The sequence below is a fragment of the Psammomys obesus genome, unplaced genomic scaffold, assembly GCF_907164565.1.
Source record: "Psammomys obesus unplaced genomic scaffold, mPsaObe1.curated_primary_1811, whole genome shotgun sequence".
Lineage (NCBI taxonomy): Eukaryota > Metazoa > Chordata > Mammalia > Rodentia > Muridae > Psammomys > Psammomys obesus.
Genome location: NW_026593895.1, coordinates 2166322 through 2237427, shown reverse-complemented (window position 1 = coordinate 2237427; position 71106 = coordinate 2166322). Strand labels below are relative to the sequence as shown.

Sequence of the window (71106 nt, the reverse complement as noted above, 5' to 3'; positions counted from 1 at the left end):
GTGCCGCTGCAAAGTGAGGTCATGAGATCCACTGCTGCCTCGTGGGGCAATCCTTACCTACAAAATCGTGTTCAAGGCTCTTCTTGTTGTCAGGTCCCCTGGATAGGTTGTCGTTTCCCACTTGTATTTGGTGGTGGGTGTGATTGTAGGAAAAAACACATTTAAGGTGTGTGGGGGGATATTCCTGAAATACCTAGAGCTGCTGGGAGCCTTGAGTTGGGTAAATGAATGGATGAAGAAGAGATACACTACCCCACAGGGCAGTGTCAGGGAAATCACAGGAGGTGAGGAAGAGTGACTACAGGCCTCCCTGATGGAGACAGGAGCAGAGACTAGAGGCTGTAAAACGTCCGGAAGATTCACGTCTCTTCTGGAAACTGCATTTGGCACTTCCCTTTCAGGAGGTCAAGTTTCTCCCTGTGCTCTTCCGTGTATGCTGTTCTCTGGTGCCACCGTGTGGTAGGAGGAGGAATCGGCAGGAGGAGCGGACAGGCTCCCTTGGAAAAGTTAAGACCTTCTTTTTTTTTTTTTTTTTTTTAATTACACTTTATTCATTTTGTATCCCCCCATAAGCCCCTCCCTCCTCCCCTCCCTATCCCACCCTTCCTCCCCTTTCTGCATGCATGCCACTCCCCAAGTCCACTGATAGGGGAGGTTCTCCTCTCCTTTATGGTCTTAGTCTATCAGTTCTCATCAAAAGTGGCTGCATTGTCCTCTTCTGTGGCCTGATAAGGCTGCTCCCCCCTCAGGGGGAAGTGATCAACGAGCAGGCCAATCAGATTATGTCAGAGGCAGTTCCTCTTCCCATTACTATGTAACCCACTTGGACACTGAACTGCCATGGGCTACACCTGTGCAGGGGTTCTGGGTTATCTCCACGAATAGTCCTTGGTTGGAGTATGAGTCTCTGGGAAGTTCCCTGTGTTCAAATTATCTTGTTCTGTTGCTCTCCTTGTGGAGTTCCCGTCCCCTCCAGCTCTTACTATTTCCCACTTCTTACATAGAATTCCATTCACTCTGCCCTTCAGTTGGCCATCAGGCTCAGCATCTGCTTTGACAGTCTATACTGCAGAAGCTTTCAGAGGCCCTCTGTGGCAGGTTTCAAGGTTGTTTCCTGTTTTCTTCTGGCTTTCAGAGGCCCTCTGTAGCAGGTTCCGAGGTTGTTTCCTATTTTCTTTTTCTTCTGATGTCCATCCTCTTTGCCTTTCAGGATGGGGATTGAACATTTTAGTTAGGGTCCTCTCTTTTGCTTAGTTTGTTTAGATGTACAGATTTTAGTGGGTTTATTCTATATTGTATGTTTATATGAGTGAGTATATACCATGCGTGTCTTTTTGCTTCTGGGACAACTCACTCAGGATGATCCTTTCCAGGTCCCACCATTTACCTGCAAATTTCATGATTTCCTTATTTTTTTCATTGCTGAGTAATACTCCATTGTATAGATGTACCACAGTTTCTGCATCGGGACCTCATGAAATTAAAAAGCTTCTGTAAAGCAAAGGACACCGTCATCAAAACAAAGCGACTGCCTACAGATTGGGAAAGAATCATCACCAACCCTTTATCTGACAGAGGACTCATATCCAATATATATAAAGAACTAAACAAGCTGAAAAGCAATAAACCAAGTAATCCACTTAAAAAATGGGGAACAGAGCTAAAGAGAGAATTCTCTGTAGAGGAATATCGAATGTCAGAGAAGCACTTAAAGAAATGTTCAACCTCATTAGCCATTAGGGAAATGCAAATCAAAATAACCCTGAGATTTCACCTTACACCCATCAGAATGGCCAAGATGAAAAACTCAAGGGACAACACATGTTGGAGAGGTTGTGGAGAAAGGGGAACCCTTCTTCACTGCTGGTGGGAATGTAAACTGGTACAACCACTCTGGAAGTCAATCTGGCGCTTTCTCAGACAACTAGGAATAGCGCTTCCTCAAGATCCAGCCATACCACTCCTAGGCATATACCCAAAAGAGGCTCAAGTACACAAAAAGGACATTTGCTCAACCATGTTTGTAGCAGCTTTATTTGTAATAGCCAGAAGCTGGAAACAACCCAGATGCCCCTCAACTGAAGAATGGATGCAGAAGACCTTCTTTTGTGAAGCTGGCAACCTCTTGAGATGATGCCCATCAGAGGATGGGGCAGCCCAGAAGTCCCAGGATCTGAACTTCCCCAGGTTATTCTGTGCTGGAGGAGTGGTCTGGGATTGCCCTCACTTCTCCTCTGGACAAGGGGTGGGGACCTTCTGATCACTGACAGCCAGTGTGGGTGTACCCTTCGTGAGCAAGCAGAAGATAGCTCTCTTCATTCCACCCAGACTTTAACTTTATGTTCTTCTGACGTAGCTGTGAATTGGGGTTCTGCCAAGATAATCTAGGATAATTATTATTACTTCCCTCCCACCAAACCCAAGGCTTCACCAGAGGTGGTGGAGGCAGAAGCCAGGTCTCTGGCAATGAGGCTCTGGAGATCATCTCCTTGGACACAGAGTTCGATTCCCAGACTCCACATGATGGGAAGATATAACTGAATCACACAATAAATAAATACAATTAAAATTTAAATATAGACTACTGTGGCTTACTTTTTTCTTTATATTAAATATATATACTTATATATTTGTGTGTGTGTATATACAAATCCCATACCCCTTTTCTAGGCGAGATAGCTAGCTTGGGTCCTGAAATGGCCACCAGAGGTGTCCTCTTTTTGCTCCTTAGAAAGGGACATGGACCTCCGAGAAGTGAAGTACCACTAGCAGGCAGCGAGCAAGCTACAGATCCAGGCTTTGCCATCCAGCACAGTAGACGTAGTCTGTGTGAAGCAGTGTGTGTGTTGTAGAATGTTTGTTAGGTGGAGGAAGTTGGGAGAGGTCAGCGTTCGAGAGATGGGAACACTCTGCTTAAGCTTCAGACTTAGGGGACCCACACAGAGACCAAGCTGCACATGGGCTGCATATGTGTAGAGAGCCTAGGTCCAGCCCTCAATCTCTGCTCCAGCTTTATTCCTGCACATCTTGTAGGCAGCAAACATTTTGGGTGGAAGGCATTTTGGATGGGTTGGTGTTCCCCTCCCTGCACTGAAAGTTCCACCTGGCTATAGGAAGTGGCCACTTAAGCCTCTGCATCCCCCAAGCTAGGAGTCTCAGCTAGAGTCACACCCATACACTCCCTGGAGCCTCCTACATCCCAGGTCTCCAGCTCAGCCCCCCTCCACCACCACACACAGATTTCCCTCCTCTAACTCTCAGACCTCTCACCCCCTTCTCCCCTACACTCTCCCAACCCCTGCTCCTCACCCTTGTTCCCCTCCTCACCCCTCTCCCATACATTCCTCTCCCTCTGACCACCTCCAATGTCTATTTTATTTCCCCATGAGGGAAATTCAAGCACTCTATTGGACCCCCTTGTGACTTAGTCTCTTTGGCTCTGTGGGTTGTAGCGTGGTTACCCTGTACTGCATGGCTGATAGCCACTTAGAAGTAAGGCCATGCCATGCATGTCTTTCTGGGTCTGGGTTACCTCACTCAGGATGATATTCACTAGTTCCATCTATTTGCCTGCAAATTGCTTGAGGTCTTTGTTTTAAATAGCTGAGGAGTATTCCATTGTATAAATGTAGTACATTTTCTGTATCCATTCTTTGGTTGGCATCTAGGTTGCTTCCATTTTCTGACTATTATGAATAAAGCTGTAATGAACATAGTTGAGCAAGTGTCCTTGTAGTATTGTGGAGCATCTTTTGAGTACATGCCCAGGAGTGGTATAGCTAGGTGTTGAGGTAGATTTATTCCCAATTTTCTGAGAAACATCCGGATTTCCAAAGTGGCTATACAGTATGTACCCCCACCAGCAATGGAGGAGGGTTCCCCTTGCTCTATATCCTTGCCAGCATGTGCTGTCACTTGATTTTTTTTTTTATCTTAGCCATTCTGACTGGTGTAAGATGATGTCTCAGAGTCAATTTGATTTGCATTTCCCTGATAACGAAGGGTGTTCAACAATTCTTTCATTTTCCAGTTGCTATGTTTTTATTGAAATTCATGTTACTTTCACATCAGGTGCAGTTTCCCAATACAGAGTGGAAAAGTTTCCCAAATATTTCAAATTGTAGATTAAATGAAAAAAAAATTTAAATCCTGCACATTACTTCACTAGTTACTTCATTTTTTTCTTTTTTTATTAATTAATTTATTTATATATTTATTACAATTTATTCACTGCCCCCTCCATCATCTCCTCCCAGTCCCACCCACCCTCCTTCTTCTCTCCCTATGCCCTTTCCCTAGTCCCCTGATAGAGGAGGACCTCTTCCCCTTCTCTCTGACCCTAGCTTATCAGGTCTCATCAAGACTGGCTGCATCATCTTCCTCTGTGGCCTGGCAAGGCTGCACCCCACAGAGGGAGGTGAGAGGAGCCAGCCACTGAGTTCATGTCAGAGACAGCGCCTGTACCCCTTACTAGGGAACCCACTTGGAAATTTTTTTTCTAAGAACCATTTTATTTTTTACTTTAAATATATATATTATTTATTACAGTTTATACACTTTATAGCCAGCTGTAGCACTCTCCCTCATTCCCTCCCAATCTTGCCCTCTCTCCCTCTCCTCCTCCCATACCCCTTCCCCAGTCCACTGATAGGGGAGGTCCTCCTCCCCTTCCACCTGATCCTAGCTCATCAGGTCTCATCAGGACTGGTTGTATTGTCTTCCTCTGTGGCCTGGTAAGGCTGCACGCCCCTCAGAAGGAGGTAATCAAAGAGCCAACCACTGAGTTCATGTCAGAGACAGCCTCTGTTCCTCTTACTATGAAACCCACTTGGACACTGAGCTCCCATGGGCTACATTTGTGCAGGAGTTCTATGTTGTCTCCATACATGGTCCTTGGTTGTAGTATAACTCTCAGAAAAGACCCCTGTGCCCAGATTTTTTTTTATTCTGTTGCTCTCCTGATAGAGCTCCAGTCCCTTCCAGGTCTTCTTTAAGTGCTTCTCAGCCATTCAAGATTCCTCTGTTGATAATTCTTTGTTTAGCACTGTACCCCATTTTTAATTGAATTATTTGGTTTGTTGGTAATTTTATGAGTTCTTTATATATTTTGAATATTAGCCCTCTATCAGATGTAGGGTTGGTGAAGATCTTTTCCCAGTCTGCTGCTTCCCAGTTGGCTGCTTCTTTGTCCCATTGACAATGTCCTTTGCCTTAGAGAAGCTTTTCACTTTCATGAGGTCCCATTTATTGATTGTTGATCTTAATGCCTGAGGTGTTGGTGCTCTTTCTGTTTAAGAAGTTGTCTCCTGTGCCAAGGAGTTCAAGGCTATTTCCTAGTTTTTCTGCTATTAGATTTATTGTATCTGGTTTTATGTTGAGGTCTTTGATCCACTTGGGCTTGAGTTTTATACAGGGAGATAAATATGGATCTATTCGAATTTTTCTGCATGTAGACATCCAGTTAGACCAGCACCATTTGTTGAGAATGTTCTCTTTTTTCCATTGTATGGTTTTGGCTTTTTTGTCAAAAACCAAGTATCCTTAGGAGTGTGGGTTTATTTCTGGGTCTTCGATTCTATCCCATTGATTAACCTGTCTGTTTTTATACCAATACCATGAGGGTTTTTTATTATTATTATTACTATTGCTCTGTAGTACAGCTTGAAATCAGGGAACTTCTTTTATATACAGGATTGTTTTAGCCATCCTGGGATTTTGTTTTTCCACATGAAATTGAGAATTGTTCTTTCCAGGTCTGTAAGGATTGTGTTGGAATTTTTATGGGAATTGCATTGAATCTGTAGATCGTTTTTGCTAAGATGGCCATTTTTACTATGTCAGGGTTCAGCTGACATTCCAGAGGCCACCGGCGTCTCCCCAGATCCTAAGCCCTATCATACCCTCAAAATACGGAAGACAGGAGTGGTGGCTCTAACCGGAGCTTCAGTCGACACAGCTTTGGCTGACTACATCTGACTGCACTGAGCCAACCAGAGCAAAGCAGACAGAACATGAATGATGTCTTCTGAACACAGCCAGCCTGGACCCTCATATTGTCACACCTGCATACAGACTTAGGAAATGTGCAGAGACACAAGAAAATGTAACCCACTGAGAGTCAAAGTCAATAAAAACCAGACAGGGATAGCCTAGCTCTGGGAAACAGAGAACTTGAAATTATAAACACACCAGATGGCCTAAAGGGTGGATGCTATATGGGAATAGATGGGGAATTTGAACAGAAAGATAAAAATATAAGAACCATTGCAGTTCTACCAATGAAAACCCAAACCCACAGATATAACACAACACCACAGAAATCTGTGCAAGGGGCTTAGCAGCAGATAGGATGCAGCAGGGGAAAGAGACAGGGTTCCCTGGGCCAAGTCAAAATGGAGATAAAAATATGTTTGAGGTATATAAAACAATGCATTCATCCACAAATGGAAAACATATAAAGAAATATTTGGGGAAGATTCAACCCATGAATCTAAAAAGCCCAGTAAAGTCCAGAAATGATGAGAATGAAGAAACACCCATCATAATTCCCCATGTGAATTTCTGCTTACCCAGGTTTCAGTCACCCATTAACTGTGGTCTGAAAACATTAAGTAGAAGAAGGGGACGCACAGCCCATCTGAACAGACTCTCACGCCACCCCACTCCCTCCCACCTGGGATGTGGTCCTTCTTTCGTTCAGTGTATCCACAGCAGATTCTTTCTTCCCACTAGTCAGACAGACTGTTGAGGAATCACCATGTTCTTATCAGCTGCACCTGCCATACTATTATCCCAGAAGCAGTGACCCTAGAGAGTCACACTTGCCTCAGAGCAGTTTCCGGAGATGGTTATCAATAAGGACAGAAGAGTGGTGTGTGCCAGCATCGCTGTGGTTGTCCTGTAAGAACAAATCCTTTACCCATAGAGCTGTGAAGAAGGAGTAGGAGTCCAGAAAAGCTTTCTACCACACCAACTACAGAGCAGCTGTGGTAAGAGAGAAGCTTGGATAGAGTAGACAAGGCACTGTGGTGTGCACAGGACAAGATCTAGTCCCCTTGGTGGGTTCAGAGAGCTATTGAGGACCTTGGAACAAGGCCCTTCCCTTCCAGGCAAGAGGGAGTCTAGCTCCTGAATATCAATCTGTCTTAAGAGCAGCTAGGAAGTGATGCAGAAAGGTATACAGGAAGAGGCCATTGGATCCCATGCAACTACAGTTATAGTTTTTTAGGTACCATGTGGGTATTGGGAGACAGTTTTGAGATACAATGTAGGTGCTGGGAATTGAACTCAAGACCCCTGACGGAATAGCCACTACCCTTAACAGCTGAGTCATCACTCCAGCCCTTTAGTGATATTTTTAATGAGAAGATAAAAGCAAGTTACAAGCCTTCTGTCTTAGTCAAGGACACCATGACCATGGCGACTCTTATAAAAGAAAGCATTTGGTTGGGGTTTGCTTATAGTTTCAGAGGTTTAGCCCATTGTCATCAAGGTAGAGAGCATGGTGGCATGCAGGCCGTCATGGCGCTGAAGGAGTAACTGAGAGGTCTACATTTGGATCCACGGGCATCAGGAAGAGATAGCCAGTGGGCCTGGCTTGGGCTTTTGAAACTTCAAAAGTTACCCCCCAGTGCCATACTTCTTCCATCAAGGCCACACCTCCTAATCCTTCTCAAGTAGTGCCACTCCCTGATGACTAAGCATTCAAATATATAAGCCTTTGAGAACCATTCCACAAGGTTTATCTTTCCCATCACCCAAGCATGAACCAGACCCCATTTGTTACAACATGCTGCCCGGCTGCCTTGAAACACTGGAGAAGCTGGGAGTCCACTATGGAACCTGGCTCTCCACATGTCTCTCTCCTGGGAGAGTTCCCCCATCTTTCTCTTCTTTTTGGTTTATCACTGGGCAGTACTGTGGACACCAGTGACCACCCCTTCTCAGCACAAGAAAAAAACTAAGTGTGTAATTGTGTGTTCACCTTGCCTGACATTCTCACTCAGATGCAGGAGGGCACGAAGTGCAATGCCCTACGCAGGGCTGGTTCCTGCCACCATGTGCCCAGGCCAAGGTTGAATCCACAAGAGACTGAGTGGCTGTGCAGCATTTAACAAAGGCCACTGTTGTCAAGGGTGCTGTGAGCATCCCACAGCTTCTAGTTTAATTAGTCCCGTGAACACCCTCTTCTCAAGTCACCATAGGCTTCAGCTGCTTTCGCTTCGGAAGAGACGAGCCAAGTTCAACTGCAAAGAATTTTTCTCCATGGTGGATTAGATCAGCCGTGATCACCAACCTGTCAAAGCAGACACACTGAGGAAACATTCATGCTGTAAGGGGATATTTGGGAAATGGAGAGATGACTCAGTGGTCAAGAGCATTGGCAGCTCTTCCGGAGGACCAGAGTTCTGTTCCCAGTGGTGGCTCACAATCACCTGTACCTCCAGCCACAAGATACCCAATGCCCTCTTCTGGCTTCTTCGGGTTCCAGGCAAGCATATAGTGCACAGATATATGTGAAACAGAACACCCACCCACATAAAGGACATCACAAAGATGGCAGGCGGGGCACTGGGAGTGGGAGCCTGGAGGGGACGTACCCAGTGTTTCCTCCCCACTCCTCTGGCTGCATGGCATCTCTGACACTCAGCAGTGGCTGGACACAAGTGTGCGTCACCTAGCTAGCCTCTGCAGAAGCATCACTGCATCTTCCCAGATTAAATCTCTCCTGAGAAACAGTAATAAAGCTAGCACTTCCCACCTTTGGTAAGCATTCTGAACTCACTGCCCTTAAGGGGCAGCAACCATGTACCACCTTTGAACTGGGGGAGGTGATCACAGGTAGGGGATCCTGGTAGCCTTGGGTACAAGTGACCAAGTACAACCCATAGGAGCCCACAGCAGGTGCTTCCAGTAAGTTGAGAGAACAGCCACAGTCCCAGAAGCTAATTCCCACATGGACCATTCTAGGTGAAAGGTAAAAGACGCCCGGATGCATTCTGTCTGTGACACTGGGATGGGATGCAGGAGTCATGAATCAGGGCCGTCAGATCCCTCCATACTACCCAGAATGCCACACCCAGCCCCCTCCCCCCCACACCTGCCCCTCTTTTCTCCCTTCATCTGGCCTGTTCCCAGCCACCCCAGCTGGAAACAGACCTCCATCCTTCAAGCTACACACATCTTTGTAGTAGGTCAGGCCTGTCATTTAATCAATGGTTCAACCAGTATTTGGAACATTGGTTAAAAATCAGTTTTGAAATATGATTTACCTACAACAAAATGTGCTGTCAGTCAGCTCAAAATACCTGAGCTTATGAACCTGTAAAGAGAATGGGCAGCCTGAGGTGGCGGTGCATGCCTGCAGCCCCCGTATTTGGGAGTCTGCAGTAGGAGGATTCTGAGTTCCAGAACAGCCTTGTAACACAAAGTAGGACCCTGTCTCAAAAACAAAACAATATAGACATTTTTTTTAATTTTTAGTAAAATATCTTTCAATGGATGATGATTTCTGTAGAAAAGGGAAGCTCTGTCCATTCCAAAATGAAGTCATACTGCCTCTTAGCTTAGAAATCCCGTCTTCTAGCCACCACACCCCTGTTTTCCTTAACCTTGGTTCAGTTCCCTGCCCCAGCCATATCCAGTGGGAGCACAGCCTCCTCACTCACAGAGGCCGACTCCCAGCAGCTCTCCATCACTTTGGTTGTTTTCTCTCTCCAATAAAAGGCTGCTCAACAATGAATCCTGTGTTGGTTTCTCCCTCCACCCCTGTTCCACAATTGTAACCTCAGCATTCAGGCTCAGGAAGAGGGATCAGAAGTTCAAGGACAGCCTGGGCTACGCAGCAAAACCCTTATACCTAGAAATCCATTCTCCCCACTCCACAGATCAGACCATAAAAAGCAGATAAAGCCAGGTTTATTAGTTACTGCTCCTGGGTGGGTGCATTAGTCCCAAAGAACAGGGCTGAGGAAGTCTCTCACCTGGGCTAGGATGTGTAAGTTTTATAGACTATAAGTGAAGGGTGATAATGTGTCAGCCCAAGTACAGTCAAAAGCTGAGCACTTAGGTGGGTATTTGAGTGGCTGGCAACATCAGGAGAGAAGATTGAGACATCCGCCAAGAATGCAGAACTGGGCTCTTGGTTCCTTTCCTTTGTTGGGAGGCTTCCCAGTTGTGAGTGGGGTTAGGGAAAGGAGGACAAATGGAGTTTCCCAGCTTGTGCAGGGGCGAGAAGGGGTTGCAGAAAATTGTCACCACAGAACCATATAATCCTATGGCACTCTGATCAAATGGCATGTGACACTCGAGAGTGGGTGGATTCGAAATAGCCCAGTACTAGGCCTTGTGTTCCTCAGAAGAGAAATTTTCCAGAAAGGCCTGCTAGATGCTGCCATGTCTAAGTTCAAATGAAATTCTCAGAGTTACCTGTTCATTTGCTATCCTGTAGTTAGACACACCATGACAAAATCATGTTTAACAAATTAGATAACACAAACTGTAGTAAAATCTTTTTAATAGTGACCTTAAGATTAACATGGAAAAGTGATACAAGGATTTCTCTCTTGCTTGTGATGCTCCGGTAGTCTGGAAACTGTGAGGAGAACGGCTTTAAGTTTCTCACCCTCAGGAGATGTGCAAGAGGTGAGGTGAGTCAGGTTTCTGATGGCATGTTAAATGTACCTTTTAAAGGCTACACAGTGCGCTCAGCCTCCTGCTAACTCGGGAGTTCTGTGTAGCCAACTGCTCTTACATGGCTCCCCACATGCTGCAAATCCATTAAGTGCCGCACTCTAGGCCCACAAGCCTCTTTATAGACAAGTCCACAACTGAAAAATATATCTTCATAGAAACAAGGTGAGGGGTCTGCTTTGGCAACCAGGAAAGGGAGGGTGGGCTCGCTGTGCCATCCAGGACCTCAGTGGGGGAGAAGTCTGACTGACGCGCAGAAGTCGGCCTTGGCTCACCTCTGTGGGTTCCAAGCCAAGGCGTCAAGACTGCAGCGTGGCTGCTGCGTGCCGTCAGCTGAGACTACAGAAGCTGCTGCTGCTGTTCTCCCCTGCCTTCTCATCTCTGTGCCAGGAGAACGCCTGGGACTGGTCCCCCGGTGCCCGACCAGATGTCACGGGCATGGAGTGAAAGTGTGACAGGGGAAACCCAACAACAGCGGGGCTAGCCTCAGCAGCCTTTCTGAGTAATCTCCAGCCCGGAGGACTTTGTGATTTCCAGCGTTGTGAACACCTGTTGGCAAGGGAGAAGACAACATGTGGCAATGTGACTGTTGCTTTACAAGGACGTGCTCCAGCTGCACGGACAGAACACCTTACATTAGGTTGCTAGTATACAATACATGAGCGTCAAAACTCTCTGACAATCCATTTCAGAATTGTTTTAAAGCTAAACTACTTGAAGCCATTCCATCTCACCGTGGGCTAGGGAGTCTCAGGAGACTCTCAGGGCTGGGAAGACAATCAGAGGGTAGAGAGCTGGCAATGCAAGTGCAAGGACCCAAACCCAAGCCTGAAAACCCATGTGGAGTGCACTGGCACATGCTTGTAAAATCTCTGTACCATGGCACAGAGACAGGGGTACTCCTGGACTTGGTGGCCAGCCAGACTAACCTACTGGCAAGCTTCAGACCAGTGTGACACTCTGTCTCCAAAAGAGGTCTAGAAATGAGACACAAGGCTGTCCCCTGGCCTACAACACACACACATACATACACACACACACACTCACATGTTCCTTACCTCACCACATGTGGGGTGGATTCCAATGGTGTCATCAAGTTGCTGCTTTGTGAGCCCACATTTTATTGCAGCTGCAAATCCCTGTGTGATTTCACCAGCATTGGGCCCCAGAAGGTGAAATCCCACCACACGTTCCTTTAACACAGGCACAGAACAGAGAATTCCCATAAGCTCGGGGTCAGAACGGGAGTCTACTCCCTGCAGTCCACAGCTAAAAATACACAGGATCTCCCACGGGAAAGGGGCTGAGCCGAGGAGATCTGCCAGAGGCATCGGTAAACGTGCGGCAAGAACTAAAGCACACTTGAATGTACTAGTGTGCTCAATTTGCCGACCTGTGATGGAGCTCCTGGGTGGGATGTGACTTTTCGGTTACACTGAGACCGGCCACACAAACACACCACATGCGAACTAAGGCCCTGCACTGGAGTAACCCCAAGGCCTGGGGTCTTACTAGGAGGGTTTGTGAGCCCAGTGAGCAGGTGCCTGCTCCTGACACTAAGCAGAGCTCAGGAACGGCTGCTAGATGCTGTCAGAAGGGCAGCGTACAACAGGTGTCCGGGGTAGTGGTCAGCCATAGGCTGTCCTCTGCCAAGCTTTTGTTGTTGTTGTTGTTCATGAAGACAGATGAAAGGAGTGTGTGTAAGAGGGGGACAGAGCCAGGCACAGGAGACATCTCCGCCTGTCGGAGCTCCGTCAACAGCACCTGCCTGTTGACCTGGAGCTTCCCTCTGTGAGGGCCTCTCCTCATCATTCCACAAATGCCATACCATCAGTGAAGCACACAGAAACATGCACCATGCTGGATGGTAGACAAAGTATTAGTGTTCACAGTTCTAGACCATCAGGGTTAAACTGTCCACTCTGGGCAGTGCTGAGCTGGCTGCCTATTCCTAGGCTCACCTCTGCAAACAGCTATGAGCTGGGAGCCTGTTCCTGGGCTCGCCTCTGCAAGCAGCTATGAGCTCGCTCCTGGTCTGATTGCCGTCTTTAATGAAGCCCTAAAAACCCAACTGGCAAGAATCCAAGCTGCATTTTAAAATCACAGTAGGTCAGCAGCCCAGGGTAGAGGGCATGCTTTTGCACAAGTGAGGCCCTATGCCCTATCCCCAGAAAAAATGGAGTAGAATAGAGTAGAGCAAGAACCATAGCATCCAGGCATCTACTTACACAGTCGAATTTGTTGCAGATTATCTTTGCATAACAGGTGTTGTTGTCTCTGCCAGCGACTGTCCACTCAAGAGGCCAGAACAAGGTGTGATACACCTAGCCCAGAAGGAAAAAGTCTGAAATTAGCATCGTATGAAACCTACCCCTCATACGCTCTTTAGTCCCCCTGAGATGACAGGTTGCAGCAGCTCTTGAAACAACAGCATGTCACCTCTGCTTAGCTAAACTCCATTGTCAAGAATTTAGGTTTGTCATCCCAAGGTGCCACACTAGTTCCTGTGTGGGCTGAGGTGACTACTGAGAACCCACCTAGTGTCAACATTCACCCAAACCTAGAGGACCAGAAGGCACAGGGCCGTCCTGTCTTCCGAGATGAAGCACAGCACCTGTGCTACTGAGCCTGCAGAGTCCAGCAGGCCCCGACCCTGCTCAGATAGCCATGTCTCTGGGGCAGCACCTCTGAGTCCCTGCACACAGGAGAACCTTTCATACCTGCATCTCCAAAGCCCTAACTCACACACCTTACTTCCCGCTCGCCACAGCTGCATCCTCTTCATCACTTTGCTAGTGAGACAGTTTAGATTCACTTAACATTCTCCCAAGTAGGAGGATGATTTCTCTAATGTTGGCACAACAGAGACTTGCAGAGTTACAACATACAAAAAAAGGTGGCTTCAAAGACAGATGGGTGATTATAAAGGAAATACGGTCTTACTTCCAGATTCTCTTTTTTATACACTTCGATGGCTCTCTCTTCAGACAGTCCGCAGCAGCCATATTCCAGAGGTGTGAACACTGTGGTTGGGATGTTAACGTAATCGCACTAGAAGAGAAACACACCACACTCCTATGACCAGCTTCCCAGCAAGTTTCTACAATGCAGATTCATAAAAGGCAGTGGGGCTGTGTCAGATCAAAAGGGACTAGGCGGGTATGAGAGCTGATAGAAGACTCGGTGAGTCCATATGCAATGCTGAGCATTTAAGAAAATATGCCCAACACGTATTTATTATTTCATTTTATATATGTGGCTGTTTGCCTGGATGTATGTTTGTACCTGTGTTCCTAGTGCCTACAGAGGACAGAAGAGGGTGTCAGATCCCCTGGAACTAGTTACAGACAGTTGTGAGCCATCATGTGGGTGCTGGGATTTAAACCTGGGTCCTCTGCAAGAGCAGTGTATGCTCTTAACCACTGAGCCAACTCCCCAGCCCTCGTGAATGCATGATTTTGCATGTGTATAGGTGTGTGTATAGATGTGTGTACATACAGGCATATGGGAATATACATGCATGTGGAGGCCTGAGATTCATGTCAGGAGTCATCCTCCATCACCTTTCTACCTTATCAACTGAGGCAGGATCTCTCAGTCAAACTCAGACGTGGTTGATACAACTAGTCTTGTTGGGCCAGTTTGCTCTGGGGATCCCATTTCAGCTCTCCGAGGCTGAAATTACAGGCGGGCTGCCAAACACTGGTTTTGAGGATTCCCAACTCTGATCCTTACGTTTGGTGGCAAGTGTTTAACCACTGTCACATTCCCCACTCTGCTGAATTTCTGCTGAGTTCTCAGGCTCTGAACTGGCCAGAGGGTAACTATCTTTGTATTTAAGCAACACACACTAGAGGCAAATTAGACTGCTGTCTACCACTTTAAAAAAAAAAACTCAGAAAAAAAGAAAAGCGTATTTACTACAGTTATTTCAAAGAGAAGAGCAGGCTGAGCATCACAACTCAAGAGACCTGAGGTAGAGGTTCATGCAGGAGATACCATGTGTCCTTCTAAAAGAAGCTGGGGGACAGATGGCCTTATGTCTCCCCATCGTCACACAGAAGGCCTTATCATGGATTTCTGGGTACCTAGCATCCAACTGTTCCAGCCTCCTTCTACTTGTCCACCCACTGCAACCGCTGCACCTGAAGACACCCCAAGTGCCATATGCACTGTGGGGGGTACAACATACAAGCAGAGCCACCACCCTCCTGCTAGCCCTACCACAGGTCCCCACTTCTACTGACAGAACAGTGTGCTCCTCCCAAGGGTGAGACCCCGTGAGGATGCCATTATTCCCACAAACCTCTCGCTCTTATCTGATGGCACACCTACTAGAAAAGTTTCCTCAGTAGAGTTACCCAGAGTCCACTGCTCTCTTGGCGGAATCCCCCAGATCCCAAGTGTCTCCCTAAGGAACAGCAAGACAGTGGACTTGCAAAAGATGAAAGTGAACTTGCTAGTGAATGTGGCTGACCAAGCAGGCAGTGCAAAAGGCTAGTATACTGATCAGGAGAGCACAGTCTCTATTGTAAGCTGCGGCTGGCCATGCAGGAACCTGTCTCCAGCCTCTCGGATAATTCAGGCATCTTTTCCTACCCTGCAGCAACTGGGCTGCAGCTCTCTGGCACATGATCACATCTCTAAACTGTCACCGGTGCACTGTCTGAGCCTGTGGGACTCAGCCCCAACCTGTTTGGTGAGTCCTGGGGCTAGACCCACAGTAATCACAGGGCAGGCCAAGAATGAAAAAAAAAAAAAAAAAAACCCACAAGATTTATCAACTTTTTAGCCAGTAGTAACTCAACTGCAAATCATCCCTAAGAATCTTTATTTAGAAAATGAGTCAATGAGTGTTATTTGTAGTACTTTTGAAATCCTAATTTTGATCAAGATACTATCTCAGGAATAGGGATATGGTAGAGCTCTTACTTAGTGCTCATGAGACTCAGACTTCACCTCCAAGCACGCACACACACACACACAAAAACACAAACACACAGAAACACAGACATATACACATGTATATACATACACACAAAGACATACATATATACAAAGACAGAGACATACATACCACATATACTCATATATATACAGATACACACAAACACACAGATACACAAAGAACAGACATGCAGATTCACAGAGAGGCTCACAGACATACATGTATACAAGCAAACAGGTCTGCAGTAATAAACAACTTACCTTTTCTGAAGAGGCTCCAAAGAGTCTTCGAGCTAGCAGCTTGCCTGCCTGGATGGCAACAGGAGTGAGCTCTGGTTTGCCATCCAGTATATCCCCGATAGCATAAATATGGGGCACGTTGGTCTGCTCCACATCGTTTACTGGGATTTTGCCATTCCTGGTAGAGGAGGAAGGCGCAGACACTGAGTCCCTGTGTTGCTGAGGACCCCCACAGCCCTGGCACTACGGCATCCAGTGACCTGGAAGTCAGAGACTTAGGCCATGCTTCCTGCAGGTCCGAAGCCTCCACATTCCCCATGATCCCTCTTGGGGCTTCGGAATTTTTCTCTTTTGATCAAAGACATCAAAATTCACTCTAAGTCATCAACAGCGGGAGAACATATTTCTGTGAATATGTTTTTGGATTGCTATTGAATCCATGAGCTTTTTAAGGCCTGTGCTAAGAGTATCTAATCGGCTGATTAAGAGATTGATACAGAGTTGGCATCATACTTGTGGTGAGAAATCTGAGGCATCAGAATGTAATATCTTGGCAATTACCAGTTTTTCAATGGGGTTATGTGCAGTAACAGTGCCACGACCCTACACTTACTTCTCATTGATTTTGACCCCGATCTTCTCCAGCCCTATTTTCCTGGTACAGGAGTCACGACCAATTGCTAACAAAACCTGCATTTAGAGAGGAGACCAGAAGCATGAATTATCCCCATAAGAAAGACAAGGGAGACACCACTGCAGATGCTTGAGGCATGAAAAGGCTAACAGTAAATATTATAAGTAGCCTATACCAGGAACGCTGATGGACTCCTTGAGAGGCATGGCTTAGCTATTGTCTTAGTTTCTTTTCTGTGGCCGTGATAAAAAAAAAAATAGCCCAACAAAAGCCATTTAAAGGAGAAAGGGTTTCTTCTAGCCACAGTTCATGATGGGGGAAGTCAAGGCTTCAAGCTTGTGGCAAGGACAGACCACATCCACAGTCAGGAAACAGACAGTGATGAACACAGGCTACCCAGCTCTCTTTCTTCACATATACAGGCCAAGGTCCCAGCCAGGGAATGGCACAGCCCACAGTGGACGAGTCTTACAATCTCAGTTCACACAAGATAATCCCCAAACAAGCCCAGAGGTCCATCTCCCAGGTGACTCTGGATTCTGTCCGGCACTAACCAGCATACCAAGTTCACACACGGAACCTCGTAAGTACATGAGTTGGATCTCCCCAAACCCACATGTGTCTACACTAGCCCAGAATATCTCAGCCCATGGCAGGATTTGGAGACAGAGAAGGATATGGTGATAATTAAAATGAAACAAGGACACATGGCTATGTCCTTCTTATGGTTTGGATAAAGGCTCTTGTGTTAGGGAGTTGGTCAAAACCTGAGGTGCTCCTGGGAGCTGAAGAGCCTCTGAGATGTGGGGTCTACAGAGTGGAAGTGAGGTCACTAGGAACATACTCTCAAAGGGGATTGTGGGACCTCAGTCCTTTCTCATGCTCTTTTCGCTCACTGCTTCTACTGAGTACTCCAGCCATGTTGTACTGCCTTGCCATAAGCCCAAACCACACACAGGGAAATGTACCAGCAGCCATGCAATGTCTATCCCATCCTTCTGCCCCCTAGTAACAGATACACACAATACCAGTGGCCCTAGAAATGCCATCTAGATATACCATGCCAGGCACTAAGGAGCAAATGCCACAATATGACAGTATGGTATTCAGGACATCTGAAGTCTGTCGTGGCAGAACCACGCAGGCCTGGATGGGGACTGAGAAGGACACGGAGCTTTCTGGAATCGCATCTTCCACTGCTTTAAAGGAGTGCCCTGTGCCAGCACATGTATTGCCCAAAACAATCAACTGTACAATGGGTCTGGTCATCTAGCGGTAAGTTATATATAAGCGACTGTATGCCATTGTGTTGGAGAGCTTAGTTGAAAGGACTAATTCCTAAAAGAAGACATAATAAATCAAAAGTAATTTTTGTCTTAGAGGAGAAAAAAAAAAAAAGACTGTGTCCACACATTCCCCTGTAGAATTTAAACCTAGAAAGTTTTATCAGTAAATTTCACCAAACATAAAAGTCCAATCCTAGTATGACATAAAGAAGATACGTAAGGGAGTAAACACACTATCAATGACTTTCATGAACTAGAATAGCCTTGACTGTTGCCTAAAATGTTTAAGATGCAAAAGGCAAATACAAGTCAGAACCAGGAAGGGCAACACACACAGTTATTGCAACACTCAGGAGACTGAGGCAGGAGGATCACTATGAGTTTGAGACCAGCCTGAACTACATAATAAGTTTAAAGCCAGCATTGACCATTTAATGAGAAACTGACTCTAATAAGCTGACACAAATGTGTACACACACATACATACACACACACACCCGTGTGCACACACACTCATGTACCACCCATGTGTGTCTGCACACACAAACATACACCAACATGACTCATAACGATAGACATTTAAATTCTAAGCAATCAAATTAAAATCACTGAACTGGGCTGATGCCAAGAATCCAGAGCTGGCTGATTAGAAAATCACTCAACACCTTGACAGGTGCTAAAGGAAACCGTTGCTTCCCAATAGCTGCAGAAACCATTACAACTAAACATCTGTGCTTAATTTTAAAATAAAGAACTAAAACAAAAGGAGCAAAAGAAAAAAAAAAAAACACTTGGTGAACAAAAACTAGAGTGTCACCGTCACACACGGTGGAGGGCATCCCACTTTCATGGGAAGCCACTGACGCTTGCCTACTGTAGTAGAGAACAAGATGAGTCACCTGTTGTCACTGCTGCTTATGAACCCCCGCTGGTGTGCTGTCCTAGGTAGCTTGCTGTGGCCGCGATAAAACACTGACCAACCAACTTAGGGAGGAAAGCGTTTGTTTCAACTTAAACTTTCGGGTCATAATCTATCACTCAAGGAAAGCAGGGCAGGAACCATGGAGGAAGGAAGCTGTTCGCTGCTGTTCGCTGGCCTGCTCCCCAGTTCATGTTCAGTCTACTTTCTAATATAACTGAGGACCACCTGCCTAGGGTGAGCTGCCTGGGTGGCACTGCCCACAGTGGGCTGGGCCTCCCCATGTCAATCAGGAAAGCAGCCCCGGACATGCCCGCACACCAGCGTGAGAGGCACTTCCTCAGTTGAGGTTTCTCCTTCCTGGGAGTCTCTAGTCTGAGTCAAGTTAACAAAAACTAACCAGCACTTACAGCAGAGAGGAGACAAAACTGCCCTTATCAGCAAAGAGCATGAATGTGCGCACAGAAAATCCAAAGCAATGCAAGGAAAGGGTTTCAGGTAAGAGTCACACAAGTAAATGAGTAATTTTAAAGCCCCACGAAACTGGCATTTTTATACAGCAACAGCACAGTAAAGGACACAAAGAAACCGTATGTAACCACGTAACACACAAACACCCAGGAACAAACCAGGAGAGGTTCTCATCCCCTAGAGGCCCGCGTGACCTCTGCTGGAGCCACAAAGACCTCAATGCCTGGAATGATTCGTCATGTTCCTGAACCACTGAACACAGCAGACAGCCGCCATCCGAACACCACGTGACCCCAATCAAAGCCACAACAGGCGGAGGTTGGTCTTCCAGCTCGGTTATGCACGTTCTAATTTGCCTGTTTCTCCAACATTTATATTTATTTTTTTAGATTCTTACATAACGCACATGAATAAAGAGTACATAATAATTGCACAGTTTCTATTAAAACGGTAACTAAGAGACCCTCCGGCACCTCAGTGTCTCAGGCTATTCACACTGGTACAAGAGTCAGGAATTGTCTTTGAAAAGAAAAACTTGATGTCTTGGATTTTTTTTTGTTGTTGTTTATAAAATATACTTGACATTTACCAGAAGGATTTCCAAGTACATGTCTGTAAGAAATACCTGATTCTCCAGAACAAGAGACCAGTGGGGTTTGGATGTCAGCTTCCGGATCTTTCTGTACACAGTCACACGGGTGCACACGTCACATCGCTGCACACGAGTGTGGTGGCAGCCCCGCTGCTCACAGTCGTTTCCTCTTACAACCACTAGAAGCGTTAAGCTAGTGTCATTTCCCGCGCCTTGCCCCGGCTCACTCACAGCAGCGCTCACCACTCACGCTCACCGTGTTGTATACGCCTTCAACGATTTCTGATCCGTCAGTGGACTTCGCCACGACTTTCAGCTTGCCGGGTGAGCCTTTCTCCAATTGTTGAACCTAGTGAGGACACATGAGGTGCTGACTCTAACATGGCAGAGAGCAAACTGAGAGAGGACACGCATGTATGAATGTGCTCGCAGTCGGCAAGCACACTTGAGCACTCTTGACCAAGCAGAGGAGGAGAACATGCAGGTTCTACATTTTACAGATGGAATTAAATGGGGGATTCACTAAGTCTGGAGGCAGAAAAAAACAATAAAGCAGGCCTTCCTGGTGTTGGCTTCTAAGTGGTTCCACTTAGTGGGTAGGTCAGAAAGATTAGCGGGGGTCCAAGTGGGACACACATTGCTTAAATGTTATCTAGTTAAATCTGAAGTACTCAAAAGGACTCAAGCAGTGGTGTCTAAGGGGCTTCTCTGAATGAGTGTGGGGTTGAGGGGAGGTACCTCAACAGGAGCTGTTAATCTGAGTGCCATTAGCACCCAATGAAAACTTGAAGCTACAGATCACTCATAGAAAGTACAGGCTAGTGAGGAGCACTGCAAACAAAAACATACGGGCACCAGCGTCTGCCCACTGAGCAGGCTGGATGGGAAGGCACAGGCTGGGGGCCGCATCAGCCAGAACAGAAGCGCTTGGCAGAGGAGACACATCTCTACAGGCAGCAGAAAGGCCCATAATGTGTGGACACAAGTGTGACCACTGGGCTTCCTGAAAAGCATCGCCAAAGGGGGAAGAAGGCGGGGGGGGGGGGGGGACGACAGCTGACTGTGAAACAGGCAAAAATGAGAGGTTGTAAGCAGAGAATGTTTTTAAAGGAAAAAGTGGTGGAGAGCCAGGCAAAAGGCATGGAAGGCTGGTTCGTCTGAGGACGAAAGCTGATGAGAACACAGGACAGGAGACTGAGAATGTGTCAGCCTGGGAAAGGTCAGAGGGAGGGAGCCCCGGGGATAGATACGTTACTTTCAGCACTATGTGAGCTTGTGGGGACTAATTTATCTGATGAAATGAAAGTAAGATGTTTAAATGGCAAAATTTTAAAATGAGTAAGAAAGACAGCAAAAAGGTCCAAGCTGCCCAGACTTGCCGAAACAGGGATGAGTTTCCTTTGGAACTTGACGCCTTGTTGTTCCAAGTAGGATCCCACTTTCTCTGCCATCTCCTGATCAAAGCCTCGAAGAAGGACGGTGCGCACCATAACCGTCACATCTAACCCCAAGCCAGCCAGAAAGCCCGCACACTCCAGACCAACGTAGGAGGCACCTACGACCAAGGTGCGGCCCGGGCAGTACCGCAGAGAGAAAAGGTCATCACTGAAAGACACAAGAGAACAGAGTGCAGGTAGGAATCACAAAACGGGGTTGGTGTGTGCTGGTCTGGTGTTGGAATGGCAATTCGGTGCCTAAGTGGACAGACACCAAGAGAACACAACAGCCTCAGGTCTGCCCGAGAGAACTCAGAGAAGACATGAGCCTTCAAAGTCAAATGACATCACAAGCAAACTACTAAGTGCCCTGGCTGCTCTTACAGAGGATCTAGGCTCAGTTCCCGGCACCCCTGTGGTGGCTCACAGCCAACTGTAACTCCAGTTCCAGGGGATCTGATGCTCTCTTCTGACTTCTGTGGGCACTGCACGCACGGGGTGCACAGAAATACTTGCAAACATCCACAAACACAAAAACAGATGAAATCTTAAAAACGCAGAATGGAAAATCTTCTGTGCTGCAGGGGCACCTCTGTGTGATGTGAACGCGTGCAGTGTATGAGAGAGTGTAGTGCGCATGCGTGGATGTGTGTGGTATACGAGAAATGTATAGTGGGGGTTGTACGTGGGACGTATGTGGGACACGTACAGTGTATGGCGTGTGTTTGAGGTATGTGCAGTGTGTATGACACATGTGGTGTGTGCAGGAAATATGTGTGGTATGTGGTACTGTGGTGTCTAGTGTGCATGGATCTGCACGGTGCACGAGAAATGTGCGGTATGTATGGGATGTGAGGTGCGTGCGGCTATGTGTTTAACCGGACAACAGTGTGATGAAAATGTATTTCCTCTGCTCCACAGTCTGAAGTCCCCGAACAGTCTCTAACTTGACAGCTGGGGAATGCTGGAGTGGACTCACGGCACAGGAAGAGCTGGCTGCCCTGACCACCTGGCTCATCTCTAACATGGAGTCTCGCAGCTGGTCAAGGGTCTGTCTTTGCTTTGGCCTCTTCCGGCAGTTACGTAGAAACAGCCTGATTCTCGTGTGGGTTCTATCAGTGACCTCGCTGCCTGCCTGCTCTGACATCTGTTCACTGTAGTACATTAACTGCGGTTTCTGGTGCTATGTATCGTTTGGTCACAAAAATCAAGTCCTTCGTGAAATGAGACAGGGGACATACAAAATGGGAACGTGAAAGCGCACGATGCAGTAAAGCTGAAATGGTCTATCTCCTCTTACCTGGTAATACAGTATTCCTTATCTCCCTGGATTCCCAAATACCGTGGCCTTTCACCTGTTGCTATGACAAACTTGGAAGCGGTGTAAAAAGTTTCCTGTCCTTTCTTATTGGTTGCCTTGAAAAGAAGGAAAAGAAACTTTGGCACACGCTCTCCTCACCACCCTCGACGCCTCTCATTCAGCAGCTGCGATGTCTGTGCAGAGCCATGTGACTGGCACCAAGCAGACAGCTCAAGTCTGTACAGCACGGTGGCCGCAGCTCCACTGTGGGGCTGGGGTGCTGACTACAGAGCCAGTACAGGGCGGCTTTGCAGAAGGCCTGGAAACAAGAAAAGTACCAAGGAATGACCTCTATCAGGTTGGTGCAGATAAAGGACTGTGATGCATCTTCTTGACTGATGACTGATGTGGGAAGGCTGTGTCACACTTGGCAAGCTTCCTTAAAAAGCTACCTGAGCATGAGCCAGGGAGCAAGGCAGCAAGCAACTCTCCTCCGTGATTCCTGCCTCTGCTCCTGCTTGCACTCCTGTCCTGAACAGCCTGGAGGTGTAAGCCTGGAAGGCAGGCGAGAGCTAAAATTGAAGGCCCTCACACACCACGCCACACATCTTCAGCTAAGGAGGGTTAAACGTTATTTGTGATCGCATAAATGATTCTAAGTACATTTCCAGGTAAGAAATTCCAATGCCAATGATGGCATTTAAACAAATGGAGGCACAAATGGCCGGAAGGCAACAGCTTGAGTCAGGGACTCCTTAGGATGGTCCTGAAGAAGACAAGCATGGGTGGTACAGGGGTGGGAAGAAACTCTGAGCTTGAACTGTAGGGGAGATGAGGTCTCAGCAGATGCTGGGTGGGGCAGGGCAGCTCAACCACCTACCTGTCAGGCCTCTGACAAGCTGAGAAACAGACTACCTTCAGTTGTTAGAGTCTGGAGAGTCTGAAGGGACAACTTCAAGTTCATCAGCCCTCACTGGTCTCAGCCAGTCTAACTGACTACAAAAGAACCTAAGACCACCTCATGCTGTGTTTGCAAAGAAAAAAAAAGTACAAGACACTCCAGATGTTGAGGGTGATGGCTGATGGCACAGGGATCCACTGGGGACAATGGCTGACATCTTCCCTAACTTCAGTGTGAAACCTTCTGTGGTCATCCAAATGAGCTCGTTTGCTTACAGAGATTTGATGGTATATAAACATCATATAAGTAGCCACATAAAGCAGCCCCTGTGAACACTGCAGACTGTAGCTTATGTTTGCATTTTTCAAAAGTTCCCCGCTGCTGAAATACTTACTTTCAGTTTTTTTGCACTTCAAGCTGTTTCAATATTTTGAGTAACAGTGAGATGAAAGGCAAACAATACCTTTAAATTAAAAATTCTTCAAAATGCACATGCTACAATTTAACTTGACATGTAATCAACGCACAATGGTGCGAAAAGCACATATGTGAGGCCACATGTTGTGTGGCCCTCCAGCTGCAGTCCCTAGAGTGCAACACAGCATTTTAATTTCAGGGCAAGGCCACAGTCAATGACAGCGAAGGAAAATGATGAAGCGGGGAGGCCACACGCTACCTTTATCTTATGCGGCCCCACAAACTCGCCGTAGGCATTGATGTAGGCCACGCCTTTCTCCCGAAGGGCCAGCCTGTAGCCCCAGTTCAAGGAGCTAATATGATTCTGGATCGCTTCAGTCATGGTCTCCCAGTCATGTTTCACTGGAAAATAACCAGAGTAAAAGTACACAGTGAGGCTTTATTGCTAGTGTTTCATTTTTGAAACAGTATTTCTCTGCAGCCCAGGCTGCTCTTGAACTCGTGATCCTCCTGCCTCCTGGGATTATGTGCAGACCACCACACCCAGATTATACATGACCACACATGAGCCATGCCACTGTTTTAAAGACCAAGAACATGGGGCAGTTTAATCTTTCCTACACCTGCTATGCTTTCCTCTTCTTTGCATTTTTGCATTACAAAGTATAGGAAAACAGAGTTCTGAGAGAAAAAAAAAAAAAAAGGAAAAAAGCCACAAAGAGGTACACACCCTCCGTGGCGATGCCCACCAAGCAAGGGAAGGCCACTCAGTCACAGGGAACACCTCCCAGAAACCACTCTTACACCGTGAGGCATGGGTAGGGAGGCCTCAGGTTGAGACAGATGAGGAAAGCCATCGCTCCCAGGGAATGGGCAGATGGTGTGCACTGTACAGCCCTGTTTAAGTCACAGTGTGGGAAAGAAGTTCGCAATATACGCTCTGCCATTCTCCTATAGATGAACAAAGAGGTTGGGAGATGGGTAGTCTGGCTTCCTCCTTGGCAGCTGCTCAGAAGCTCTCTTGTGCCCTGGCTGCCTTAAGCAAGGACAAACAGCCACAGGACAACCTTATGCCATCACCAGCCATTCTGAATACTCTACAGACACCTTAAAGAAAGTGCTCCATAATCACGGCTGCTTGCTCGCTCCTGAAGGGGCAGCCCCATCCAAGGCTCACTCTAACAGTCTACACTGGGTTTTCTGCTGTCACGAGCCTTGGTGAACACTTGATAACTCTGCAGCCACTCTCGCAGGCCAGAGTGGGCATTCTTCCTCTGATGACCCAGCAGAGACTGCTGTGCTTGGTGCTAAAAATGACAGTAATGTGATTATGACTGATGCAAACAGAAACCTGCTTTTGCAGGTTTGCCTTGGGGGTAGCAATGCCCCTCCTCTGGCCACAGAGAGTGCTGCTCTAGCTCAGTGAATCAGCAGGGAAAGCTCTCCTGCACTGCCTCCCCTAGGGCTGCAATATTAGGTCAAGTAAAACACTTATCTGGAGGTGTCTTCCTTGCTTATTTTTAGTAAAGCAGGCTGAGCTGAAAACAGCAGCAGGGATGGCAGACTGTGGATGGCACAGCCACTGCCATAACAGCTGCAGCAGAGGTGTGGAGAGCAGCCAGCAGGCAGGCCAGGGGAGGGAGCCATGTTCCTACAGAGGCCTTGGCAGCAATGGAGGAAGGGCTGCTCAGGATGGAGCAGACAACTAGAGGCCCAGCCCGGAAGCCAAGGTTGGGGCTGTGGAAACCACCAGAGCTCTTGACAAGGGACAGAGGTGGCGATGACTCCTGAAGAGTCAGAACTGTGTGAGCTGCAGATGAAAGCTGCCTGCAGAGCTGTGAGCTGCAGCAACCATCCCAGCTGCAACACTCAGCCCGCCTAGAGCTGGGGAATCCCCACTTCCTAAGCTTAGCAAGAGATCCATCCCTCCCTGTTCCTGATGCTGTACAGAAACTTAACACTAGAGGGCGCCATGTGCTGTCACTCGATCCTGTCTGAAGCCACAGCCTGCTGCTCTACCACAATGCAACACTCCGATCCTTTCCTTTCTTTTTTTTTTTTTTATTTAACATCTACATTTATTTTTATTTTATTTTATTTTTCTTTTTAGTTACATTTTGTTAACTCTGTGTCCCAGCTGTATCCCGCTCCCTCATTTCCTCCCCAACCCCACACTCCCTCCCTGGTCTCCTCCCTGCCCCTTTCCAAGTCCCCTGATAGGGGAGGACACTGACACTCAACCAAGGACCATCTATGGATACAACCTAGAACTTCTGCTCGGATGTGGCCTGTGGTAGCTCAGTAACCAAGTAGTTTTCCAAAGTAAGGGGAACATGGACTATTTCTAACAGGATCTCAAGGGCAGGCTGTTTGACACACACCCCCCCCAGGGGAGGAGCAGTCTGTTAGGCCACAGAGGAGGACTTTGCAGCCAGCCCTGAAGATACCTTTCCTTTCTTTATAATAAATGGGGCTTGAATTCAGAGTTGCCTTTCATCTTACAATACTGACCAGTTCTTTCTGACACAAGCTGGGATTCAACTGCTGGGCCTTTCCTCCACCTCTGCCTCTTCTCAGTAGAACTACATCTTGTCTATAGATGCTGAGTCCAGAAGCTCACACCTGCCTCTGTGTAGCTCCACATTTATAAGACACAGGGCCTGTCTGGGGAATCTAGTCATAACTTCATAAGAGTCCAGAAAACAAAACAGCAACAGAGGAATGGGGTCCCCCTCTCTGCCTGTCTCTGTCTCTGCCCTCCCTCTCTCAGAAAGCCCCTCCTCAGGACCCAGCACAGTGTGGCCATCAGGCCTTCCTGTGGCACCAGGTGAGAGGAACACTAGGATTTTGCAGCCTGGAAACATTGCTTTGTACACCCTCATGATGCATGTTCTCCATTTCTGCAAACCCCACCCCTAAAGACCTTCTATTCCAGCCCTCTGAGAACTCTGCTTGCAGGGGCCCTGTCCATTTTCTTAACAAGCCAAACGACCTTCACTGTAAAAAGAAGGGTCCTGAGCATGCTGTACATGAGCCTGCATGTCCTGTGCATAGCCAGGATCCCAGATCCCCTGGGCTTTCCTGGGAGACTGGGGCCTGGCTGCCGTTCATCCTGTGTCTGTTCCATCATGCAAATCGGATGAGGAGAGTCGCCCTCTGTTCTGGGAAAGCTCAGCTAGTCTCACAAGTTTATTTTCAATATAAACTTTAAAATGATCACTTCTGGGCTTTCAAGAGGGGAAGTGAAGCCTCAAATTGTGCTGGGTCTGCATAGTCATGAGCTAATCTTGAGACACATCCTCTTCATAATATTGAGACAACCCCTCTAATTCAGAACATTTTTTGGTGCGCACTAACAGTCTTCCATGTACACCGTTAACACTGCTCCAAGGCATCTCATCATTTTTGTCATTTTTCACTATATTTTTAGCTTGTTATGGCTGGCAAGTAAGAAATGTAATTTTCACACTAACTGAACTAATTAATTCTAATATTGCTAAGCTCAATCTTTTATATGTTCTAGATACATCACATCATAAAATTAGACCCTCCCACTAACCCTTTCCAAGCACGTGTCCTTTCTTTCCTGTCCAATTTCCTTACACACTGGCCAAGGGCACTACAGCCATGCACAGGTGGCTCTGGGTATTACAGCCTTGTACTGGGCAACTGGACACTGTGGCCATGCACTGGGTGACTGGACACTGTGGCCATGCACTGGGCAGCTTGAACTCATATTTAACACAGACTCAAGCTGTTCATTAAGTCCCTGCTTTGCACTCTTTACCCTGAAAAAGAAATGTCTTTTGTTAGCCTTGTTGATAGTTTGAAAAGCCCTGCAGCTGTGAGATGTTTATCAAATACCTTCAGGTCACCATGCAGTTCCTAGGGGTTGCCACGTGCTTCCCTCACTCAGGTACCTCTGCTTACCTACTGTGAGCCTTCACGAATTCCTGTTACCCAAGTCACCGCTATGGGCTGCAATTTCCTGTTTTTAGATTCACTTGGTATCATAGTTACTTCAGCCTCAACTTTTCTTGAGTCTTAAAATATACCAGCCTCCCGTTTCCTAGTCTTGTCAATCTTTGTCTATCCCCAGTCCCTACGTTATCACCACATGCTCTGGCTCTGCTTCACAGCTCTTGCTTAGCTTTCTCTCCAGACGACCCTTCCCCTGAGTGCTAACCTTCTAGCTGCTTTCAGTGGAATGTGAAGCAACATAAAGATTCACGAAGAAGGAGCACTCTTAAGTACAGAAATCCTACCCTAAAACCAGCCCACCAAGTAGAGAGGCTTGATTCCATCTACAGCTGGAGCTCCTACATTAGTGCTCTCCAGTGAGTCAACTGGTGAAATGGGTCTAATCTCAACTGACTGTCCCACACCCAGCTACTAACAGAGTCACACTCAGCTACTGGGTGAGCTACACTCATCCATTAACTGAGCTACACTCACCCATTAACTGAGCTACACTCAGCTATTAACTGAGCCTGCCTCATGCTGTCAATCTAGTGAGCCACAGCCCACGCCCCGTGAGCTACCCGACACCTGCCTCTCTCCTCCAGCTTAGGTGAATCTGCTAGTTCTACAGCTGTCAGTCACCTGAAATACTCTAGACAGGCACTGCCCACATCTGCATCAAAGTCTCTGGAGAAAAACAACTCATTCGTGATTTTTAAAACCTCCACACAGTCTTCTGACAGAGAGAGGCACCAAGAAGACCCTCCACCTCTGTGTGTAGCTGGCCACCATATCCAGTCACATCTGCATATCAGCCTCCCTGAACCTACCTCCCATTCTCAACCTTGACACATTTGTTCAGGGCAGTGGCATTGCTTGCTCCAGCTCTCCCTCCTCTTCCCCTTTCTAGGTTCCTTGGTGCTTCAGGAGGGATCTGGACTCTCAGCTTCAGTGTGGACCTCTCTCCTGCCTGAGCTCAACCCCCATCACCTCTAGGGTAAAACAACTAACTCTCTATGCTCACTTCTTCCATCATCTTCACCGGAATCCCATACACTGCATTTTTTTCACATCAGCAGTTTTCGTCAGCCTGCTCCTGGTCCTAATGTCTCCTCCTCTGTGGCTTTCACAATGCAGCTTGAACTGGGTATGGTGGTTCATGCCTGTTGCCCCAGCTACTCAGGAAGTCAAGGTACTCTTACCACTTGAGCTTAGGAATTCAAATCCCACCTGGGGAACATGGTGAGCAAGACATTGCCTCAAAATAAAAAGGGGAAGCCAGGCATGGTGATGGCACACACCTGTAATCCCAGTACTTGGGGAGGCAGAGGCAGGTGGATCTCTGTGAGTTTGAACCCAGCCTGTTCTACAAAGTGAGTCCAGGATAGCCAAGGCTATAGAGAAACCCTGTCTCGGATTAAAAAAAGGGGGGGGGGGGGCAGAGTGGCTAACATAACAGATGTCAAAGGGCTACTTTGTCTTCACAGTTTTCTTGGTGCTCTTCTGATGCTGCAGGGGCATCAGGTACCCAGCAAGAACTCTGCAGACCTGGTGCTGCCTCAGAGCACGGCAGAGCTCAGACAGCAAACAGGAATGGGACTCAGCCAAGACGAGTATCCCAGATTCGACACCATCACCACCACCACAAACTTTCCTTCTATTTTCTTCACACTGGAAGAAAGTCCGAATATGGCCATCACTGCCTCCCACCTTCTGCTGAGGAGCTGGACTTGGTCAAGCTTTGTCTCTGGGCCTAAGTGTCAGGACAGCAGCCAAATTGCAGCCTTGGCAGCTGGCAGGCAGAGTGGACATGCCTAAGGAATGCTGACTGAGAGGAGTCAGAAGCAACTGCAGAGTCATGGACTGAGCGTGTAGGGGGTTCTCCAGCCCCCACTCACCCTGCTGGTTACAGTCCCAGCCGTATTTCCTCGAGTCCTTCAAGGCCTGCCCCAGGAGGGCGGCCTGGTGCATCAGCTTCTTAGGAATGCAGCCCACATTCACACACGTGCCGCCAAGGCCTAAAAGAAAGCAACAAGTCAGCGTTCCCCATGTGGCAAGTGTGCTTGCATGAGACTTCTCACAGCACTGTGGTGTTATTAAAACGTGTAGGACAGATAAGCTCAAGCAGTGGCAGGGACAAACTTCATCCTCTAAGTGAGGCACAAATGGTTAAGTTGACTATCTAACCTGTAATCTGTGGTGAAGACCCAGTACTGAGCAAAAATTAGGGTCTATATGAAGAGCTCTGAAGATGCCACAGCTTTCACTTGTGTCTGATGCTCAAAGGATGAGAGCCACCCTAGCTAATGAGTAAGCACTGCACCACACTAGACATTAGCTTCCAGCCTGTCTCTAACTCTCCCTCCTCTAAGCCAACCGTCAGGCCTCGCAAGCTGCCTGGTGGCTTCTACTCTGAATGTGAACCACACAGAACAGGCCAGGCCCATGTGCCCCTTGGCAGGACCCACGTAAGGAACTCTTAGCTGCAGTCTCTTCCAGTGCACAGATTAGCAGGATCACTCCTGCATGGGAGAGAAGGAAAAACAAGAAAGAGGCAGGAGGAGGGAAAAGGCCAAGAGTATATACCCAGACAAGTCAAAGAACGAGCAAGCCACACTGCTGCCTCCTGGGAATTCTAGGCTAAAGCCTTTGCATTAGCTTGAATTCCAAACGATGTCTTTTTTCATACTTTACTTATCATGTTTCTGGGTGGAACAAGAAAGCAAAGTCAGGCTGGACACAGAGTCCATAGAGCAACGATGACACAGTTTAGACAGAAGAGTAAGAAAAAACAGAGTAGTAGCCAAAGCCAGCAATAGCAGTGACCATGAGAAGAGGCAAGGAGCCAGAGTGAGTACCAGGACCCAGGGACAATGGCATCAACCATATGTGGCTTTCCAGATGATGACGCCTACTATGCCAGGACCCTAGCTTCCCTTCCCTATCCCCTTACTGCTCCAATCTGACAAAGCCTCATCTGAAATCAGAGAAACAGAGCTGACCATCTGTCAGGCTTGTGGGCCAGTGCAGACCAGAGACAAAAGGATGCATTGGAAGCATAAATGAACATTCCACACAAAATCTGTATGTTCTGTTTTATTTCAAAGAATAAGAAAAAAAAAAAAAAAAATCACATGGCAAGGTGAGCAATCTCCCCCGCAAGTACACAGCAGAGGTCCAGGGCTTCTCACACAACCAAAGGGTGATGATGGTGGAGATTGACAATTTCAACCACTATATGGCCATCAAGCCCAGCTGTGATTCTGAAAGTGACCAGGACACAGCATGTGCAATGTGAGAGTACTGGAACATACATGTAAAACCTATGGCAGAGGTGTGGGGGCTGGGCCATGGAACTGCCTTTAATTTTGTCAAGTTGAACTGTTTGCATGTTTGCAGAGCCTGCACCCATGGACAGCTCGCCCTACTGAGTCTGGGGTGGGCTGCCAGAAACAACGGGAAAGAAGCTGCCTGTAAGAGCAGAGGCCAAGCAGGAACTACAGCTTACCCCAGGTTGTGCCCTGAGGCGATGGGACCACGAAGTCTAACACCATGACCTTCCTTCCCAAGTTGGCAGCTTCCTACAAAAACAACCACATGAAAAGGCATCTTTCCCCCATTGTCATTCCCATATCCCCCAATGTCATCCCCATATTTCTCTCCCTTAAGTGAACACTCTGAATCTGCCAGATAACTCTTTCTTTAACCCCCCAACCAGTTATTATAAAAGCCTAGATGGCAAAGATTACGGTTAACTTTTGGAAAAGTCATCAATGGCCCACTTGTGTTCCCACCTTTGCACAAGAGAGGCCACCAGAGCCCCCGCCGATGATGATGAGATCATAATCATTAGCCTTGTCATCCTGGAGGAGCTTCTGCAGTAAACCGTTCTGGTGCGCCTATGGATTACCAAAAGGGACAGAATACCGCATGACTCCATTTTCAACCTTTGGATTCTTTGACTAAACAAATCTGAAACTGTCTTTTTTTTTTTTTTAAGATTTAAATTATTTATTTATTTATTATTTATACAGTGTTCTGTCTGCATGTGTACCTGCATGCCAGAAGAGAGCACCAGATCTCACTATAGATGGTTATTAGCCACCATGTGGTTGCTGGGAATTGCACTCAGGTCTGCTCTGAAACTGCACTAGCAGAAGGACTGAGTTCAGTTCCTAGGACCCATGATGAGTGGCACACAAGTGCTGGTAACTGATGCACCAGGGGACCGACAGCTCGGCCCTCTGCTTACACAGAAGCAGTCTCTCTCTCTCTCTCTCTCTCTCTCTCTCTCCCCCTCCCTCCCTCTCTCTCACATACACACACACTTAAAAATTAAAAAAAACAATTTTTTTTTTTGAATACTCAGTGCTGGGGATTTAACTTAGTGGTGGAGCACAAGGCCCCAAGTTTGGTTCCTGGCGCAAAAAAGAAAGAAGAAAAGCAAATAAAAGCCTCAGGAGCAGTGGGCCAAACATTTGTGTTGGGACTGTGAACCTATCCTGCTATAAGTAGAGTACAACTTATGCCAACAGATACACACTTATGTTCACTGTGACCCAGACAATCTGATAGCCATGTGACCAAAAGGCTAGGGCTTGCTATCAGTGTCACACAAGGCCACTTTTCATGGTGGAATGATCAAGTGCTACTTTTCAAGTATGTTCCTCTGGGCTAGCCTTCCTTTGAAACATTGCTTTTCCACACCAGTGGCTATCTTCATGATCTCTCACCAAGCTACCTACATTCCATAGCTGCGCTCATGGTGGGGGAGAGAGGAGCTCCCTTTGTCACACACACCTCACTGTTTCTTTCCCAGTGATCAAAAGGCTAGCTCTGGAGTCTCTCGCTCATTTGCATTTGAGACCCTTAATGAGAAGCTGCTCATAGGCTGAGGTCAGGTAAGTGACCCAGCAACACTGTCTCCGTGCAGAGCTGGTTGCTTTGGAAGCAGCCAAGGTGCTTTGCACATAACCAGGAGGATTCTAAGTGGTCATGTGACCACTGAGGAATGGTACCTGGGATGGTTTTTAAAACTTGGGGAAAAAATGTCCTGGTCTTCCTTATTGTATGTGACTCAGGAAAGTCCACCTCCTCAAATTCCAGAGTCACACTCTGACAGGTGCTAGAAAGAGTGCTGAGGGCTGTTACATATCGCCTGCACAAAGGAGGGATGCTTCCAGGACAATGGAGCATAACATCTGCACAATAACATGTTATTATAGTAGCATGTAATAAAACCAGCATGACCATGCGGATCAGAGATTAACATTCAGTGTGACAATCCTTCCAGCCAAAAATTGTTCTTAATTGAAATTTGAGATATGTGCTTAGATAATCATTGGTCACCAGTGCTTACACACATAAGGCATTTAAACAGAACTGGACTGTAATAAAAATAACTAATTAGAAAATAAGTATGCTATTTAAGAAATGTCAAGGGGAGACCAAGCCCAGGGCCTCACACATGCTAGACAGCCACTCTACTCCTGAGCCACGTTCCATACACACCCACTTGTAATTTGTCACTATCTACCAAAATGGCTGCTGTGCGTTTCCTACATTCTAAGAATCGAGAAGTTAAAAGTCACATGCTTTGCACCCAGTATTGGCAGTCTTGAAAGGAGTTCTAATTCCCTGGACAACAATGTCTGTGTTGAGCATTTCTTGCTGGGGAAGAGCCTGTTTCATTCCCTGTCAGAAGGAAGAGACTTGTCCTGGCCCCAGTCACCCACCTGTCACTTTTCCTGAGGATATGCAAACAAATCTCTGCTCACCTCAGACAGGGCACAACAAAGATAGGATGCCAGGTGGAGCTTGGTGAACTCATGAGTTTAACTGGGCTGCTTATGAGGGAGTAGACAACTTGGGGGCGGCTACACTGCTGAAGAAGAGCCTATCTTCCTGGTAATTAGCAGTTGATCTGTCTCTAGGAAGGGGTGGGCACCATGAGCCACCTAATGAGGCTGGCTGTGCCATGTGAACCCTTCACAGGCCTCATCTGCTCCCTCTCCACACACACATACAAAGGAGTGGTTGTGGTCCCAGTCCTCTGAGGGTCACAGCTACACTGACTTCAAGAACAGCCCTCCCATGCCAGGCGGTCAGCAGTGTATAACTTCTCAGATTTAGTTAGTGGAAAAGCTCATTTCCCTTGCAGTCTTCAGAGTTGCCCGGTAACCAGACTCTGTTTTTCCCACTGCTACCCTTTGACACCGACTGAATTACAATGTGAACAGTGTTGAAGACCGTGCCTGATGACGATCGTTACCTGGAAAGTTCGGTCACATCCGCCCACATGCACTTTGTTCACAAAAATATTGGGCACCGTTCTCTGGTTACTGATCTCCGTTAGCACTTCCTGGACACTGGCCCCATCATCTAAGGATAGAACAGCATAGCAAGGTGTCACAGCGGGTCCCCTTGCACAGCTCAAGCCTCGCAATGCTCACTGCCCATTGCCTACAGGTCACATCTGTGCAAGGCCAGGACCTCATTAGATACTGACTCAAGGGCCTGGAGAGGTGGCTCGGAGGGTAAGAGCACTGGCTGTTCTTCCAGAGGTCCTGAGTTCAATTCCCAGCAACCACATGGTGGCTCACAACCATCTATAATGAGATCTGGTGTCCTCTTCTGGCATGCAGGTTTACATGAAGATAGACATTGTATACATAATAAATAAACCTTTAAAAAAATGACTCAAGATAGGAAAACAGGTACACCTTCAAGACACCTTACACATAATGGCTTGCCTATGGATTCCTTTCAATATGGTTTAGCTTTTACATACTCAGCAGCTCTGCTGTGACCAAGAAATAAGTGTCCTTTAAGAAAGCAACACCCAAGTGAAACCTGTTATAATAGGAAAACACTTCCTACAATTACATTTAAAAGCTTTTGTGAGTGTGGTCTGCAATTCACCTTCCATCCAGGAAAATACAACTGAGCTGTGACACTTAGGACTTGACACTTATTGGCAAGAACCAAGAGCACCTTGCTTCTTAAGGCAACTTGGTGAAAAGCCAGTGCCATGAAGGCAAAGTTGAGTTTTATTCTGGTCACTAGCTACATCTCAAATTCCTGCAACCAACAGGAGATGGGAAGTGTCTGTGACTGTCACACCCATGGATAACAAAGATTCAAAACTAAGCTGAAAACTTAACATGTTCTTCCCTGTGGGTAACACAACCAAGAATTTGTATACTTCGTATACAAATTACTTTGTGTGAAGGTGTGTCTCAGAGAGCTAAGTGCTGGAGGATTTTGATGCTGTCATTTCTACAGCCCATCACCAGCTTCATGTTTGTAAGTTCTTGTTCTTCCACAACTGCTCAGAAACATGGAGGTCAGACAGCCCTCTGGGCCTAAAGGCAATCTAAGAGTGGAATTAGGTGTTGTCTTACTGTTGATTGGTTGTAATAAAGACCTTATGGCCAATACCTGGGGCAGGAAGTATAAAAGGGCGGAACTTAAAAGTGAAGCAGAAAAATTGAGAAGCAGAGCAGGGAGGTAAAGAGCTTAGATAATCATTGGCCTCCAGTGCTTACACACATAAGGCATTTAAACAGAACTAGACTATAATAAAAATAACTAATTATAAGCTAAGAACACTATTTAATAAATATCAAGGGGAGACCAAGCCCTGGGCCTCACACATGCTAGACAGCCACTCTAACTCCTGAGCCACGTTCTAGGACACAGGCCAGGAAGTTGGGTTAAGTTAAAAGTAGCTGGGAAACTATCCCAGTGAAAGGCCAAAAGCTGTAAACTATATTAGAAATCTCCTTGCCTTATTGATATTGCAGGCAGGTCCTTGAAAGTCCCACAATAGGAAATGAAGTGGATTCCTTTTGTTATAACAACTTATTCTAGTTCTTAGAATGCCAGCAGACAAGTGTGCAATGCCTCAAACACTTTAAAGTCAGCAGCCCACAGGTCCTCCCAGGCCCTGCCTCAACCACGGAAAATCTTTATCCAATTGTTGTCATATGAAGGTTCCTCTTCTTTGTAGTTGACAGCAAGACATGAAAATACAGAGTGGAGCAAAGTAAGTGGAAAAGAACAGTCATGTTGGCAGGTACTACAAAAAGCAGCATGCACTGATGGCTACTCACCAATTTGATCAAGTTCCAGGATGTTATAGTCCACTCCCATGGAAGAAAAGAGTTCCTTAACCTATAAGAGAAGCCCTTGTGAGCTTCACGCTCGCAAAAGGTTCAGCAGCTGTGAAAGATGCTCATGTGACATATGGAGTTAAGAGATGTCCAACACAGGGACATGAGTTTTCTCATATTTTCCTCTACATACTTCCCCAGAATAACCCAGTCTGTCACCTCTATTCTTTCACTCTTTGCCTCCTTATGACTCCTAATCAACTTTTCTGTCCAGATCTCTTTTCTGGCTCAGGACAGGTTCCTGGTGCTCTCCTATGGGTGACATGCCTCAGTGCAAATCTTCAACCATACCATTTCCTCTTTCCATGCTTCCTCTCAACAGCCACTAAGTTCATCCAACTAAATTAACCATCAACCATGGTTCCCAGGCCATGAGATGCAACAATAAACCAGACATACTCCTCACCCTCTAGAGCAGGAATCTGGAGCATGGTGAAAGTTTAAGTACTGGCCATTTGCCAGCTGCCCATCAAAACACTCCAGAGCCTGGCTACTCAGACAAGACTGAGAGACCACAGTGTGGGCATCGCCCAGAGCTCATGAATTGCACAGCATTGAATCTGCCCTGTAACCACTGTGAAAGCTCTGGCTAGGTTTCACTAGAACACTTGCCTTCCACACATCTTCCAGGTCACCTGCCCGCCACCCACCCAATGACAGCAATGGCTAAGTCTAAGTTCCACTTTCTAGTTCCCAACAGTAACTCTATCTCAAGTGTTCTTGCTGCCATCAGCTTTATCTCCTCCAGTTCTCCCAACAGCAGCCACTGGTCTTTTCATAGCCATTTTATGACACCACCCTTTAATATGCACTCCACCCTTAAGATAAAACCCAGAGGCTCCAAGGCCTGAGCAGACCTGATGACACATATGTAACCATGATAATTATCTAAGAGTAACCCTTTCAAGTTTTGGAAATCCCCGAAGAGCATTCAGCAAACAAACATTTATTCCAGAAAACTTCCTCAAGTCTCAGGAAAAGCAGAGTATGTAGCCCTGGAGCCTGACCCTGCCCCTGCCTCTCCCGGCAAGAGCTCTACTTCAAGTGAGTGTGGACCCAAAATAGTATCTCCTCAAATGGCAGGTTACCAGCATCCCTCAGCTCCACCCCAGCTCTGAGTCACAGAAGCTTCAAAACCAGGGTTCCCTTCCTCCACTCAATCCTGTTTAAGGTCAAACTCTCTACAAAGATGGTTGGTGGAAAATGCTAGGGTCCTGATCATGCTCCCTGTGTAAGGCCAAGTCCCAGAAAGAGAAAGGTGAACCAAGAAGACCAGAGGCTGCAGGCCCATTAAGAGGCCTGTTCATGAAGCCCGAGTGTCACCTACTGAGAATTAGGTCACTATCCCCACCTCCAACTCAGGAGCATCAATGCAAGGGTGTTGGAAGGGGAAAAGCAGGCCACAACAGCAGAGAATTCCTAGGTGACTTCTTTTGAAACGAGCTGTGGGGAAGTTCCAGCTCAAAGAGAATGGACATGGACGACCAGACAAGAAGTGAGAGGCAAACAAGCCACAAACCTTTAGAGCAGTGGTTCTCAACCTTCCTAATGCTTTGACCCTTTAATACAGCTCCTCATGTTGTGGTGACCCCCCCCCCCAACCATAAACTTATTTTCACTGTCACTTCATAACTGTCATAATGAAAATATCGGTGTTTTCCAATGGTCTTAAGCAACCCCTGTGAAAAGGGTCTTTCGACAGCTCCTCCTGATGGGTCTTGACCCCTAGGTTGAGAACCACCACATTAGAGGGTCATGCTAATGTGCCAGTGAATGAGGAAAGCCACCATGGAAAAGGACAATTATTCCTCAGAAAAAAATGCAATTAAAGATCTGTAACAGGTGATTGATTGTTCACTCATGTTCATTGCAGTATCACTCACCACAGCCGAAAGCAAGGCTTTCGGTGGTGCCTGGATTGACAGGTACACATGCACACACAATGCCTTATTATTTACCCTTAAGAACAAGGAAAATTACAGCTCACAGTATAGGATGGACAAGCCGTGAAGACATTACACTAAGAAAAAAAAAAAAAAAAGCCAGAAGCGAAAGGCCAAACACTAAATGATGTCATTTATATGTGGCTCTTGGAGTGGTCAAACTCACCTTTTGCTGAGGTGCTTAGTGAGGGCTGGGAAGGTGTAAACATTAGTTAATTAGTTACTGAGTTGATGGGTTTAGAATTTCAGATTGAAAGTTCTGGAGAAGGACTGTGATGATGGTGGCCAACAATGTGCCTCTGTCTATTTACTGAGTCCTTACACACAACTCCAACTGCCTGACTCTGGATGGCAAGGGCAAGGGAGTGAAGAAAAGACATACACACAAACAGAACTGGTGGTCTGGAGCCTTGGATGGAGAAACCTCAGCATCCCACCACCAAGCATTTTATCATCTAGAGCTGAAGGGAGGGGGGAGGAGGGGAGATGGCAGACAAAGCTATTGCATAGAGCTGAAACAAGAAGGCAGGGCTTAGATATACAGGTGAACCCAAAGAGGCAGGTTTAGCTAATCTTGGTGGAGTAGTACCTGGAGGGAAGCAGTGTTCAAGGCTGTAGAAAAGAGGGTAGAAAAGGGAAGCTATGACAGACATTTTATGCACACACATCTACATTAGCACTCAGGCTGAGGTGGGGGGTGGGAGAGGAGCTTGTCATTTCCCTGTGCATAGCCTGGGGAAGGCTTTGCCATTTTCCCATGGGTTTGAGGATTAGAGTTCTTGACATGCCTGTTGCCCATGTCAACAGCAAACATTCATTCAGGACTTCACTCATTCAGGGCTTCCTCCACTCCCCACACTTAATGTCATTGGCCCTTACTCAACTGATGAAACAAATGTGGGTGGGTGGGTGGATGGATGGATGGATAGACAGACAGACAGATAGACAAGGTGTTTTGCCCTGATTGAGTTTGTACATCCTAAACATACCCTATAACTACACTTTGCCTATGAATCCATCTGTCTCCATAGTTTACTAGGTTTTGCACGGTGGCCAGGTCAGATCCTTTCAGCTCTGGGGTAACATTTCTTTACCATATTCTTAGGTCCACACTTATCAGTAAAACATCATGATACACTTAAACTTTTAAAGTTAAATTCCAGCCAGGAATTTAAACTCCCACCCAAATTTTTATTTTTTATATGGGGCCACACTTTCTACCTTTTGTCCTCCCCTGTCTTTGCATGCATCCATTACTATGTCAAGTGCATTCCTTCACAGGCAGACCTCCTCTTTACCCTAAGGGGACAAGCCCACCTGTCCACCATCTGAATAGTTACTGTTTTATCCCTCATTGCCACAGCCCTTGTTTGTCACAAGCTTTTTATTTCTGTACATGAGACATGGCTGGTGACAGCTCAGCTATTCTGAGTTCTGAGGAGCCAGACCCATCCATGTTCATGTCTCTACAATGCTAAGTGCCCTATAACTAATGCTTGTTAAACGGCATTACCACTTCAGTGAAGGGACGAATCTTTCTGCTTGATTCTGTAGGGACCATGTGTGAAAACGGCAATGGGTTGTGGGTGATACATTTAATAGGCCCATGAACAAACCACCACAAAATCAGCTAGTGAATGGTCACCAAAAGATAGGCCTCTAGCATGTACCCAAGAATGCGTTGAAAGACCTACAATCCAAACCGAAGCAGGGAAGGCTGGAGACTTCTAGGCCAGTTTGGGCTGGTAAGAGAGCCTGCCTCAAGAAGTGCTTTGCTCCCTGCTATAAGCCAACCAACCAACACACACTCACACAAACACCCCAAAAGAGACCAGCACATGTAATGATCCATCAGTGGAAAGGATGGACTCCCCAGTGTATAAAACAGGAGCAGCCAAGTCATAAACAAAACAAACTGGGCATCACCATACCAACTCCCAGTGGATTAAAGAGAACAAATGAGAAAATCATGCCACAAAACTTGCAGGAACCAAATCAGAAGAGTGTGTTTATAACTGCAAAGAATAAAGCAGAGGTCCTAAATGAGACTTGAAAACCATACACCATTAAAGGAAAGAAAAATGGGACAGGTCTCATCATGTAACACTCACAAACCTCAGTTACCAAAAGACCCAATAACAAGAGTCTAGGAAATTTCTCAACCTATAATCAAAGGATTAGTATTTATAATACATAAAGAAAATCTATAAAGCAGCACAACAAAAGAAAAACAAGAAATGGTCTTAAAGGGTCACAGAAGGAAACTCAAGGGAGCCATAGACACATGGACTTCATTAGGGAAATAAAAAATTCAACAAAAGAGCATTTTCTACCAGAATAATGCTGGAATTCAAAATGAATTCAAAATGCAGAATTCAAAAGTGAAAAACAGCAGCTGTCAGCAAGGCTGTAGAGCAAGAACTGTGACATGCTCACTAGCAGAGGCCAAATTAGAGTAACCACTTGAGATGCCCTGCCACTGTGATTGATTCCACGATCAATCGGCTGAAAGACACCCATCACCTCTGGGCTTTCTGGCAAAGATCAAGTATGGCTCAAAATCAATTAGCTAAGTGGGCCAGGGGTGTGGTTCCAGATATGTCCAAAGATAGGCACCTCGCCATATTGTTTTTAAGATCAAAATATTAAGCCAGCTGTGGTACACACCTGTAATCCCAACACTTGAGGGGCTGAGGCAGGAGGATCACAAGTTCAATGCTAGCCTAGGGAACACCACAGCAGTGAGAAGTGATGAGGCAGAGCGACAGGTATGAACATGCATGAGTCTTTAAGGAAAATTGCTGAGGGAACACTTGTAAAACAATGTTCTACTCACATAAAGGCCCATGCAGGTTAAAAGGAGGCACTGTTCATGATGTGTAAGCATCTGGCAACTTTAGGGAAGAGTCAGGCAGGTGGTTAACCCTGTGGGGAGGGAGGGAGCATCCAGGAATCTCCACACTGCTAGTGTCATTTCATTAGTTTAAAATAAATACATCTTTTTTTTTAAAGCGTGCGTGTGTGTGTGTGTGTGTGTGTGTGTGTGTGTGTGTGTGTGTGTCTTTGCATGCAGGTACGCTGGCAGCTGTGGAGCCAGAGGACAACCTCGGGTGTCATTCCCAAAAGATGGTCTTTCTGTCCACTTTCTTTTCAATAAGTTCTCTTTTTGACCTGAAGCACACGGGTTAGGTAGTCTGGACTTACCTGTCTGTCTTTTAAGTGCTGAGGTGAGGTGCACTCCACTATGCCATCAGTTTTATATGAGCTCTGAGGATTGAACTTGGTCCTAGAGCTGGCAACACTTTGTTGTGTTTCTTATGACAGCCACTCTTAGAGCAGCCCAAGCTGGCCTTCAGTGCATGATCCTTCTGCCTCAGCATCTTTTTTTTTTTTTTTTTAAACAGTGCTGGAAATGGAACCCTGGGCCTTGCTCCTGCTAAGTTCCACACCTGGTCCTTACTGTTCCAACTTTCTGATAATGTTAGGTAAACATCAGTATATTCAAGAGCCCCATCTTGCTTCTTCCTTCTAAAGGTTTGTTGCAATCAGAATTATTTTTCAACTCATAATATGGAAACAATGCTGAATGCCCACCTGGTCCCCAGTTACGGAGTGTGCAGCAGAGCTTAAATTAGCCACGATTTCCATGGTTTTTACACTCTCCTCTATCTTCTTCTTACAAGTGGAAGTCAAGGCCCCACTTAGTTCTGAAAGTTGGCCAAGGAGCCGAACACGCTAGTTAACAAGAACCTGGATCCGGCTTCAGTGACCCTCACCATCCTTCTCACTTCCCTTTTAGTAAGACAACAATTTTAAACGTTTTCATTTTTAAGTCTTGATAAACTTAAGCCCACAGCAGGCTGAAAGACAAGCGTTTCACTAGGTGGCTGCCGCCTGAGACCCGATGAGCTTAGAAACCAGATGGTGCGCGCCTGCAATCCCAGCACTCTGGGAGGCAGAGGCAGGCAGATCTCTGTGAGTCCGAGGCCCGTCTAGTCTACAGAGTAAGTCCAGAACAGCCAAGGCTACACAGAGAAACCCTGTCTTGAAAGGGAGAGAGAGAGAAAGAAAGAGGAAACCTGGCCCCCAGGAGCAAGCCTGGAGAGCTCCACACCCTCAGGCCCTGCACAACCTCTTCTCAGAAGAGACCGCCCACTAAGCTCCACCCAGAGCCCAGTTCGGCCCGCTGAGAGCCCCGCCTACCAAGCACGTCCCACTAAACCACGCCTTCTTCCTCGCCCAGTAAGCACCGCCCAGATGCCCACTCTGGCTCCGCCCATCAAGCGCCGTCACGGCCCTCCACCTCGCCCCACCCACCAAACTCAGGTCCCGCCCACAAGGTGGCAACTACTGAGCGTCGGCTTGGCCCCGCCCACCGGAAAAGCTCCGCCCCTTCCCCACCCCCGTCAGTCCCACTCTCGCTCACCACGCCCAGCCCCTTCCTCTAAGCTCACCCCGCCCACCGGGTCCCGGCCTCACCTTCACTTCGCTCCTCCCACCAGGAACTGTTAGACCTTGCCCATCAGGCCCCGCCCCATAGCTCAGCTCCGGCCGGCCCTGCCTACCCGCGTGCTGTGTGGACAGTAGCTCTTACTGAAGATCATCACCCGGTTGCCATCGATGAGGTCCCGCAGGCGGCGCCGCACCTCCTCGCGGGCCTCAGAGGTCTGGTGACTGGTCCCGGGAGACGACAGGCGGACGCGGCGGCCCGGTGGCGACGACATGGGACCGCCGCGGACGGTGACCAGGCGGCGGTTAGGGACGACTCCAGCCTTTCCCAGCCCGGGCGACGTCTGCGCCCGAGAAGGCGCTGGCGGGGACGGTGGGTGCTCCAGCGCTTAGCTGTCGTTCCCGGCCAGGCCGGGCCTCCTCAGGAATCGAGACGGGCGGCCGCCCAGGGGACGAGGCCGTCGACGCCGCTGAGAACTTGAGAACGCTGCGCACTGGCCACCGGGGCACGGGACGGCTACGGAGCCACGCCTCCGACCGCGCGACCGGCAGGGAGGACCCGCCTACTGGCAGGCCACGCCCCCGGAGCGGCTTCGCCCCACCTCCAAGACCTCTGCGGGGCCACGCTAAGTCCCCTTGGGCAGCCCCGTGCGCTGGAGACTAGGCAGTCTGCCTCCCAGGAGTGTGGCAGAGGAGTAGTCACTAACCATTTTCAAAGATGCGGTGCGTACCTTTGAAAGCTTGTACGCTCTGCTGTTCTTGTAATTATTGTTTTCATTATCATTTTACTGCAGCTTCTGCCGCCCAGAGGCCTCTCTGTACTACCTTCCGCTGCTGATTCTCCGTCGGCCTCCAAAGAGATGCTTTTAGGGAGGATAGATGTCTTAACTTTATTTTGGGGAATATGACTGTTTAGACATGTCATATTTATGACATATCTAGAAATACCGGTTGTTGTTTTTTTAAAGTTTGCCGAATAAAAAAACATCACTTTCCCGTTACAATTCAGTTTTAATATGAAGTTCCTACCATCCCACACCACTGTGACAGAGTGTGCTGGTTAGTTTTTGTCAACTTGGGGCAAGCTAGAGTCACCTGGAAAGACAGAAACTCAGCTGAGAAAACGTCATCAATTTGACCCGCAGGCAAATTGATTAATGATTAATATTTTGATTAATGATTGATGTGGCAGCGTCCAGCCCAAGGGATGTGTAGCCACCCTTGAGCAGATGGTCCTAGGTTTTTAGAAAGCATGCTGAGCAAGTCAGTGTGCAGCATTCCTCCATCATCCACCTCTGCTCTTTCTTGAGTTTTCTGACTTTCCCAAGTGATGGACTGTGACTGGGGACTCAACAGAAAGTAGCTGAAGCACATAGTAATCTCAAGCCATCCCCAACAAAGGAACTATTTGGAAAGAAGGCAGGCAGGCTATCTTGTTAGCCCTGTACACGTGGTCTGCAAACATTTTATCCAGCTAAGTCCTCTTCCCAGGCTCAAGTTATAAAGTTATTACTATAAGTATTCCTCCTGAAGTTCATCTTCCTGTAAATAAGCTAAAACTTTGACTCTAATTAGCAGTTGCTCATCAGTTAGCTAGACTGCCCTTAGCGCCTGTGGTCTGGGATACTCGCTTCCCAGCGGCCTTGAGAGAACAACACTACAAACGTAGCTGTTTGTCCAAGCTGAAGGTGCAGACTCATTCAGGCCTGCTTAAAACCTGTGTGCCAGCCTTGCTATCACCAGCCTCTGAACGCTAAATACCGTGCAAAGGCACAAGCTTTTTTCACTTGCAACCCCTTTTAACCTGAACAATTTCACTTGATCTTAAGTGTATATGTACATTAAATTGATACACAAATAACATTTACTGGTAATAAATCATAATGAATTTTATTTTTAAAGAAAACCTTAGGTATCCGTATAATTTCACTCTGTATTAAAAAGGAGACAAAAAAATTTGCATTCTAATGAGATGGATGGGTTTGTTTATTTTTACATAAAACAAATCTTGGCTGAAATTTTGATGTCATAGAAGGTACAACATTGTCAGTGTTTTTCATAATTGATCAATATTTCAATTTTATAATTGTCAATGCTGAGAATTGCTTAGCATAAATACAAAGAGTGTTTAGAGCTATCTCAGAGATGGTTGGAAATTCAGCTCTAATCCCAAGCCAACATTCATTTAACAATTTTTTAATGAAACTTAAGTATGCAGCTCAAATAGCAATTTTTTTTAAATCAAACATTCTGATACAATACAAAGCTAAATATATACTAATTTGTTCCTTACATGTTGAGAAATGCTGAGAGGAAAATATTAAAAATCTTTGTTTTCTGTAATTAAATCAGTTATTTTTATAGCAACAGAAAAATTTGTTGTAGACTTAAGAACACTGCGATGCACAACATTCCATAGTCTCATGAGGCCAGGCATTTCAGGCAGTGCCCGTGGGCTGTGTGGAGGTTTGATGGGATGCATGGGCCAATACACATGCACGGGCTGTGTGTTCAAAACCAAGGCTTCCCCTCTCTGAGGTCAGTTAACACAAGACTGGCAAGGCCTGCTTAGCAGAATCACCTTGGATGCATTATGTTTTGATTTTGAATTGGTTGTTGGGCTTTCAGAAACTTTGTATTAATTTTGGTTTGGTTTGGTTTTGTGTGTGTGTGTGATGCATGGTGCATATATGTGCATCACATTCCTACAAGAGCTCATGGAGGGCAGAAGTGGTGTCATACCTACTGGAACTGGAGCTACGGAAAGTTGGAAGCCGCCGTGTAGTGGTGGGAACCAAACCCAGGTCCTCTGAAAAGTGCAGTAAGAGCTCCTAACCACCAAGCATCTTTCCAGCCCCTTCAGAAACCTTTTACAAACTGGGCATGGTGGTGCACACCTGTAATCCCAGCACGTGGGATTACAAGGCAGAGGCAGGCGGATCTCTGTTAGTTTGAGGCCAGTCTGGTCTACAAAGTGAGTCTAGGACAGCCAAGGCTACACAGAGAGAGAAAGAGAAATCTCTAACTGTTGTCAAAATTTTCATAACCCTCACATTTCTATTTGAGGTCATGGCCTACAGCTTAAGAACGTGGGATCTGTTTGGCTTGAACCAAATGGGTTTGAACCAGTTGCAGGCCTTGCGCATGCTGTCATAGTCTTCTGCGTGTCCGTATGTGTATCAGTCTTGTGCCTGGAAGATGGTGTTTCCTTGGAGTCACCCATCACCTCTGGCTCTTACACTCTTTCTGCCTTCTCTTCTGCATAGATCCCTGAATGGAGAGGTCTGATGAAGGCATCCCATTTAGAACCTGAAAGTCTCTTATTTTCTGCACGTTGTCCTGCTGTGTGGGTCTCTCTGTTAACTACCATCTACCGCAAGAAGCTTCTCTGATGAGCGTTGAGTGGTACACCGACTTATGTACACAGCAATGTCATTAGTCATGCTATTGTTATGTTCCTTTAGCAGAATAGGAGTAGGTTTTTCCCAGGGGTCCACAATCTATCTGGTCTTGGGTTCTTGGACGCTTTGGCAATGTCAGATATAAGTGCTACCCTGTGGAGTGGGCCGAGGGACTAATGTGAAGTGGCAAGTCTGTGTTTGGTACACACACAAGCCAGTGGCTGTGACTGACTCAAATGCCCCTACTTGGATGACGTAAGCAGGCTGCTTGCACTCACTTGGTGAGCTGCCTGGGAGACTCCCTCCTGTGCTGCCCCCTCCCCCCGGCTCAGCACCAGGCTCCCCAAGAGTGGTCTTTTCTTGCCTACTTTTGGTAGTGTGGACTGAGGGGTAATATGGAGAAAGAAGCAGCAGGTGGCAGGGCAGCAAGGGCTGCAGCAGCAAAAGCTGGGCAGTCTGCAGGCTGAGCTGGGGCAGGGGCTAGGGAAGGAAGAAGGGCAGCTGTATTCATTTCTTTTCTTGTCACTGGGACATAATGCCTAACAAGCAATTTGAGAAGACTGTTTTTTAGCTCACGGACTCATGACAAAAAGTTGTGGTGGCCTTCAGGTGGCTGGAGCAGCAGGAGGCTCCCTTACATCTCAGCCAGTCAGGACACAGTGAGGCTCCACCTGGAACTCAGGCCAGCTCACACCACAAGCCTTATCCCCGCAGCCTCCTGTCAGCCAGCAACACAGCCCTAGACTGTGCCAAGATCTGGGAACCAAATGTTCAAATACCTCAAAGCCTGTGGGAACATTTCACATTCAAACCATGGCAGTGGTGGAAGTAGAGAGCCAACAAGAGAAGGCATAGAGCTGGGACTGAAGGTAAGCCAGAAACATAAACTGCAGCCCTCTCTAGAGAGCTACAGAGCCAAAGGCTTCAGGCTCCACACTGAGCTAACATAACAATGGCCAGTATTAAGGACTACAGAACCTGGACTGACTTCCAGACCTACACAAAGGCCTCTGCCAAAGACTGAGGAATCTTGACACCAGCACCACCACCACCACCCCAGGCCACACAAGCTCTGGGATGCTTGTGATGCTAAGGGTTTCAGTACTGGTGGCCTGCAGGAGGAATGTGACACGAGGAGGTGCCACCTGCTGCTGCTCCCACCAGCCTAACTGCCACCGCTTTCCACTACACAGCATGGGGAGAGCTTCTCTTTGCCTGTTCATGAGGTCTGTCTGGGTAGAGTGTAAGGAGTCCAGGCGGTTGATGGGAATGCTCCAGTTACTGTTGGATTTGAGGCTGAGCTCTTTACTAGGCTATGATGGCTGATACGGGCTGTCAGCTTGACTACATCTGAGATGATAAACACCCAAGCTGCTGAGCCCTCCGGTTTTCATGATCTTAGTATCTGAAGCAGGAAGAACCACTCTCAGTCTGGTCCAGCCCTTCTGATGGCAGCCCAGATAAAAGGACACAGAGGGAAAAAAAAAATGCATTTCACCTGCTTGCCCTCACTCTGGCAAGTCCATAGGTCCTGCTGCTGAGGCAAAGATTTGCCGGTTTTAGAGCTAACTTCTTTAAGATTCATAGGTAGGCTAAAGATAACCAGCTATGGTAGTTTGAATGGGTGTGACCCCCATAGATTTATGTATTTGAATGCTTGTCCCATAGGAAATGGCACTATTAGAAGGTGTGGCCTTGTTGGAGTAGGCGTGCGTTCGTTGGAAGAAGTGTGTCACTATAGGGGTGGGCTTTGAAGTCTCCTGTGCTCCAATTAAGCCCAGTGGGACAGTCCCCTTCTGCTACCTTGGATCAAGGTGTAGAGCTCTCAGCTCCTCGAGCACTAAGTCTGTCTGGCTACAAGTTGCCATGCTTGCCGCCATGATGATAATGGACTATACTTCCGAAACTAAACCGGCCATATTAATGTTTCCTTTATAAGAGTTGCCTTGGTCATGGTGCCTTTTGAGAGCAATAGAACTCTAACTAAGACACCGACTCTCTAGGACTCCAGTGCCAGACTAGGACTGCTGAGACCTCGTGGGCTGAACAGCTACAGGATTGTTGACCTTTGTGTCTGCAGACAGCCACTGTTGAACTACTCAGACCACAGCCAATTAGTGACTCTAACACATCCCCATTCAACATGCCTCTCGTCTACCTACCCATCATCTTTCTTCATCAGTTCTGTTCCCTCAGAGAACTATGATAGTACGGTAGCTGGGGCTGAACTTAACATTACTAGGTAGCCAACAATGAGCTTGACCTCTCCATCCTCCTGCTTCAACCCCCCACGTGGTGGCAGTGCTCCACCATGGTGGCTTTGCTCTTAATGGTTTGCTCTTTACTGTCTGCCCCAGCCCCTTTACCATGTGAGCTCCACGTGGGAGGGACTTCATCACCATTAGGCTCACAGCCCTAGCTTTACAGTCTAGCACAGGGCCTGGCTCACAGCAGGAAAGCTGTGACATTTATGGGGTGATTTACCCAAGTCACAAATCAGCAGCACGTACAATACTGAAGTCAGGCGTCTTCGCTTCCCCTCCCATCCCTATATGAAAGGTCAGGATCTCAAATCCTTTTCCTTCTTATCTTATTTAGAACAAACTGGGCAGGGAGCTGCTCCACACCCCCACCCCTGCCCAGGGTCTGTGTGACCCCTGTCATGCTTTTAGTCCTTGAACACTTGCTGACCAGCCAGGATCATGTTAGGACACAGACTTAATGTCAGAGCCCATCTTCAGGAGCCAGAGCTCTTAAGAGAGAAGCCTATACTGAAGGCTGACCCCATAGTCCCAAGAGGCCATCACAACCCAAGCAAAGGCAGAGCAGCTGGGAACCTCAAGAGATCCAAAAGTGAGCGGCAGTGAGAGAAAAATTAATGCTAACAGGGCAAACGGGGTCTGATGGCCAAGGCCTGAGACTGTCATGCAGTCTTCAGGAAATAAATGGGAAACTAATGCAAGGAAGTCAGGGAGCAAAGTGAGGCAGCAGAATAACGGTGGCCCTGAGAGCTGAACAGGGGTCAGGGTTTGGGGAAAGCAAGGAAGGAAGGGGACACAATGAGAGGGGTGTCCCCATTCTTCTTGTTACTCCGGTCTTGTCACTAGTCTCTGTTGTGGTTTGTATATACAGTGCTGTGTCCCCACCACACACACACACACACACACACACACACACACACATACACACACACACACACACACACACACACACACACACACACACACACAAAGACTCCTGTGTTGAAGACTTATTCCCCCATCTAGTGGTGCTGTTGGCTCAATGGTTTGCTGGACTGCAGTCCAGGTGGCTAGACTGCAAATATTCCAACCTGTTCAGTGGCTCAACTGATTGACGAGCTCATGGCTGAATGAGGTATTAAGAAAGCGGCACCTGGTGGGGGTGTAGGTCACTGGGGATGTGCCTTTGAAAGATGTGTCTGGTCCCAGCATCCATCTCACTCTCCTCCCTTCCCTTCGCCTGTCTCCTTCCCCCTCTCCCGCCCTTTCTTCTGTTCATTCCCACCCCCTCTCTCTCCCCTAGTCCCCTTCCTGGCTACCATAATGTGAGTGGCTTTGCTCCATCTTACATTCCCCTCCTGAGGTTCTGCCTCACCATGGCACAAGAACCAAGCCAGCAGACTGAAGCCTCAGCAACCATGAGCCAAAATACGTATTCCCTCCATTAAGTCAATCATTTCAGGTGTTTTGTCACAGTTACAATCACAAAAGGCTAACGCTGTCTGTTCAATTGTTTCTACCAGAGTTGTCTGCTTGTCAGAGTTTCCACTCTCCTCGTGAAATCCAATGGCTGTCTTTCAAAACCATGAGTGTCTGCTTCGTCCTGTTAATTTCTTTGTTCCTCATGATCATTTCATGTGGTTTCCCCCACCCCCATTTCTCAAGCTGCTTTTATGGTTTGTTTTCTTTTATAACGTAAACACCTGCTAGGTAATAGCACTCGTTCATGAGTTTTCCTCAATAGTCTCATTCAGTGCATGAAAGAGTCAAAAACAAATGCAACTGTGAGGCAAGGGTTGTCCCAACTCTGGAAAAAAATTGTCCTGTGTGGTGAGCTGTCCTTACAAGGCTTTAAACAATAGGAGACACAGAGCTGCAATCATGATGAAAGTTGTTAGCCTGAGGGGACCTAGAGTCACGTGGGAGACACTCCTCTGGGCATGTTGCTGAGGGAGCATCTAGGCTGTGTCTACTGAGGTGGGAAGAGCCACCTCCATTGTGGGCATTGCTATTCCATGGTCTGGGGTCCTGGACTGAACAAAACAGAGAAAGTGAGAGAGCACCAGTGTTTATGTCTTCTGCTTCCTGAATGTGGGTATGTGACCAGCTGCCTCACACTCCTGTCATGGTGCCCTCCAGCCATGACCGTTACACCCTAAGACTGAGCCGAAAGAAGCCCTTCCTTCCTTAAGTTGCTTTTGTCAAGTGTTTGATCACAGCTATGAATAAAAGTAAATACTTCAACATTTTCTTTTTAAGCCAGTGGGCTCATTGGCTTTTAAAAAAAGAAAAGTGTAAATAAATTTGAATTAAAAAAAAAAAAAAAAAAACTAAAGTGAAATGGAGCCAAGAGACAAGGGAAAGGGTTAAGGGTCCAAATCCCCCCCCCCCCATTAGGTATGTCTTCAATGACTTAATTTCTTTCCACCAGGTCCCACCTCCTAAAGATTCCTCCATCTCTCAGTAGGGCTGAAGAACAAGCCTCCAGGACCCGGCCTTTGAGGTACATTTAAGCTCGAAACTGTAACACTGTTCCTTTCCCTTCCTACTTGTCCTTTTCTTCTGTATGTGCCTCTTAGGATGGATATGGCCTAATTAATCCCCTCTTATCCCTTGTAAGTTCTTAATTAGTCTAAAGGAAATATATTAATATCAGACTATAGAGCCAAGAATACTCAGTGCACATGCAGATGGGGGTGCTTGGGGCCAGCAAGAGGGGGAGTCAGGATGTGGGGGTGCTGGGGAGTTGAGCAACAGCTTCTGATTGCACTGATTTTTTTTAATGTACAATAAAGGTACTTGAGAGCTGATTTTCCTGATTGGTGCAAAACTCACTGAATACACAGAGATCTATTTAATTGTATACTGTAAAGCCACAAGCTCTGAGATACATGAATTATATCATTAATCTTTAGAAGGAAACAAAACAAGACAATGGTGTGAAAAAATAAGTGATTAATAAAACCCAAAAAAGACTTGGACACATTTGAAGTACTGCTGTCAAGAATATTTTGTATGTTTTTGTAAGTACTGTAATTTTTGGAAAAGTAGTAAATGAATGTTTTTATTGTATAGATACACATATGCATATCTCTTTGTCTAAGAAAGTTTCTTAGAGCTGGAGAGACGGAACACTTCTAAGTGGACAAGTGCGCTTCTTCTGCCGTGACCCACATAATGGCTCATAGCCATCTGTAACTCTAGTACCTGGGGATCCCACGCCCCCTTCTGGCCTTTGAAGGCACCAGGCACACATATGGTATGCATACATACATGCAGGCAAAACACTCATGTACATAAAATAACATTTAAAATGTTTAAAAAGGCAGTGCATCCAAGTATGAAACAATAAGGAGGAAGGTAGAAAACAGAAAAGTAAAGAAAGCAAGAAAATCAACCCAGAGGCCAGTGTATCTATGGGGGCCCCAGTAGCAGAGGGCAGTTTGCAGAGATAGAAACATACAGACCTTCGTTTTTAACAATTTTCTTTACAAAACAAAAAAAAAAAAACTCTATTATTTTTTTTTATTTAATATGTATGTGTGTTTTGCTTGTATGTATGTCTGTGTACCAGTTGCATGTCTGGTACAGACATAAGTCGGAAAAAGGCATCAGATCCCCTGTAATTGGAACTAAAGATGGTTATGAACCAACTTATGGGTAGTGGGAATTGAACCTGGGTTCTCTGCAAGAACAGCAAATGCTCTTAGTTGATGAACCATCTTTCCAACCCCTCTTTTTTTCTTTTTCTTTCTTTTATTTTTTAATATAGTTCAACTTTGCTTAGAACTTGCTATGGACTTCAGTTTTTCCTACTTTAGCCTCAGTTCTGGGATCAAAGAAATGCATCACCTTGGACGTGTAAAACAAATTCCCTACCACTGGGCTACACAGCAAACTCCAGGCCTTCAGCTTAAATGGGACCCTAAGGCCTACCACACTGGCAAAAATGACTCATATCATTTCAGCACAAAATTCCAGCCTATCGGGGAGAGTATGTGAGGGCCAGAGACATGCGCTCCACATCACATAGTCACTAGAACTCTGGGAACTAGAAGAAATCTGAGTACTGCCTCCAAATTCCTGAGAGACAATAGTTGTAAACACAGACACCCAGAACAAACCAATGTTGAGACCAAAACAGAGACATCTCAGATAAAGGACCTTATCTGTGACCGTGCACACATTTCCCAGGAAGTCTGTGGAGGCTGTTCAGCACAGTGGCAAGCTGTGCCTGGAGGAGGGGAGGGGCTCCAGGGAGACACCACAGCCTACTTCTGGGGAAACATGAACAGAGGTCCTTAGACAATCAAGATGAAGTCACAGAGGCTGAACCCCAACCTCTGCCCATTTTCCCAGCCACCTCTCCTTGGTTTAGTGGTTCCCCAAAGCTGAATGCACCCTCTTGCTAACTCTCAGGTACATAGAGACTCCTCAATAGCAGATGGTTCCAGAAGACAGTGGGAGAGAACCGGAGACACCGCTCTCTGGCTGGATGAACTTGAACAAGTCCAGTAGTGGAAGGATACAGCTGATATGCTGGTTAGCCATTGCTGCATCACCACGTGGGGACACTTGGTATCCATTGCAGCATCCTTTCTGAGTGCCGGGTACTTCTGCTTTGCTAGGCTCTGCAGGGTCTCCTGTAGCATCAGCACGCAATGTCCGGCAGTCACATGGGATGGCTGTGTTTAGATACGGTCTCCCACATCTGGAGGCCCAGCCAGGACAACTAGGCTGACTCTCTTGGCTCCCGGCATTCTTGTACCCTACGAGTATAGCTCACAGACGCAAGAGAAAGTCTTTTGAGGCCTACACTTAGAATTAGACTGTCTTCCTTCTGCTTCAATCTGCTGACCACACTAAGTCCCAAAGCCAACTCAGGTCCATCCAAGGGGTGGGAGGCACCCCATAGAGTATCCTGGAAGTTGCTGCCTGGGCACAGTGTTAAGGACATAGGCACAGGGAGGGCCGCAAAATTAGGTCTACTTTTGCAATCATTCTGCCATGAGTAAAGATGGTTTTTTTTTTCCCTCTCCTTCTTAAGATAGTGCAAAGTCTCCCTCCCTCATCCTGCAAGAAATCTACACTCTTCCATCCCCACAGGACTTAGGTATACACCCACCATTTTATGCTGTTTATGTCAATATATTCCACATGCAAGAGGGGCCTTTGGGTGGTTCCAGCGAAGCTCCCCTAGGCTAACAGACACCTCCAGAGCAAATCCAGTCATTGCCATCACTCACTGGAGCAGAGCACTGCAGGAGGGGCCTCTCTCTGGCTGTGATGCATGGAAGCCATTGAAGGTTCAGACAGACTCTCCAGGGGAGGAGGAGCCCCCCTGCCCTTCCTTCCCTGCTGAAGTCGATCCTTCCAGAAACCAGCCACAGAGGTGCAGAGGGTAATGGAAGTGCCTACTCAGGCGGAAACTTAGAATGATGCCAGCTGCTCCCCTACCTATGAAAGGAGACCTTAAGTCACCTTGGAACAGATTCGCCTTATTATCGCTGGAGTCCCCTTAAGTTGTATAAATGAGGGCATCTCAGCCCCACTGTTTTGAAAAAGGGTGCAAACAGAAGCTTGTTGTCTTTGGTCTTGAAATGCCTGCCTGTCCAGCATGCTTAACAAACAAAGCCAGGAAGAAGGCCATGGCAAATCTGTACAGGTACCAAGAGCCTTTAGGGAAGAAAGCAGCTTTGTATTCTGAGCCTGTTTTTTTTTTTCATGGAAGCCTGAGGGCTGTGTGGGTCATCTGAGGCTTGGAACAGGAAAAGGTGAACAGACTCAGAGAGAGAGAATCTGGGTGGCATGTGGTATGTCCACTCTGTGACAACCCCTGGCACTTCTACTAAACCTGGCTTGGAACTTACATACAGACAAGAGTTTATAGAAAGTGTTGACAACTCAAGTGCTGGGAAGAATTTTTAAAGACTGGCATATAGCTCAGTGGCAGAATGCTGGCTTAGCATCTTCACGGCCCTGAGTTCAATCCCATGCCACATCAAATGTTACTATTGTTGATAATAAGAGCAGAGCCAATGAAAGCCAGGAGATGGCCCTCTGCGTGGGTGACTTTGCTTAGCTCGTGGCACTTAGAAGTCAGCACCTAGTTCAGCAGGCCTCACTTGGAAGCCCTGTGGACTTCCTGTCTCCATTTCTGGAGACAGGTTCTTCTCTGCCATACCCCACGGTCCCTCTCTGCTTCTTAACCATAGAAGACAGGGCCTGGCATCAACAGAGGATTCTAGCATGAATTCCGTGCATTGCAAAGCATCCTCAAAAAGCTCATTTCCACTTCCAATAGCTAGGGATGTATAAAAGTATCTTTTGTTCACCAGATGTAACTGTTGTCTTGGAGGCTTACTACCTCTATCTGCTAACTTAGGCCTAGTCCTGGAAGCTTCCAGCCTCTGTACAATCTTACCTAGGCCTAGAATGTTTTTAGCTTCTGAGACTTACTGCTGAATAAGCTCACCCTTTCTAGTTCTTTTTGAATTCTGGCTGGCTTGTACAACTCAGCTATTCTGGCTCAAACTCCTCTCCAAACTAACTGATTCAAATTGGTGTCTCTCAGTTTCTCACTGAATTGCTCTGCTTGGCCTCAAACTAACTCTAGCAACCTGTTCTAATCTTCTGATTCCTTTGCATTGTCTGATCCATTCTGTCTTTACCTGTGTCTAGCTTTTTCTCTCTTCAACCTGGCTCTGTAAAACTCTCTGGGTAAAACTGCCTCTGAAACCCACACGCTGAACTGTCACGAACTCAACTGCACTGTAATGCCTCTCAACTCACTGACTCAACTGAACTACTGAACAGAACTGACCAGAACTCAGAGATCTACATGTTTTAGTCTCCTGAGTGCCACCACGCCTGAACCTTTGTTTACCTGAAGCTTGTTCTATATCAGGCTGGTCTTAAACTCAGAGATGTGCTTGCCTCTGTCTCCTGGGATTAAAGGTGTGTCTGTATTCCAGCCAGATCACACAGACCTAGAAGGTCTTTGAATGTTATCTCTTGCCAGAGCAACCATGTTCTGAATTAAAATTTCCCTACAGGGATGAGCTTTGAGAACCAGGATTTCTAAACCTGGCAACATCCTGGCTGGACAAAGGTGCCACTCCTCAGGTTGATCTCAAAATTTCGGTACCAAGGCACAGTTCTCTAAATGACCACTTGGTGGCACCAACGTTTCTTATGACGCAGCCAAAATAGAAAGGTGGCCCTGCTAAAAGAATACTGAGAGGCTGGCTGCCTGCTGGCTTCAGCACGCGACAGGGAAGCGGCCACATGCCTTTAGCCCAGTATCAGCCACCACCAGGCGTGGTCAGCGCAGGCAGCCAGAGCGGCTCCCTGGGGAGATGTGTTCCAGTTCAGTTGACTCCACCTCTCTGGGTCTTGACTTCCTCTTGAATACGGTGGGGAGGGTGACACCGATTCACTGTGGCAGGTAAGGGTGTCCTGTGAACTTCAGAGGTTGGGACCTGCCATGAGGTTGAAATGAAAGCGGCAGCCCTTTAAGGCCATCCTGCTGGGCACCTGAGACCCACTGTGGTGTGGCAGGGTAAATGGCTGGAAGGGTAGTCCTGTAGGTGCCACCTTGGCTTTAGGGTCCATGCAGGGGAAAAAAAAATATTGAAGCTTCTAGTTCTTGCTGAGCTTCTGCATTCACTCTCGTTGAACAAGTGAGGAAACTGGGGCTCAAAGAAGTTGGCGCTGAGTGGTCAATGCGGAGGCAGAAATGTGAGTGGGGTGAGACTCGGGAAATATATACCATGGGGAGAGGCAAGAAAGGGGGCAGGAGTCTGGCCACTGTGCTGATGGTCAGCTGGTGGGGTCCCTCTCTCCCATGATAGGGATCTTAGCAGGTGAGGTACTGGTGACCTATCCCTTGAGCATCAGAGACCCAGGGCCTCGGTTGGCAGGGACAGAGGTTTGTAACTGAAGCCCTGAGAACAGGGACCCCCAGGCTGCAGAGGCTGGAGGCGCACTGCCTTGGGTTTAACTGCCAGTGCTGGTCAGCTGTTACTGAGACTTCGCTTCCAACTGTAATGACTGGTAGCAGCAAGCAGCCACTGCTAGGGGCCTTGAGTAATGGGACCCTCTGTTCCCATACCTCTTGGGCCAGAATGCCAGGACCCGCAGCCCTTAGGACTGGCAGCCCCTTTAGTTTTCCAAAGAACAGGGTCTGTGGTTTCTTGCCTTCAGCCTTTCTCAGTCTTCCCTCCCTGGCCTTTACTTTTCTGGCTCCCAATCTCTTGGTTCACCCTCTCATTCTGTTGGCTTCTCACATCTCAGCTAGCCTGGTCTGCTAATGATAGGTATCACAAGTAAACAAGAAAAGACCTTTTGGGGTTTTCGGAGAAGACTTTTGGGGGCAGTGTCTCAACACCAGACTCCAGCACAGAAACTGTCTCCAAGCTGACTCCCAAAGTCAGTTCATCTGCCTGCTCATATCGCCCAGAAGAGGGTGTAGCAAGTGTTTGCACCAATCGCCTGGATTCCTTCATGCAAATGGCAGCCCGCTGTGAGGCCATCACAGTCCTCCTGCTAAGCCACCAGGGGAGTGCTCCCCCTCGGCCTGTTAGCGATCACTGAGGCTTGGAATGGCAGAAAGGTCTCCTGGAAGTGCAGAGGCAGTGGTGACTGAGCCAGTGCATTCTGAGCCGAGCTCTGCGGAGCTTTGAAAGCCATGGCATGGTCATGGAGGTAGTCTGGGGGGGGGAGGGTCTGCAGGCCCAGAGTTCTCCACTTAGGCAGGCCAAGAACAAGGAAAAGGTCCAACAGCCGACCCCCAACATCTTAGCTCGTTTACAGTAAAAATAAACATCGAAAGTGGCGCTTAGACTAAGGTCCTACCGTTGATGTTAACAGCACTTTACCAGTATTGACAATGTTCTAGCTAAATGCTCACGGCAGAGTAGTCTCCCTTTATGTGTTTCACCTGCAGGGAGCTGGGGCACACTATGGGACTCTTGCCATCCACAGCCACTGCCCTAGTACAAATGAAAGACAGTAGCGTGAAATTGACCCTGGCACCCTGAGGGATGCAGTTTGCATGGTTTCTGGCCTCAGCTCCCTCTTCTATCTGCAGGCCGTCCCCATGGATGGGTATGTCCTTCCATGATGCACAGAAGAGCTACCTACAGAGAGTCCACAGGAAAAGAGTAAATGCCACACAGTTAAGCTATGGAACAGACCTAGGCATCCATCAACAAAGGAGTGGGTACAGAAAATGTGTATGCATGCAACAGGGTTTTCCTCAACCATCCAGATCGTTTGCAGGAATATGGGTACAACTGGGGGCTATGATTTTTAAGCAAATTAACTCTGTCTCAGACAAATATCAAGTTTTCCCCATCCTGGTGTGTTCTACACTGCACATAGAACCTAAAATCACATATGAAAGTAGATGTGAAACTGTCTAGGTGAACAAAGGGGACTGGTGGGAGAGAGGGAAGGAGGAAGAGGAGAGCAGTGGGGTGGGGGTATGTTCAAAGTACATATACACTTGGGTGACAATGGCCTCATGTAACACTGAATAAAACAATAAACAGAAAATAGAATTTTAAATAGGGGCTGGAGAGATGGCTTGGAGGTTTAGGGCACTTGCCGTTCTTAGCGAGGACTCGGGTTTAGTTCCCAGCACCCACACCTGTAAGTTCCAGGGGATCCAATGCCTTCTGTCCTCTGACAGCACCGCACACATGTGGTACAGGCAAAAAACACCCCCACACATAAGATAAATGTATCTTAAGAAAACAAACTTATTTAAAAATAAACATCCTTCACTGGGTCTGAGTAGAAGACAAGATGAGCTCCTTTGCCCCAAGGAGTAAATGTTTCGCTTTTGGGTCTAAACTTTGGGTCTAGCAGGTTCGGAACTTACTAGAGGCTAAGGATGGAGCTCAAAAGTTATTATATGCAAATGATTTACCATACAGTGGACATACATATGCAAACAGCTACAGAAGATGTGTCAGCCTCACACAATGAATTATGTTCAAGAAGAGTGAGACCGACAGCGTCTTGGAGGCTGTGTCCCTCTTGTTGCTGCCTGAGCAGCTTTCAGGCTGTGACAGACCGAAGCCTAGCTGTCTCGTTTCGTGGAGATGGCTGTCTCAGGGACACAGCCTGGAAGGCACGGAACTGGCTGCAGACCTGAGCAAGATTTCCTATGGTTCCTTCTCAGAGTGCCTCCTCCCTTCTTTCTCCTCTCAGGCACTGAAAAATGGTGCCATCAACCTGGCCCAGCACTCTGGCCTCTCAGATCTGGTTCCTACTCACAGGAATCATTTTGCCTACAAGAATTTATTCGGTGCCTCCATGGCCGAGGTACTGTCTACTGGTTAAGATGTAGAGTGATAGTTACTGGCCCTGAAACTGCCTTCTGCATGAGCCAGTATCTGGAGACAGCTAGAAATTGAGAGCAACTTAGGAGACCACTAATTGTCTGTTATTAAAGTCCAGGTGGCTTTGTTTATGCGTTTTTCTTGCAGAGTTATTTGTGATTCTTGTCCTGAGACCGTGATGTATGGAGCAGGTGAGAATTTGCTGAGAGACTGGAATTTGCTCCTGCCCGCCTTTGTCCTTTTTCTTCTTTTTAAACAGCTATACGAATTAGTGTCTAAATAAAATCAACCAACAGGAAAGTGAGCACACTGCTGCTTTATAACTCTGACAGATGATGGTAACGGACCGCAGACCTGTAGCACAGAAAACCTATAAAACAGGCCTCAAAGCACAGTGCTTTTGTCAAGTTAGAATGAAGGATGTCCTGGGCTCCAAGGGAACTCAGCAGCAGGGAGTGTGGGAGAGTTCCTCAGGTCTTGCCAGCAAGATGTTTATAGCCCGCAAGAATGACAATCTTGAGTTCAGAAGATGTCGAGGCTGGGCATGGAGGAAGAGCTGGGGGTTGCTTGGTAGATAAACTCCATGGGGTTTTGATAGCCCTGCACTCAACAAGTCACAAAAACAAAACAAAAAAATGACTCAGGGCTTTCTTTCTCTCCCCCAACCCCTTCGTTACCTTTTAACAGTCTCACCTATATTCATGGCTTTTCTTGCCAAAAGTAAAATGGGGAAGACGGGAAGTCTAAAAAGTGCCGTTCTGTCTCTGGGCTGGCCGGGTGTGCTGACACACAGACCCCCATGGTTCAGCAAGGGTTAGCACTACACACAGTCCGGGCCTGACTCACTGCCAGCTGCCACACCCAGCACTGTCCATATCAGTTGTTCACCAGCCTTGGTTTTCCCTTTCAACCTCTTCTGCACTGGACAACTGATCTCATTTCCTGACTTAACCATTAGCATGTCCCAGAGTCCCTGACACACCTTGTATCTCTCCTCTTCTTCTGCCCTCCACAAAGGAGCACACCTCCACCTTGCTTTGACTCCCAAGGACTTACTACCTACTCCCTAAGGCTCACCAAGTCAACCTGCCCAGAAGTGCCTAGAACAGGGAAGTAAAGAAGGGTTGGAAGGAATCGGGCAGGGTTACGGTCCCCAGACACAGTACGGTCCCTATCGACACCTCTGCTCAGCTCACGCAGCCGGAGGTGCTGCTAGCTGCACAGGTCTGTCTGCGAATCTACAAGCTGATTTGAGAATCAGAGCATTAGTCTTTCTAGCGACATTGTGGAACAGCTGCCAGAGTCAGTCAGCAGGGACATGTCGCTCAGGAATCAAACCTAATAGAAAGAATAGGAACCTGGACTTCAAAAAAACGCATGTCTGCGGAACGTGTCCCAAGGATACTGACTTCCTAAAAATACAAATACAAATACAAATACAAATACAAATACAAATACAAATACAAATACAAAAATCTTGATTCCTTAACTAGAAAAATGGCTTAGCATGCAGACTGAGAAGTGGAATGAATATAGACGGAGATCAGGTTGGTGACTTGACAATTTGCTGAGGAATTATGCCAAAACAGAACATAAAAATAGAGGGACTGGAGACATGGCTCAGTAGTTACCAGCACTGGCTGCTCTTGGTTCCCAGCACCCACATGGTGGCTCACAACCATTTGTAACCCCAGTTCCAGGGAATTTGACTTCCTCTCCTGGCTTTTGCAGGCACGAAGCAGGGTGCATATACACATACATGTATGCAGGCAAAACATTCACACATAAATCTTTTTTTTTTTTTTTAAAGTAGGAAGAGATGAAAGCATGGGGTGGGGGCTGGGGCTGGGGTCAATGGCAGAGTGCTTACCCAGCATGTGTGATGCCACAGAAGCAACCAGATAAGAAGAAAAGGGCTGGCACACGCCTGTAACCCCAGGACTTAGGAGGCTGAACAAGGATGATCACGTGAGCTCAGGAGTTTGAGACCAACCTCTGTAACGTATCGAGGTCCTGTGTCTAAAAAGGAAGACAGGAGCACAGAAGAGAGAGAAATTGAAAATATCAAGACATTGAGTTCTAGAAAGAGGGAGCAGACAGAATCAAGCAATTATTGCCCATGAAATCGTAACAGCATTCTTTCCAACAGAAGAAGGTGTGAGCTCTGGGACTGACAGGCTCCTCACTCAAGGAGCACGGTGACAGGGCAGTATCCTCAGAGTTGAGAGTGAAAATCACTTGGAATCTGTAATTATAGACTTAGCCCATTATAAAGCCCATTATCACTCAGACTAAAGATCTTTCAGGCAGCAAAGGAGCCTGACATTTTTTGTGCTCACAGATACTTCCCTAAATAGTAAGAAGAAGTGTGAAGATGGGTAGAAAGGGGTGCTAGAAACACGGGTGACCAGATAATAAAAGTTGTCAGAATAAGTGTGGAGGGTCTGAGGGCTTAGCACAGCAGTAGAGAAGTCAGCATGTAGGAAACCCTGTGTTCAAACTCCAGTACTGAAAAGAAAAACTCGAGTGCCAATATTTTTAAGATTTGTTTTTAATTATGTGGATAAGGGTGTGCCTGCACACTTAAGTGCGGTGGCCCTGGAGGCCTGAAGGTGGGCAGACTCTCTGGATCCGGAGTTAGGAACTACCGGACGTGGTTGCGGGAAGGGCAGCCAATACCCCAGAAGGCCGAGCCATCTCTCCAGCCCAAGTGTTAATCACCAAAAAGCGTGAAGTTTTAAGCAATAGGATAGGTACTGGCTGGCAAAGCTGAGAGTGCCACTAGTGCTAGCCATGTCCCCACCAAGCAAGTCTGTTCCTGGGTGTGGCTACAAATGAATGGACAGATGCCTGAGCCCAAAGAGTAGACTCTGTAGCATCATTTACAATACCCACAGCCTGGCATCCACACATGTTCAAAACAGTAGACCAGAAAACCCAACAAAAAGTCCAAGAATACCACCCAGAGCAGGAGCAGTAGGGCCACCCCACATCTGCGGGGAAGTCGGGGCTATCGGAGGTCAGACATGTACATAAACTGGAAAACGGGACAAACCGATGGCTGGTGATGGAAATCAGAACTGCATTCTGAAAGTGGATGCAGCAGAACCTTTGGATAATTGGGAATGTTTTGACCTATGGAGCCTTTGTGTGAATATATTCACCTTGGGAAAATTCCCCAGGCCAAATGCTGAAGATATGTGCAAATGACTCTCTATCTTCCTCTCTGTCTGTCTCTCCCCTCCACCATATGTGTTTGTTAGTGTTAGAATTTAGAGAAAACAAAATAACTATGGAACAAAAAAAAAAAATGGAGATATGTTAAACATGCAATAGAAGAAGTAAAAGTGTGCTGTCTGACTACTGGACCAACCTGCCACAGAACTGCTTTAAATATAAATTTATCTAGTTTAAAAAGTCAAAACACCTGAAAATTTGACATACTAAACTGTAATAAGAGAGAGAACGAGACAACTAAAAAAGCTGGTGATCTGGCTTAGGAGTAGTAGAGCACTTGCCTGGCATGCAGAAATCTCTAGGTTTGATCCCCAGCACTGCCCAGAACAGATACGTCACACACACTAAAAGCATAGTAAATAGAAGTTTTATGAACGATTTCAATGCTATCAGCCATCATATACATACATACATATATATATGTATATGGACTAAATTTGTTAATTAAGAGAAAAAGATGATGTTTGAATAAGAACACATCTAGTTAAATGTTTATTAGCTGGGACACATCTACCAAAACTGAGGAGAAAAATGACATGAAAGTGATGAAAAAAAGCAATAACAAACGAAGAATACATGTAAATAGAATATAAAATAGAATAGAGCATCAAGGGTTATCCAGGGGGAAAGGATATTGGTTTAAAACATTGCTATAGGATCGATACTTCTTCAGTCTGGATTTATTCCCTGCCCCCACTATGTGCTCTGACTGTGTACACAGAAACCTACATTTTTTTTCTTATTTTTGTTTTGGGGTGAGGTGTGCTGATTAGTTTTAACTATGGACTTAACACAATCTCAACTTACCTAGGAAGAGTCTTAATGAGGAACTAATCTAGATTAGGTTGGTCTGTAAGCGTGCTTGCCAAGGACTTTCTTGGTTGGTAATTAATGTAGGAAGACCCAGCTCACTGTGGGTGGTACCATTCCCTAGGCAAGGGCTCTTGAGCAGTGTAAGAGAAGAAAGAGCTAGCTGAGTACAAGCAACAGCATATGTGTTCATTCTCTTTACTTCTGCCTGTGGATGTGATGTCACTGGCTGCTTGAGTTTCTGCTTTGACATTCCCAAAACAACGGACTGTAACTTAGAACTGTAAGTCAAATAAATTCTTCACCACCCCCTGCCCCACGTTGCTTTCTGTCAAGAGTATTTATCAAAGCACTAGAAATAAAACTAGAACATGAGGGTCTGAGACAAGGTGTCTTGTGTCTCAAGCTGGCCTTGAACCCTGGTCCTCCAGGCTCTGTCTGCCTCCTGAGTGTTTTGATTATAGTGTGAGCCACCACTCTGGCTTGTTCATCTTTAGTGGAACTGCCTGTTCTTCCTATGTTCACTTAAGTGTTAGGGCCTTTCTAATCTGTCTTTTTTCTTCAGTTTTACATATTTGTTACTTTCTTTATGTCAAGAGATTTCTATGAAAATGAGCCCTCTCCTTTTTGTGTTGTTCTTGTCTTTTTTTTTTTTCTTTTTTCCAATTAAGGGGAAACCAGAAAATAACACAATTTTAAAATGTCTTTAATTGAATGCATTTCTTGTTTTTTTAATTTTAACTTGTCAAAAGATCATTTTATAGTATTGTCTTTTAAGGTAAATTTTGATTGGTTTATTTTTTAAAAATTGGCAAACTTAATTCTGCAGCATACTGAAAGACATTTTAGAAATGCAAGTGTGTGCTAAATTTTAGAAAAATCTACCAACTTAAATCATTCTTTTACTAGAGTCCAAGAACTACATAATTTCCTTGGAGTATAAAAATACCTTTGAAAATATTCATATATATATATATATATATATATATATACACACACACACACACACACACACACACACACATACTTTCATATTTTCTGAAAAGCTTCAAACAACACATTTAGTAAAGTGGCTTGAATCTAGAACGTGACAACCCCAGGCGCTGGTGAGGATGTGGAGTGACAGGAACTGTCACTCAGTGTTAGTGGGAAGGTGAAACAGGAAGACAGTTTGGCAGCCTGTTTCAAGACTAAGCACACAGTTGCCATGTATGACCCAGCAATGTATTCCTTGCTTTTACCAAGATGAGAAGTGTGTCTACATAAAAATATGCACACAAATGCTCACAGAATCTTCATAAAGACCAAAACAGGAGGAGACCGAGAAGACCTCCTGTGAGGAAATGGCTAAATAAATGGTGGCACATCCAAATAATGGAACATCTTGCAGCTCCAAAAACAAATGAGGTACGAACCAATGAAGAGATATGAACCTTAAATATGTGAGTTGATGGAAGAAGCCAACTTACAAGGGTTGTTTACAGGATGATTCTGGTTGCATGACACACTTTGAAAGGAAAACCTGTGAGACAGTATAAGGACCTGTGCTGGCCATGGCTTCTAGAAGAAGGAAGAGTGGAACAGGTGACACATTGTCGTTGGACAATGGCAGCACTCTGTGATATTGAAAGGATGCACACACGTCTTTATACATTTGTCCAAAGTCATAGGATGTTCACCACCATGAGCCCTCACTCACTGTGGACTTTGGGTGGCAGCAATGTGTCAAGCATGAGTTCTTCAGTGGCATCAAACACACCTCTGTTAGTGATGGGGTTCTTGTAAGTGGCAGGGCACTCGTGGGTTTGTGTAGGTTGAGCATCCCGGTACCGTTTAATTTTGCTGCAAATCTAAAACTACCCTACAAACATAGTCTTCTTCAAGTCAGGGGTGGGGAGTCCCCAGATACAGTTTACAGAAGATCAGGCCATGTCTTAGTGTACCAAAGGTCTTTAGGATGCTAGGGCAATGTTACCATTATGGACTTGTCCAGCCTTTCCGCTGGAGTCTACCGTCAGGACACCATGTGTCTTCCGGTTTTTCTCCATCTGATAAACAATGGGAGAAAAGGGTTTATTTGGCTTACAGCTTACAGTCCATTATCAGGAGAAGCCAGGGCAGGAACTGAAGCAGGGACCATGAGAGATACTGCTTACTGGCTTGCTTAGTCTGCTTTCTTATATAACCCAGGCTCACCTCACAAGGGGTGACACCACCCACAGAAGGCCAGGCTCTTTCACATCAATCATTAATTTTAAAATGCCCTACATTCTTCCCTACTGGAAATCTGATGGAGGCATTTTCTCAATATAGGCTCCTCCTCCCAGATACTTCTAGTTTGTATCAAGTTGACAAAACAAAAACAAAAAACAGTACAGTATGGAAGAAAAGTTCTGTATATGCCAGAAAGGAAGAGCCAGAACAACTGGCGTTATCTGCAAAGTCAATTAGAGGATTATGTTATCTCGGGAACACTCAGTGGAACCAATGGGCAAAGACCAGGAGAGCTTGGCAGCCTGGCAGGTCTATGATCAGCTTGACACTCAAGAGCTGTAGCTTGGACAGTTGGGTGGAAAGCTGACTCACCTGAGCAGGGCCCATGAATGGACCTGTGGACCCAACAGAACCTCACCTGGAATCTCAGCTACCCGTCAACCATATATGGCAAGAGGATTTCTTCCTCCTAGAAATTTGTAAAACTACCTGCAATTTTTTGAAAAATAAAATAGGGAATGTATTCCCTTTCAGATGGATATCCAAATAGTTTCCAGTTATGGCATGGAAACACATGGTGATTTTTCTAGAAATGCACAAAGGACAGAGAGAGAAACCATAAGCAGAACATGTACATATGAACGAATAGTTTATTGTGAAGATGACTTAAATTCCATAGCAGAATGACAAAATAGTCAGCAAATGTTTAGAGGGCTGCACTCTTGGTTGTGTGTAAGAAGTCCTGTGTGGTATAACCCCAGAACATGATTAAGTCACAAATGGTTTTAAATATATATTCTTCTGAACTCTGTGGGCAAATACACTCACATGTGTATACACTCTCACACAGACATATACATAATTTAAGAAAAATAAATCTTTTAAAAAAACCTCTATTTTTTTAAGAAAATATATTTTATGTGTTTTGCCTACATGTATGTCTGTGCACCACATGCATGCCTGGTGCCTGCAGAGGTCAAAAGAGGGCATCAGATCTCCTGGGAATGGAGTTACAATGGTTATGAACCACCATGTGGGTGCTGGGAATTGAACTCAGGTCCTTTGTAAGGGCAGCAAGTGCTCTTAACTGCTGAGCCATTTCTCCAGCCTACTCTAATGTTTAAATTTAAATTTTTACAATAATATGCAGTGGCAGTATGGAATTAAATAGCTAGAACACTTGAAAAAGAGAGCTAACAGGAATATGTATACATATATACATAACAAGTCAATAATAAAATGATTAAAGTAGGTAAAATCTATACAAATGTAACCCATAGACGGAAGAAATCTAAATAGCAAAAAAAAAAAAAAAAAAAAAAAAAAAAAAAAAAAAAAAAAAAAAAAATCCAATGTAAAAGACACTTAAGTTTAGATATGGTGTTTTGGGGATTTCAGTTGAAATTGAACCTTTTTTTTTTCATTTTCATATGACAAAAAAATTAGGTAGCAATCCCTAAAGTTGGCCTAAATGTGAGGAAATGAGTATTTGAGGGCCTTAATTGGTGGTGGGAGTGTCCATCCAGCATTTCTGAAGAGAAACTTAGGAACACCTATGGAAGCTAATTTGATGCCAACTTGGTTTACAAATCGAGTCCAGGACAGGCAAGGCTACACACAGAGAAACAACAAACAAACAAAATTTTATATAGAGAAGCAATTCCACTCCTAAGCTCTGTTCTTCAGCAGTTTTTCTGTAAGATGGAGAGAGGGGCATGGCGGAGACTGTCCCTTGACCTTCACCAGCTGCTCCGGTTCTATCACACTAGCCCCTGGCGGGCAGCAGGGTGTGGTTTCCAGCACGCATCAGGGTGGGCTATCTTGGTGCTGTCCGTCTTCACTGGTTACAGCTGTGTACACGTTGGGTCCCGCCTGCCCCATGGCTGTTACGCCTGAGATGGAGATTCCGTAGTTTGATCTGGAACGTCTCCTGCAGGCTTGCAGGTGAAGCTTGGTTTCGAGCAAGAAGCCAGAGAGTTTTTAGGTCACTAAAAGCATACTACTGAATGTGACGCTGGGGATCTTTGGATGTAGCAGTCATAGAGGGCTTATCTAGCCTGCAGGAGGCTGTCTGACTATGGGATCAGTCTTCAGCACCGCATGAATTGGTCTAAGGACACCCATCTGTAGTTCCAGCACTTCATAGGTGGTGAGGTGGGAGGTCATCCTCAGCTACACAGGGAATTTGAAGATAGCCTGGGCTAGCTACCTTGTGGAAAGTAAGAAAAAGAGGAGGAAGGGAAGGGAAGGAGATGGGATCCAGCCTCCTCCAGTATGTGTTCTTTGCAAATGGCACAGTCCCTCCACCAGTCAAAAGCAATGAGGCCAATAAAGCATGGACTAAAATCTCCAGACCTATGAGTGGAACACCCGCACTTCCCAGGCTGATTGTCCCAGTTCTGTGTTAAGTAGCAGAATGCTGACAGACACAGGGAAGAGTAGCACCACTGAGATTTACTGTGATGGCTGAGAGGGTACAAGAAAACTGCCCAACCTCATCCAACCATTCCCCTTTCCTCATCTGGTATCTACCACAAACTTAGGACACAAAGTCTCAGTGTGGGTGGGATGCTTCTTGGATGACTGGAGGTTGAGAGGAGATCAAGCTGGTTCACTCTGAGCTCAAATCCACCCAGGGGACACCGACTTCCAGCCCTTCCTGCAGGTTTGCAGAACCTCTCCAGGCTCATGACCTGCTCACACGTGAGTTTTATCTTCAGGGATCCACCAAGAAGTTCCTGGGGGCAGGCAAACAGGTGCAAATGAACAAAATCATGCCAACTCCATGATGGCGTAAGGAGGGCTTGGGGACACAGAGGGCCAGTCTTCTCTTTTGCATTGGAAACAAAAGGTTTGTGCGTAGTTTTGCTTAGCAGGGCTGAGAGACAGGGAGTGTGGGAACCCTGCAAATGCCCTGCGACAGCCCATTTGGATGTGTGACTGAGGTCCTACTCTTCCTTTTCAGGCCAAGGAACTGCAAGAAAGGCAGGAAAACTATTTGGCCTAGGAGGCAAGTGGAACTACCACTGAGCTCTCGCAGGGACTGTGCCAATTTGTAGCTCTCCTTGCAGGGTAGTGCTGTTTCCTTACAAGTTTGCAAGCACATTTAATGAATTCATAAAACTCCAACTGCACAGATCTCATGGTGGGAAGGCGGGAAGCAATTCTGTAACTGTACATTTGCTTAACTGCTTGGGGTCACAGAAACCTTGTGAGGTGCTGGGGGGCGGTGAGGGAGGTTCTCTCCTTGCCTGTTGCATCCTGGGCGGCTGGGTCATACTTCTTCAGGGAGGAACCTTGATGCCCACATTCTTTCTGGTTCCTTGGGCCTGGAGTGTCACCGTCAGGTAGAGCATTATCTGATTACCCCAACTTAAGTCTCACATTCACCCAGTCAGTGATTCAAGAGTTCAACGAATGCCAACGTGCACCAATGTGCTATTGTAGCCAATAGCTCAACTGGTCCCAGCCCCAGTTCTTTGGGCCCTGTGAGCTCTGGCAGGTGTCCGGGCTACTCTTGAGTCTAGAGCCCCAAGTTTGGTCTGGCTCCATCACCTAAACCTGGGTCTGTTCCACATGTGCTACATTCTTATGTGGTTCCCATCAGACACTGCCTGGGAGCAAAGCAAGACTTTACCTGACAGAGACCTAGAAGCCCAGCCTTTCCCACCTAAGGCTAGGTCTGCCCTTCAGATGGTAGAATGAACTGTCTGTCTGTCTGTCTGTCTGTCTGTCTGTCTCTGCCTCGCTATCTCTCTGTGTCTGTGTCTATCTCAAGTCAGGCTCACAGAAACCTCAGCTCCTCCCTGGGAACTCTGAGCTCATTTGCTTTATCAAGCCTACTTCTCTCCTTTTTTTTTCCCTCTGAAATTCTCGGCCATCTGTGTTCCTGTTCTCTCCCACACCCAGGCATCCCTGTCTGGGAGTGCTCTGACAAGGTGATTCCTGGGGCTCAGCCCAGGGGAAGCTGGCCCTCTGCAGCTCTGCTAAGCAGCCATCCACTTGGTTAAACAGTCAAATCCAGGGCCAAAAATGAAGCTTAAAACTCTGAAAGGCAAAAAAGAAAAAAAAAAGGAAATTGGGGCCAAGGAAGTTGCTCCTGACTTTCTGCTTGAGCCACTAACACTGCTTGGCTAATTCCTCCCATCTGGTAGCTTTGTCTTGCACTGAGAATTTCCTGGTTCTCGGGAAAGCAGGTGGAGACCTCAGCACAAGGCTTTGGAACAATGGACTGAGCAGCTTCATTGTCTGTGCTGACTCGATCCTTGTCTGTAGTGGTTAGCACACGAGCCTGTACACACACACACACACACACACACACACACACACACACACACACACGGCACAGACGCAGCACACTCCTGCTGCATACACAGCAACCAGCTAACAATCCAGCCTTGGCAGGAACAGATGGCTGTGCAAATGGGGGCTTATCAGGGCTTGGCTAAAAGGGCTGTAAACAAAGGTGGAGTGGGCTGGCTTTGTAGGGGATGAGTGAAGCAGATCTGAAGCAGCCATAGCCCTCTTAGGTCCTCTGCCAGGGTCTGGTCTAGGGGTAAAGTGTGTGACCGGGACTGGCTATCGAGACTCCAGAAAGTGGCTTTGGGGAAGATTTCTTTTGTGTAGAGAGAGAGTACTGTATCCGCAAGGCTGTGTAGCAGGCACTTTATGGACGGAGGCATCAGCCAGCCCTCAATAGACTCAAAGGTACAAGCCCCACCTCCGCCCCAGCTGCAGTTCCTTCTGTGTAGGGAACTGATGCTCAAGTCAGGCCTACCATTTGGCCAAAGAACCCGGGCTTCGGGAAGGGGAAGAGCTGCAGGCGGCTGGAGGTGCTTGCCCCACCTGGGTTTCTCCAGTTCCTTCTCTCCAGGGGCTTTGGACCTGGGGCTCACCCGATCCTCCAATGCACTCTTCACTTTGCCTCTTCCTCCCTGCAGGGCCCTGTTACTCACCTGCCATTTCCAAACTTCAATGTAGGAAGGGTGTTTGTTCGTTTAATTAGTGAACAGTGACATGAAAGAAGAACTAAGGCAGAACACGGAAGCAAATGTCTTTGAAAGCTCTGGCCAAGCAACAAATCCTCATGAGGTGGAAGATAATGGGGACAGGGCCACTCTCAGCAAGAGACATACAAACACCCTTCTTCCACCTAATCTGCTCCTGAAATGGCTTGTGCTTCCGTTCTTCTTGCTCTTCAGTATGAACAATCTCCGTGCCACTAGCCTTTTCTCTCAGATGAGCAAGAGATGTTGATAAGTTGTTCCTTCTGTCACTGTGTCTGAGGCTGTTGGTCTGTTTCCTCTTCCCTTCTTCATGGCAAGACAGCACCTCTCAGCCACTGCAGGCAGCTGACTGCGTGGCCAATCCCACCAGAGGAATGGTAGGAACATGTGTGGTCCCTCAGGTTTCCTAGCCTCACTTTTCCTGCTGACTTGACCATGAGAAGCATGTTTTATCAGTGGTGTAGTTAAAGCATGGTGGGGCCCCGTGTAGTTAATGCTGGTGGGGCCAACATTGCCTATTCCTGTTTGCCCACATTTTAAGTGAGAAATAAAACATGATTGTGAAATGTCATATTACCAAAGAGATTTTCAGATTCAGTGCAGCATTCATCAAAATGCCAATGACATTCTTCACAGAACTAGGAAAAAAATCCCAAAATTCATATAAAAGCACAAAGACCCCAAGTAGACAAAGGGATCTTACACTATGCTAGAGCAGTGGTTCTCAACCTTCCTAATGCAGCAACCCTTAAATAAATGCCTCATTTGTGGTGACCCCAACCATAAAATTATTTCATTGCTACTTCAGAAGTGTATTTTTGCTACTGTTATGACTCATAATGTAAATTACCTGTTTTTCAATGGCTGTAGGTGACCCCTGTGAAAAGGTCATTTGACACCCAAAGGGTTCAATGACCCACAGGTTGAGAACCACTGTGCTAGAGGCATCTCTGTATCTGCCCACAAACTACCAAAGAGCCATAGTGACAGGGACAGCACAGTATGGCTCCAAAGCAAACACAAAGATCCATAGAAGAGAACAAAAGACATAGAAATAAGCCCTGTAGCTACAGCCACCTAAGTTTTGACAAAGTTGTCAAAAACAGACATTGGAGAGAAGACATTCTTAAACAAGTAGAGTTAGAAAAACTGGATATCCCTGTTTAGATGAATGGAGCTAGACTGGTCTCTAACCCTGCACAAACCCAGTATCAGGCTGATCAAAAACCTCAGCACACAACCTGAAACTCTGAAACTGTCAGAGATAACCGCACTAACTCAGAAAATAATGACAAAAAAAAAAATGATAAATTGGATTGCCTGACATCGGAAAGCCTCTACAGAGCAAAGGTAATGATCAGCAAAGGGAAGAGAGGACCACAGACTGAGAGAAAATCTGTGACATGTACATCTGACAGGAGATTAACAGCCAAAATCTAAAAAGAACTCCAAAAGTTAAACATCAAAAAGTTAAATAAAATAAATAGG

At 46.6% G+C, this 71106-nt stretch overlaps 1 protein-coding gene across 1 annotated transcript; it reads right to left on the bottom strand.

Moving 5' to 3' along the window:
* Positions 1-10499: 10499 nt before the first annotated feature.
* Txnrd3 (thioredoxin reductase 3) lies at positions 10500-42965 on the bottom strand. The gene is made up of 16 exons (XM_055617419.1): positions 42478-42965; positions 35910-35970; positions 34067-34176; positions 31590-31694; positions 31304-31376; positions 29694-29813; positions 24095-24237; positions 22518-22633; positions 21161-21386; positions 20038-20130; positions 16493-16569; positions 15901-16057; positions 13636-13743; positions 12921-13016; positions 11751-11885; positions 10500-11241 (listed from the first exon to the last, which is right to left on the bottom strand). Exons 1-16 carry the CDS (start codon positions 42634-42636, stop codon positions 11179-11181), a joined length of 1842 nt encoding a protein of 613 aa, XP_055473394.1. The 5' UTR covers positions 42637-42965; the 3' UTR covers positions 10500-11178.
* Positions 42966-71106: the final 28141 nt, after the last annotated feature.

Bases quoted from the DNA above. Each gene is read 5' to 3' on its own strand.
- Txnrd3 (XM_055617419.1), bottom strand. From the start codon at position 42,636: ATGTCGTCGCCACCGGGCCGCCGCGTCCGCCTGTCGTCTCCCGGGACC. The intron at 31,695-34,066 runs GTAACGATCGTC...GGTAATCCATAG, and splicing joins GATGTGACCGAACTTTCCAG to GCGCACCAGAACGGTTTACT. The intron at 20,131-21,160 runs GCAAGTCTGGGC...TGTCCTCACTAG, and splicing joins GGAAACTCATCCCTGTTTCG to GTTCAACAATTGGAGAAAGG.